This window comes from Protopterus annectens, chromosome 7.part0 (assembly GCF_019279795.1).
Source record: "Protopterus annectens isolate FY-2018-M chromosome 7.part0, PAN1.0, whole genome shotgun sequence".
Taxonomy (NCBI): Eukaryota; Metazoa; Chordata; order Ceratodontiformes; family Protopteridae; genus Protopterus; species Protopterus annectens.
Genome location: NC_056739.1, coordinates 1,822,881,494 through 1,822,953,582, shown reverse-complemented (window position 1 = coordinate 1,822,953,582; position 72,089 = coordinate 1,822,881,494).

Genomic DNA, 72,089 nt, shown 5'->3' with positions numbered 1-72,089 from the left:
AACTATTTTCCTCTAGATAAGTGAGGAAAGTGAGTACGTTTTTCACTAAGCAAGTGAGAAAAGTAAGTACAAAAACTGTTTTCCTCTAAGTAATGAGGAAGATTGAGTGCTATAGTAATTAGTCGCTTATTTAGTGCTTACATGTTCTGAACAAGTGCTGAGCATGAATAAGCAAATTTAAGTGCTAAAACTAAGAATCTGTATCTGCACTAGACGAGTTACAGGACAGAAACAAGTGCAAATGCAGGCTTTCAAATCAGAAAGTTGAGAGAGATGTTAGATTGCCCAAACGGCCAATAACTACAATTTCTGGGCCAGAACCAGTCCTTATATGGTAGACAGGTTACCTAGTGCCTACCACTCCCACTGATAAGCTAGAAGGCTTCCCTTCAACACAGAAAGGCTTGGGGGGCTCAGAAGCTTACATACAGTCCTGGATGCAGCAAATCTGTATCTGGAACACTAGTTACAGGAAAGGTAGGAAACAGGCTTACAATTTTTTTTTTATTTTATTTTTTTGCTTTTTACAGAAAAGCAGCAGAAACAGTAGTAAAAACAATTCACATGCAGTGCAAGCTAGCACACGAGTATGCAGCAATATTAGACCAAACACAGTTTAAAAAATGCAATTAAATTAAAAAAGACTAAAAGCAAGTGCAGAAAGTTTATTAGGTAGAATGTGATAAAGAGATGGGACTGGGGGAGCGTCCCAGATCAAATCTACAGTGGGGCAGGCAACTGCAAAAGCCACTAAATTCAAACCAAAAATAGGAAGGGTGGGTGGAACAAAACAGTTTCAACAGAGATCTAAGCAACAACTAACAGTACAAGCTTTAAAACCAAAAAAATATTCTCAGCTCTGTATATTTGCCGATCAGTCCCTCAGAACAGTGAGACAACAGTTTCAACAGAGATCGAAGCAACAATTAACAAACTCTATAACCAAAAAAAATATACTCAGCTCTGTATATTTGCAGATAATCTGTAGGGCAGTCTCTCAGAATACAGGTTCCAGCAATTAACTACAAAATGAACTGGCACCTCACCTAAGTGTCATGTTTAATCATAGCCTCACCTCAGGCGTCATGCTCACTGAGTGGTGCACAACTACATTTATCCCACTCCACAAGGGGGGATCCACCTTGGATCCTGGGAACTACTGCTCCATCAGTCTGATGAGCCTGACCTGCAAGGCCATGGAATGTATTATCATGGAACTTATAAACAAAGACATTGGCCACCTTCAAACACTGGACCCCACCCAGTTTGGGTTCGTGAAGGGCCAATCTTGTCTCCTGAACCTGAATGAATTCCTCAAATCAGTCTCCAGAGCTGTGGATAGGGGTAAGGTGGTCCATACAGCCTATCTGGACCTTGCCAAGGCCTTCAACACTATCCCCCACTCTGGAATCATAGATAAACATACTAAGCTGGGCATTAATCTCTATGTCACTCAGTGGGTTGCCAACTGGCTTACTGACAGAACCCACACTGTAAAAGTAGCCAACTCCAAATCCAGCTCCAGACAAGTGACAAGTGGAGTACCTCAGGGTTCAGTCCTGGGACCGTTCTTGTTTGGCATCTACTTCTCTGAAATACAGGCCAACACTAAGGGACTCTGGCTAACAAAGTTCGCAGATGACTGCAAAATGGGAGCCATTATTGAATCCCCAAATGATGTGGATATTCTACAAAAGGGCCTTACAGAAACAGATGCTTGGTGTCAGAGCCATGGGCTCAAGCTCAATGCCAAGAAATGTATAGTCATCCCCTTTGGGAAAAAAACATGTACCTGTGAATTACCACATAGGTGGCAGTACACTAAACACCAAAAGTGTTATAAGAGTCTTAGGGACACAGGTGGACAGTGTCACCTTTGATAACCACATCACCACAACAGTCAGGAAATCCTTCTATGTGCACACCTCATCACTAAGGGCTTTTCATCCAGAAAAAAGGAGGTTATTGTCCCACTGTACTCATCGCTCATTAGACCCATTATAGAATACAACGCCCCATGTGGTAGGTACCTCTCAAGACATCTGCAACAACTGGAAAGGCCTAAGAAATACCTCACTAAAAGAATCGCAGGCCTAAAGCAGATGCCCTATGCTGACCATCTGAAAAAACGCCAGCTATACTCTATCACATATCATCTACTCAGAGGCGATCTCTGCTAACATACAAGGCCATGTCAAAATCAGAGCTGTTGGACATGCTACACTCAAAGAAATCCCAATCCCTCAAAGCCACATGCTCCAGGGATCTAAACCTTGTCATCACAATGAACAAAACATGCTGAAGGGATAGGTTCCTGACCTAGAGACTCCCCAGACTCTGGACTAGACTGCACATACATGTCAAGCAGAGCATCTCTTTGGACATCTTCAAAAATAACCTTGACGATTGGATAGAAGATAGGGAATTCACCCCAGCTCACGTCAGTTGCCCTGCTAGACAGGGGTCCAGGGAATTAAATATTGTGGGAAGAAATATCCAGGGAATTGTTATGGCTAGGCTTGTATAGGCTCTAGGGCCAATAGCATAGTACCAAGCTATGAACCTATGAACTTATGGTTCAGTGGCAGGAAACTACATCAGGAAATATCATGAATAATTATATCTGACACAGCAATAATGGTGCTGGCAATCTGTTGCTCTCCTTTTTGATTTACCAATAATAATTGGAACTTGCACTAAAATCAGTGAACTCTGAAACTCGCTACTGCATACTAGAAGTCTTTTTTGAAGACAACTCTGATGTAGGGGCAGCAATCTCCATCCAACTACTTTTATATACTAAATCCAATATCATTGTATCTTAGTGAAGAAGGGCAATCCAAAATGTGGCAGTTTCCAACTTAATGCATACTTCCCCAATCATACTTAAATATTTGAATTTATGGGAACATGCTATCTTTTAATTAATCTCCATTAACTACTGACATTTTCATTCATCCATTCTTGGAAAAGAAAGAAGTGTCCCAGTAACTTTAAATCTGTCCAGAAACTAAAAGGCCACCCATTCACTCAATTACTTGAAACCTGAAACATATAGAGACATGTAAAGATGCCGATCAGTTTTTACATCTCCATAAGTTATCACTTAACATCTTTAACTGGATTTCAGTGGAATCAAAAGCTTGATCGAGAGTCTTTTAGAACTACTTCTGAGTTGAACATATGAATACATAACATGAGCAAGGCCGAAGTAGGGGTCACTTTATGCTGAACAAATATGTTTGTCAAGTTAAAATCTGTCTTTACCAGTGAAAGCTAGTTATATGGCAGCCTCCTAAAATAGTTTGTAGAAGATGAAAAAGTAGGCAGATGATTAATCAGTAACCTTTGACTTCAGCATAAACCAATGCTTCTCAGCTGTATCAGAGTGAAATTAAATTTAAATGTCTCTCCTCAAGCGGATCAATTTTATACAGAAGTAATGACTCAACACCTGTCCTGTCAGAACTCCTACTAGATTGGAATTTTGTGTACTATTTAATACTACTGGAAATCCTCAGAATGACTGAATCAGCAGTCACTATATAACATGCTTTAATTTAAAAGCTGCTGTTAATAAACATAGTTAATACAATGATGTCTTCCCATATATCTCTTCAATGCCTAAGCAGGTGTGAAGGATTCAATGTGACTGTCACTTTCTCTTACACAAACTACTGCAGAGAAAAAAATTTAATGTTTCCTGGGCATAATATTTCTTGCTGCTTTTACCATTCATAAGAGTTTGGATCTCAGGTTAAGTTACAAAATGAGGTGCTGTCTGTGTCAAATTTACGTTGCCTCTATGTCCATATAGGTCTATGCAGGTTACTCTTGTTTCCTCCCACATCCCAAAATATGGGGCAATTCAATTGGGAAATTTGTATACTTCCCCTAGGTGTATGTTTGTGAGTGTGTGTGTGTGTGTGTGTGTGTGTGTGTGTGTGTGTGTGTGTGTGTGTGTGTGTGTGTGTGTGTGTATGCATGTGTGTGTGTATTCATGTGTGTGTGTGTGTGTGTGTGTGTGTGTGTATGCATGTGTGTGTGTGCGTGTGTGTGTGTGCGTGTGTGTGTGTGTGTGTGTGTGTGTGCGTGTGTGCGTGTGTATGCATGTGTGCGTGTGTGTGGGCATGCGTGTGTGTGTGCGTGTGTGTGCGTGTGTGCGCGAGTATGTGTGTGTGCGTGTGTATGTATGCGTGTGTGTGCGTGCATGTGTGCGTGTATATGCGTGTGTGTGTATGTGTGTGTGTGTATGCATGTGTGTGTGTGTGTGTACATGAGTGTGTGTGTGTGTGTATGCATGTGTGTGCATGTGTGTGCATGTGTGTGTGTGTGTGTGTATGCGTGTGTGTGTGTGTGTGTGTGTGTGTGTGTGTGTGTGTGTCTGAGGACTCATCAGAGTGATCACGATTGATGGCATCTAATCTGTACCTAGCTTTCTGTCTTATTCTCATTACCTTTCAGGATAGGCTATATCACCCAATTACACAGAATTGTGTAAGTGTGTTATGAAAATGACTGAATTCCAAAAATTAAATTTTCATTTGTGGTGCAACTTTTGTTTGTTTTTCCCTGTGTCTGCTGACCATCAAGTCACTCCTCGATCATTCATACCACTATGAGGGTGCTTTCTGCTCTCAGCAACATCCCAGCAATAAGAGTATTTTTCATTTTATGGACAAGGCAGGAGCACCTATCCTTTCACAATAAATGAGCAGATGGGCATTCCCATCTTTCCTTCCTGTGCTATCGAGCATCTGTAGAAACAATAAAGAAAAAATTCTGAGAAGTTGTAATAGTTGTTTTATGGTTTTCTGATGCAACTATACAACAGTAATCCTAAAGTACTTCCATAACTTTGCTTCACAGATTATACAACTTTAAAAAAAGAAAATCAAACCAGCACAGAATTCACAGACACCATATTCCCCTTTTTAATGTAGTCATACTCATGTATTCTGGTGCTCTCCTTGACTAAAGTCCTTCCTGAAACATTTGGGAGATGCAATTAAAAAGATGCAGATTCCTCCATGATCCCAAATCATGAAGTTTGATGACCTATGAAACATCCATTTACTCTGCAAACAAGGACTCATCATACATTTCTGAACATTTTTAAGTAATCTGTCACAAGTCAGTCATTATCCATTGATTGCATCTTATTTGTTTTGGTGTACATTAGCCATACATCAGCTTAATCACTGTTAAATGCAACTGGCATTTCAATACTTTAGTTTGTATACAGCCATTATATTCGTAGCCACAGTTGACGTGAATCCACATACTACACCAAAGTCTTCATTTTTTTATTGAACAATTCTTTGCCTCAACATGCTAACAGCTGTACTGTGGTAATCAATAGGAACAGTGGGCCATGTCGAAGGTGCCTTGATATATGATAATTTGCTTAAGTTAAGAGCTTGGCAGACTTGCTGAGAATTATCTAACTTGATGTGTGACTTCAGGACTATACAATTGTTTGATTCGTTAATGTTCATTAATGTTCACTATATACCATTTGATGTTATTTAGATGTGCCCCGCACATTATTTCAGTGTCTTACTCTGCTGCTCCCAACCATCCTTCTAGATTTCAATTTAGAATTTCTGTAAAAAATTAATATTATAAACCTAACGCATCCATCTGTAGATTTTATTTCAGTCGCTTGACTGGTGTAACTCATTTTAAAATTGCAGTTTCAGGTTTCAAAATGCTGTAAGCTCTCATTTTCTACATGTATTACTACTTTTTTCAATACCAGTCTGTATATAGTTTCTACGAATCAGGTCTACTTAATGGCTGAGATGGAGAAATACTATTAAAACAGCTAAGAAAATCAATACATAATCAGATGTTCTTATCAAAACAATCAGAATAATAAAAGTTAATTTTCTAACCAAGAATATCCACAAGTAGTCAAAAATATGCCGTAGCACAAGTGTGCAAAAAGATTTACTCTTTCTGTAGTAAGTAGATTTATTAAAGGAAGAGTTTGAAGGAAGATGGAGACTGAAGGCATCAGCAGTCTGAAGTGCCTGATAAATCCTTATTTATTCATTGTCATCATTGTGATTCTTGGCTCTGATATTGAGGAGATGGACGGTGCATTCTCTTCATTCCTCTGCAGTTCTGCTTTCTTTTGGGACATTCTTAAGTGAGCACTTTCCTGTAAAGTCTTCTCTGAGTAGCAATTTCCTCTCAGGAAGGGTGGAATCATAAAGAGCATCACGCTTGTGTCAGATGTCACCATAACATTTAGCAGTGGATTCATCTGAAGGAAACTTTTAACGTTATTTTTTGTCACTGCTTGTTATGATTTTGATACATACCTTGCCCTTATTTATACTTAAAGAATGTGCCAAATTAATCACTTTCTGTGTTTCACTTAGCAGCTGTCAACTTACTCTGATTGCCTTTCCACCTCAAATGGCAATCAAATTTAGTCTGTAACAAGGAGAAGGCTGTAGCTTGTAATGCATGGAAATGCTTTTAACTGGCAATAAGCTTCAATGGATGGATATTTCTTTTGAATCTTCTAACTTATGGATCTAATCATGTCTCAGCTATATAGCCACTGTTAAAAATCTGGTTATGCTTGGTATGAAATGGATAATTTAATAGAGTTTACATTCTAAGCTTCTCCATTTGGCCATCTTGCTATCTTCCTTATTATTTAAAATATTATTCATTGTTACATGATCCTGTGAAAGCCTACAGACCTAACAGTTGAAATTGTTCCTCCATTCCTCACTATGTAAGTGGTGAAAAATGCCTCACAAGGCATGTGCAGAACTTTCAAAAATGGTGATTTTAAGATCAACGCAATACTGGGAGAAGATCTAAGAAAAGTCCAAATACAATGTAAAAAGAAAGACATCATCTACTAGGCCCATCTATGAAAGGAACAGATAGAATAATTGTAACACTGCAAAATGAAGTTCAATAGAATTCAAATAACTCTAACCTAAAATGTATAGCTAAACTGACAAATACCAAAAAATATAAAGGTATGGCACATGAAATGATGGTTCAGAGTTAAACTGTGATACACCCCCCATCTTACCATAATCAGGAATTTTGCACTAAGAACATGAAGTAATGAAAAATTGGGCATATGCAACCACAAAATTCTAAAAGTTAGTATTCATCAGATATTAATATTCTATAAATATATACTATCATTCAATGCAAGTCTACAATTCTAAACATTATGATTCATAGTAGCTTTAAATCAAAATCAGATCAAAAGTGTGTTTCAGGCATTGTCAGAATGCAAACTATGGGCCCTCCTTTGACATTTCCTAATGATTAGACATTAGAACTACAGACTACAAAAACATGTATTATCACTTTTCTGATCACAGTTTATTCATTTCAATGCTAATTACATACACAAATCATGAAATATTACAAGACAGATATTTTTTGTAAGCCAATCTACATGTTCTGCTCATAAGCATAAATAAAGACATAGGGAATTTGCAGACTTTGGATCCAACCCAGTTTGGCTTTGTCAAAGGCAGATCATGCCTTTTAAACTTGGTTGACTTTTTTGAAACAGTCACCAAGGCCATTGACGAGGGAAAGGCAGTCCATACAGCCTACCTAGACCTGGCAAAGGCTTTCGATACAATACCCCACTCGGGTATCATTGAAAAACTCATCAACTTAAATGTAAACCCATACATTACAAGATGGGTTGCAAACTGGCTGAGTGACAGAACCCACAGGGTCAGAGTTGCTGGCGCCATGTCAGACTCTAAGCCTGTCACAAGTGGTGTCCCACAGGGCTCAGTCCTGGGCCCACTCTTGTTTGGCATCTACTTTTCTGAAGTACAAGCAAACACAGGAGGGTTATGGCTGACAAAGTTCGCAGATGACTGCAAACTGGGCCGTGGTTGAGAACACATCCGACACAGATATCCTTCAGAAGGGTCTCACAGAAATGGATAACTGGTGCCAGAGCCATGGCCTCAAGTTAAATGCCAAGAAATGCATAGTCATACCATTCAGGAAAAATAAGGTTACCCCTAGCTACCATATAGGTGGCAATCCCCTGAACACAGAAGAAGTTATTAGGGACCTGGGAACCCAGGTTGACAGTAGCCTTTCATTCAACACTCATATTGCTAAAGTAGTTAGGAAGACTTTCTACATTGCCCACCTTATCATGAAGGGATTCACATCTAGATCAAGGGAAGTCATAGTCTCCCTATACTCATCACTCATCAGACCAATGATCGAGTACAATGCCCCATTCGGAATGTATCTGACCCGACACTTGCAGCAGCTGGAGAGGCCACAGAAGTTCCTCACCAAAAGGATAAAGGGTCTCAAAAATCTGTCTTATGCTGCACGACTGAAAGAACTCCAGTTATATTCAGTTGCATACCGCTTACTCAGAGGTGACCTATGCCTGACATACAAGGCCATGTCAAACCCAGATTTGATGAATATGCTTCATCTCAAAAAATCTAAATCCCTCAGAGCCACAAGGGCGGGTGACTTAAACCTCGACACGGTTATTAATAGGACGTGCTGGAGGGATAGATTCATCACCCAAAGACTCCCTATGCTGTGGAACAAAATCCCAGTTTATGTGAGGCAGAGCACCTCGCTGGCCTTGTTCAAGAGGAATCTTGACCAATGGATGGGAGATCGCAGATACACCCCAGGGGTTACCTCAGTGTCACTGCTCGACAGAGGCACAGCTAAATAATGGGCATAGTTTCTCCAAACTAAGGGGTGGCGTAAGCCACAAAACTATGGCTAGGCTTATAAATGCCCTCGGGCAGATAGCCTAGTATGAACCTATGAACCTATGAACCTATAAGCCCTTAAGCCATTGTGGATTTCTATTGAAATTCCAAGGACCATAACTCAGAATTACAAAACAAGTTTGTAGAATGTGGGAAATATATGTTCTACTTCCTCCAAGGCACAGCAATTGAAGTATCAGTATATTTAAGTGGTGGAGGAGAGAGTAAGTACAGAGAACAAAGCCACTTTAAAAAAAACACTTTTGAGACATTTCATCGAGGCTTAACATTCACTTAGAAATAAATGTGTTGCACCTTTAGTATGAAGCCAGTCATAGCAGTTTTTCAGCAAAATATCTACTTTTAAAATATAATAGAATATTTGCATTTCTATTTTGCTTTGAATATTGAATCCATGAAGGTACAGCCAGATGAAAACAATAGTTCAAGCCTTCATTGCAATGATGCATTTTTCTGGAGAGTAAGCCCCCTGTGCTTAGTATGCATGGGCATTTCCTTCCCCTCGTGTGCCTTTACTATATCAATATATGAAAACAAAGGTATATACTGCTGCCCAAAGGTCTGATCCCAGAAAGCGATAAACAATGGAACAAAAGAAACAAGGTAGGACCACCAAAGCTATAAAATCCAGTTTATTCCAAGAATAAAACCAAAAGGATAAGCGCTTTCACGTGGAGTAATCACTTCTTCATCAGATCTCAAAATACAAAGTCAAGCATTCAGTTTAAATAACAAAGCTAAATGCTAATTAAAATCAATTAACATCAAATTAGGATAAAAAGCATGAGCACATCAATTAAGTGGTTACAAAACCACTACAAGAACTCACTTAAAGCTCAGTGCCTCTAAGGCAGGCTTAATACTTACATATCTATTCAGACCTGGATAAATATGCACACGTAACCTAAAAATCCACTTTAATTCAACAGATTCAAGATAATTATTAACATTACCCCCTCTTGGATTATTAAATACCAGTTGCAGCACCTTAAAACTAAAACTATGTGTGCTAAATTCAGCAATGTGCTTGGCCAAAGCGTAATGTATATTAAAATTCTTAATATCATACAGATGGTTATAAATCCTGTCTTTCAACCTTCTGGATGTTTTGCCCACATAGAAACATTTACAATTACAATTGGCAAGATATACAAAGTTGCTACTATAGTTAGAGGCACGGCCCTTTAAATGAGTTCTTGTAGTGGTTTTGTAACCATTTAATTGATGTGCTCATGCTTTTAATACTAATTTGATGTTAATTGATTTTAATTAGCATTTAGCTTTGTTATTTAAACTGAGTGCTTGACTTTGTATTTTGAGATCTGATGAAGCTTGGTTACTCCACGTGAAAGCGCTTATCCTTTTGGTTTTATTCTTGGAATAAACTGGATTTTATAGCTTTGGTGGTCCTACCTTTTTTCTTTTGTTCCATTGTATATCAATATATGGTTTTACTTTGTGACATCGAAGTGCCACAATCTTGAAATTCAAAATATTGAGACAAAAATAACGAAAGTGCAGTTTGGTGAAATGTCAGAATGTTGAATGTTAGTTAGAATGTTGAATCGGCTGTGGAAACACTGTTATGATGTGTAAATTGGATGATATGACTTTAAGATATGTTATTTGTCAGTATAGTAAATAAGCAGGGAACATGGTTGGGGTTACCTGTGAAGCTCTGGTAAGTGTTGAAGTGTTTATAGTAATGTGAATATTGTCAGCAGTGGAGTAATGGTTCTTAGAGAAGGTTGAGAAGAGTTTGTTGCAATTTAAACAGGCAGCCGTGTAGTATGGAATGGTATGTATACCATTTTGTTATGTGTAGTGCGATCTCACAGTTGATATATTTAAGTAGCAGGGTACAGGGAGGCTTGCCTCCCTCTTATACTTGGAGAAGTTCAAAGTAGTTTGTTTTATATTTGTTTTTGTATGTTTTTGTGGTGAAGTATGGGACATGTAGGTTTGGTGTGTTTGTTTCGATGTTATGGGTATTGATGTTTTCAGATTTCTGTGTATTGCTGCTTCATTATTTTCATCTTGATATTTTGAATTTTGAGATTGTGGCACTTCGATGTTCTAAAGTAAAATGCAGCATATACATCAATGCTACCGCCATTTCTTTGCAGCCATGGAGAAAGAGAAACCCATTCAAACAATGAAATCACTGCAGGTGCACACATAGGTACCACACCAGCAGTGAATTCCTATGAAAAACAATGAGTGAGGAGTTCATCTCAGGGAGTTGCACTCAACTATTTGTGATATAATTGACTTTACACTCAACAGATACTAAAGAAGCTGTTTGCATTATAGACAAGTTATTGCCATAACAGTTTTCCACATCCGTCATTCAGCCTCAGACTTATTATGGCATTTATTTCCTTATTTATTTAAATTGTTATTTATCTGTGTATTTATTTATCTTTTTCTATCATATGATGCTGCTTTCATGCAATTTTCAAACTGTCTCCGTAATAAATTTGTGGGTGTTCTGAATTACATTCATACTATTTGATGTTTATAAACAATCATGACTGCTGCAGCAAAACCTTTTTCTTCTTCATTCATTATGAAAATTAGCCTAGTTTATATGTATACGGGTGTGTTCAAAATGGCAGGCAATCATGAGGGGGCAAAGGAAATGTTTGTCAATCCCAAAGACATTTGAGGAATTACAAAACTGTACAAATGCAAATACATTATACTGTGAATCTAATGAAGCACTGCATATGTATTTGGTAGCCAAATACTGTTTTGGAAGAATTAATTTCCTGGACAGATACTATTTATTTGAACAAAAGCATAATGATTATTTGTGACTATATGATTTTATCACCCTGTAACAATGCAATTATTGACCATTTTAGCTCCACCTTGTTTTCAGTTTAATTTTAAACGTTAAATATTTAACAATTGTTAAATAAAATAAATATACAAGTTTTTTCAGTGCACTTTACTATATTTTCAGGTGTTTATAAAATGCATTTCTTTTATAAAAATGTTATTCTAAAGGCTGAGTGAGTTTACTTTAACAAGATTTATGCCATCATTTTTGCATCCCTTCTTTCACATTCTACTATTTGCATATTGTGTTACTCACTCTATGGTGAGAATTCCATATTTACATTCCTACTTGTCACATCCTGTATTCCTGATCTCAGATTATTCAGCTGACACATTACATTCCCCATTTCTACTTTCTATACTCTGTATTACATATTATACATATGGCCACTTCTCATTGCTGTACTTTTACCTAGAGAAAAAAAGCTGTAATGCCCCCCACAAACACAGGAGAATTCTAGCATTATATACAGAAACCTCATACCTGACACATAATAAACATTTTCTTATGATGTACATCTTTCGTGTTTGACTGTGGTCAAATGAAATAAATAAATAAATACAGCCTACAGTATTGAATACTGTAGGCTGTATATATGTTTTATGTGCATACAGACATGCGCACACACACACATACACACACACACACACACACACACACACACACACACACACACACACACACACACACACACACACACACACACATGCACACTCATGCATACAAGATATAGGTTAGCAGATTTGCCAATGATACCAAAGTGGGTACTACTGTAACCTCATTAGAAGACCATGGCATAATGCAGATTTATATGGTTGTCCTTCAAAGATGGTCACAATTAAAACAATCGATTTCAATTTTAACAAAAAGGGAGCACATTGTTGGCCCCTATAACATTGCTTACCCTTATGCATAAAGCAGCACAATTCTGAATAGTGTAACTGCAGTTAGAAATCCAGGAGTAATGGCTGACAAAGGACTTGTGTTTGAAAACGACCTCAATTTCATCATTAGAAATTGCTATAAAGTGATAAAGGATATGTTATGCTTACTTGCCAGCAGGGCTGCTTCCATACTTCTTCCCCTATATTTAATAGTGATTAAACCCCTTATAAAATATTGTACAGCATTCTGCTCTCATAACACTGTGCACATCAGAGAGGTTGAAAGGATACCAAGGTTTTATACATGACAAATCACACACATTTAGAGACTGGGTTATAAGAACAGATCAGTCACATTGCCTTTATTTACAATTATAGATTACTAAGATGTGAACTGATTCCAAGTATAAAGCAGTCCACAATGAAGGAATGGAAGTGAAAACAGGTAATGTAATCAGTAATGTAATCAGATTCCATGAAGTACATAACAGGCATAATAATGGACTTGTGATAGTCCCATGCTATAAGAATAAAATAAGTACAGGGTCTTTTCATTGCTGTTTTAGGTTTCTATGGAATGCTGCTCCTGTAAGAATTAGGAAAGCAGGTTGTATACTGGTATTCAATTAGGATTCCTATCAATAACTTGACACAGAGGTGTTTGAGTCCACCTACATAATTCCTACATCCAGAACATCAGAATGTCAAAAATCGACATTACCAGCTGTCCAAACTAACCCCCTTCTGGACCCACAGCAGCACTTGTTCTTGAGTCCAGAGTGTTTGTTTTGGTATGCCGATATTCAGTATCCTGAATGGTTTCAGGCACTGGTAGATTCAACCACCTGTGTGTTCAGTTAAAGATAGGAAATGATTCAAGAAATTATTAGATGATTTGGTGAGTGAGAGTGCGTTTGACTTGATACACATAGGTGGCAAGCTCTTGGAAGGCAATCTATAGGCTAATGAGCTTGATATAATAAAATATTGAAACACCGAAACATTTAATGCCATAACAATCTAGATAATAGATTGCTTAACAGTGATATAGTGATGGAAAAAAAATCTTTTGGTTACACAAATTAATTGCCTATGCTCAAAATAGTGATATTATGACCTAGTGCACCTCTTTTGTGTGAGTATGATAAACTGAATTAATACCTGCAACAATGTATTTAATATTCACACACACACACACACACACACACACACACACACACACACACACACACACACACACACACACACACAATAACTACCTTCTGTTTTGGTACACCTCCGATGCTAAATGGTAATCAAGTGAAAGATCCTACAAGTAATAATGTATTTCATATTGTTAAATAAATAGACAGAAAGTATAGACACACACAGACACATACACGCATGCACATACAGACACACACAGAGAGTAAAACACACGCACATACAGAAACACAGAGAGACACAAAACAAACAAGCACACACACACATGCAGACACCTTCCTTTACAATTCAGACTTATGGTCATTTAGTTGTGATAAAGTGACAATAGTGATCAGCTGCTTTCATACACGGACTGCTTTCTCAGGGAATACACACTTTCATGCCATGTTCACTGTGATGTTTGAGTTTCATCAAGTGAAATTTTGACTATTTGAAAATATTGATACAGACAGACAGACATATAGACACACACAGACACATATGCATGCATACACACAAGCACACAAAGACAAACGCACACACACACGCACACACACGCGCACACACACACACACACACACACACACACACACACACACACACACACACACACACACACACCAAGAGACACACACATGCAAGCAAGCGCACACATACACACACAGACAAAAATATACATACACTCAAATACATATAAAATCATTTATTTGTGATCACGTTAGTCTGTTCTGCTTTGCTGTCTTTCAGTGGCAATACTTCAATTTTATCAAGTGAATGAAATTCTGTCCATAATATTGCATTTATATTGTTCCAGACAGAAATATTATCCTTTATGATCATGGGAAATTACCATAACTGATTTCACAGAAATATTAATCCCCACAAAGACATTTGTAAATTAATATTTAATCAGGCACACTTCATTCTGTTCAAAGCTTGCATTCACCATGTTACTGACTCAAGCATAACCCCTTATGATCCAGTTAAATTAGTCAGATTGCTTTCATAGAAATATTATGCCTACAACACACACATACACACATGCCAGTTAATATCATTTAACTGTGCACTTCTTTATGCGCTAGTACATGAAATTCTAGTTACATCAAAGTACCGAAAATACAATCAAAAACATATATAAAACTAAGAACCAATAAAATAAATAAATTATATATAAATCACTGTCCCAACAGCAAAAGAAAATGGCCATTATAGGTTTTGAAGTTATATGCATTAAACTTTTTTCAGACAGCACAAAATGCTCTGCTGGCGCATGAATAGTCACTGAAATTATACTCCTTAAAATTATTAGTTTCCAAAATCATAACATTACCTTGCTTATTTATCTGTGGCACCAGCCTTGTTATTGTTCTCTGCCTCTGTTTCTCTCTGCTCATCCATAAGGGACCCATTTGGATCCTGGTTGCTGCTATTGCCATTGTGTGTTGCTGTCCACATTGCATTGTGCCAACTGCTTCGCGTTTCAAACCATTGATTGTCTCCTTCTACATTGTTCCAGACAGAAATGGAAGAAATATTATCATTAGCCTTCTCCCCATTAAACAAACAATTGCCGAGATAATGTTGTCATAGTCAAAATAATGCCTAACAAGTTTCTTTTTTACTCTTCCTTACATTGATAATTGTTACACTTATGATCGATTTTAGAAAAATCTTGGTATAGGCAACTTTGTGATCTTCAAATAAGTAATAACTATAATCTGTTGCTTAATTTCACTTTTAATTAAATCACCATTCATTATCTTTGACCAAACATTTTTATAAAGGCATAGCTCTGCATATCAAAGAATGATGTCATCTCCTGCTGTAGTCTTTGGCCATAGCGCTGGGAAACCACCAGAGTCAAAGACCTTTAGGGACATGTTTTCTTGTAATACTTTCCCTAAAAAAAATAATTGTCCAGATGTAACATTTTATATTTCGGAAGTTTCTTCTTCTAACTATCCATTATCTTGGTTAACAATTGCAAATTATCCACACTATCAGGCATTTTAATTTTTACGGGCTGCTCAAGCCACTTTTGCCAACCAATTTTATAAACAGGCACTCCATCAACTTATTGTATCTGTTGATCTGGACTGCCTCTGTCATCTCGCATCAATTCCAGTGGATCAGACTACTTAGTGGTTCTTCCTTCTTGTGAAGTTGCTACTCTGTCTCACATTACTTGAGTCATCTGTTTCAACAAATGCATTAAACTACCCATTAAAGAAATAAACTGGGTAACATCAAGTTTATTGCCTCCACCAGTAAGAAATAAATCCTTAGCCCTATTATATAGTATTACCTACAGCAATGTATACAACTTTTCCATACATATGCCTAGCCTTCACATACTTTTTCAATGACAGTCAACAGATTAAAAAAAAAATAATATTAGTGGCACCCTGTGTGGCAGCGGCTGCTTCAGCACAACAGGATAATGTGCATTATTTGTCTTGTTTTATCTCAAAATCATTGAAAAGAACAGATTCTGGGGTAAATACAAAAGGAAAACATGACACAGATAGCTTACAGGAAATTTGACACCTAAGCTCAGAGCAGAGAAGAATTCATGGGCTGCTGTCTGCAGGATCTATGAGGCCTACAACACTGCAGAATACAGAAGGAAAACGAAGTTATGAAAGAAACAGCTTACTGGAAATTCGACACCTAAGCTCACAGTGCAGAAGGATTGATGAGCTGCTGTCTGCAGGGCCTGTGAGGCCTACATCACTCCACGAACTACAGGAACTAGGAATTATACTCAAACATGGTCCAAATTGTCTTGTTCAAGCAAAGCTGTCTGCTATCACATACATGAAGTGGAAAAGATGTGAAAGAACAAGGGAGCATGGATCTTGTGCTGGACTTTCTGCTAGGTTAAAAGCTAAACCATACAGGCCTGTATTCCCATCCTTGCTACTGGCCAATGTTCACTCCTTCAATAGCAAAATGGACTACATAACACTGGAGTTAACCACGCATGGCAAGTTGAGAAACAGCTTTGTACTTATGTTTACTGAGACATGGTTAAACAATTATAGTGCAGTCTACATAGAAGGGCTTACATTATTTAGAGCAGGCAGAAACAAGGCATTCTGCAGAAAATTAAGGGGAGAGGGTGTCTGTATCTATGTCAACAATAACTGGTGCACCAACTGTGAGTTGATTACTAAACACTGTTCTGAAAATAGAGAGTTTAAATCATCGAAATGCAGACCTTTCTATCTGCCAAAGGAGTTCAATGGTGTGAGCATCACAGTGGTGTATATCCCCCCAATGCCAATACCAATGAGGCACTGAATGCATTTTACCAGTCAATCAGTGAGCTACAAAACCAGAATCCAGAATTTATTCACATAACAGGAGCTGATTTTAATCAAGTAAATCTGAAAACAGTTTTACCTCATTAATTCCAACATGTGGTCTTTGCAATGAAGGGAAAAACAAATTCTGGATAAGGTCTACACCAATGTCAAGCTAGCATATAAGGCAGCACCTCATCCACATCTGGGTAACTCGGAGCATCTCTCCCTTATGCTACTACCAGCATATAGGCCATTGTTAATCAGAGGAAAATCATCCAGGAAACAAATAAGAGTATGGCCAAAGGGAGAAGTCTCAGCACTCGAGGACTGCTTCAAAAGCAGGGACTGGAATATACTCAAGGAGGAGGCTACCATGGACCAGAAAATTAACCTGGATGAGTACACAAAGTCCATGATGTCCTATATATCAAAGTGTGTGGATGATGTGACAGTCAACAAGAGCATCATCAAACGAGTGAATCAGAAACCCTGGTTCACATGTGGAGTGTAAGAGCTCTTGAAGGCATGCAATGCTGCCTTGAAGTCTGAAGACAAAGATGCCCTTAGTGAAGTCAGAGTGAAACTAAGTAGTGAAATAAGAGAGGCTAAGTGGACATATGGACAGAAAATTCAGGGTCACTTCTCACACCTGAAAGACTCCAGGCATCTTTGGCAAGGTATGGAATCTATATCAGACTACAGGCCCCTACCTTCTCAATGTGATGATAACATGGAGTTTCTCAATGAGCTCAAAAACTACTTCAGCATGTTTGAGAAGGAAAACAATACAATGGCAACAAAAATGCCCACCAACCAAGAAGATGAAGTGCTCCTTCTTCACCCGGTTGATGTTGAAAGGGTGTTATGATGAGAAAACCCAAGAAAGGGAGCTGGTTCTGATAATATTCTGGGGTCAGTGCTCAGGGACTGTGTTGACCAATTAACTACTGTTCTCAAAGACATATTCAATATCTCTCTACATCAAGCCACAGTACCCAAGTGCTTCAAGTTCACAACCATTATACCACTGCCCAGGAAGTCTCAACCCTCAAGCATGAATGACTTCCTCCCAGTTGCTGTCACCTCCACTGTAATGAAGCGCTTTGAGGTGGTGTAGCTATGTTTTATAAAGTGAAGCCAACTAGCTGGTACACTGAAGACTGGAACAAAAAGTCACTATATGAAGACACAAATCCACTGTCAAGAAAAACAGACTTTAATGCAGCAAAGCTTTCAGTTAAACAACTTTCCTCAATGCTAAAACAATACATATCACATTACAATACATTTAAATAGAAGCCAAAAGGTAACATGACCACAGCCAACAAATCACACTATACCATCAATTAAAACTTTTTCTAAAACATCTTTAAAGGTATACATTACAAATGTTACTGTTGTATTTTAACAAGCACAGATTTAATACTGACTATGTTGTTTAAACCAGGTTCTAAATCTGCATGGAACCTGACAATCCACTCATATTATTTATTCTCTAAAATATTATTAAAGTCACCACCTCTAGGTCCCTTTTGTACACTATCTCTCACTCTGAATTTAAAGATATGACCCACACCATTATGCATGATGTGCTTAAACAGTGCATTATTCTCATTATTTCTTCTTATTTCTGACTTATACTCTGTTTTACAGTCTTTTAATTTCCTTGTGGTCTTTCTTATGTAAAATGAATCACATTTTTCACAGGTAGCAAGATAGACCATATTAACTCTATTACAGGTAGTAACACAGTTAGATTTAAACTGGTTATTGGACACTGGGTGGACAAATTTGTCACTGTTGTGCTTAATAATATCTTCACAGCAGCTACAGCACATACACCCATATGTACCAGGTTTATTGCCCAGCCTTACTTTTGTTATATGTTTAAAGTCTTTATAGCATAACCTGCTCTTTAAACTCTTATGATTTCTGTATGAAAAAAGGGTCTAGCCTCTAGTATAGTATGTAATTCAGGTGCTGCCATGAGTATAGGCCAATTCTTATGTACAATTCTCTTTATTTGCCCTTTTTTTAAGCTATAGGTAGTTACATATCTAATTGTATCATTCTTTTAATTTGCAAGAGCTGTGGCTACTTCTCCTTCTTTAAAAATTGGTTTCATAGCATTGCTTCTACTTTGTTTCACATCATTCATCATTTGCTATCTTTAGTACCTCTATACGGTTATAGCCACTATGCACAAACTCAACTACCATCTCATCCATTTGCTCACTAAACCATCTGTCATCTGTATTCAACCTACTAACTCTGCACATTTGAGCTTTAACTATTCCTTGGAAAATATGGGGGGCAAGTAAACACTGCCTATGTACCTATCTATTCACGTGTACATTTTTCTTATGTATACTTGTCTCTATTTTATCCATTTTCTTTTCTAAATGCACATCTAGAAAAACTATTTCACTATAAGAGTGGTTCATTTTAAATTCAAGGAATTTGGTGGTGTTATTTAAATAAGCTCATCAATTCCAACCTCGGTGCAGGAACACTGCAGCTTGTAAATGACACAACCACAGTTTAACGAAATCAAGTGATGAAATAAAAACAATAGCTCCAACTCATAGGATAAACCCAGGAACGTTCTTTATTCACATCAGTTAGCGCTTTCTCCCTGAAAAGGGCTTCCTCAGACTGTACAGTTTATCCTGAGTTGGAGCTATTGTTTTTATTTCATCACTTGATTTCGTTGAACTGTGGTTGTGTCATTTACAAGCTGCAGCGTTCCTGCACCGAGGTTGGATTGCTGAATTTATCGTTATTTGCTAGCAGGAACGCTTTCTCGAGTGGGACGTTGATGTTTATCAATCTTATTTAAATAAGCAATGTAGTCCAGTAACTCTTCTACTGTGCCATTCCACACAAAAAAACAAGCATCTACAAATCTTAAATACAGTTCTACTTTCTGACATAATACATTATTGAAAACATACTTTTTCTCCCATTGATGAAGAACTATATTTGCGTAGGTGTCCCCATGGCCACACCAGACAACTGTAGAAATGGCTCATTATCAAGTATAAAAAGCATTTTTAGTTAAAACAATTTGTAATAAAGCACACATATTTTGCACTCTTGCTGTGGCCATTTTAACCTCACTAGTGAGAAACTCACATACAGCCTCAACCCCAAATTAATTTGGTATTACTGTAAATAATGATGTTATGTCCAACGTCACAAACATATAAACAGAGTTTAATTTTTTATCAGTTCTCCCAGTAAACCAACATCTCAACTTATTTAAACAATCATTAGTGTCCTTAATTACACTAGGACATAAGCACAGATATCGACTTAAATTTCTCTGCAGATAAACTGATGCTGGTTCTGTGATCTAACCCCCACCAGAGACTATTGGTCTCAGTGGGGGCTCTACCAGTGATTTATGGATCTTTGGTATCCCATATATCTGTGGTGTCCTTGGACAAGGGACAGTCAAAAAACTAAATATATCAAGTGAATATCACCATTAAATTGCATGTCATATATTAACCATATTAACATCTGCAACAATTTTTAACATCAGTAAAGGTTATCTTCTTAAAAGTGTTTATGTCTTCCAATAGTGATTTCAAAGAATTTAAATAGTGAGCATGATTCATAATAACTATGGCACCCCCTTTGTCTGACTGTTTTAGAATTATGTCATTATTACTTTCCAAGTCCTTCAGGGCTTTATATTAATTATACACTAAATTATAGTGCTTTCTTTTCAAGTTAAAATCATACATTTGCCTAATTTCACATTCACACATATTATGAAAAGTAGCAATTACAGAATTACTAATAGGTACAAAAGTACTACGTTTCTTACAACTCAAATACTTTACTTGAGAAGCATTCTTAAACAATAACTTTAGGTTTAAAGTCCTCATGAACAACTTTAAATCAGTTAAAGCACTTACTAGGTCTTCACAGGCACTGGGAATAAATTTCAGCCCTTTTCTCAATAGGGACATATGTGATTCAGTCAGTACATAATTCAAAATGTTTAAAATACCTTTATTCAATTCTACTGACACCGCACAGTCGTCTTTTGCTGTGCCGGGCTGTCATTTTTTCTATTCATGCCGTTTGGGGTCTGTCTTTGCTGTGAACGGCCCCTAGACCCACTTCTGCTCACAACCAGTCTACACTTTCTAAGAAGGTCGAGGAGAGGTAAACTACCACCTTCAGTTCTCAGAACCTTCTACAGGGGTACCATCATAAGCACCCTGACTAGTAATCTCTTGGTGTGGTATGGAAACTGCATGGTTTCAGATTGCAAATCTCTCCAGAAGGTTGTGAAAGTGACAGAGAGAATTAACAGGTCTACGCTGACATCTATCCAGGACTTGCACTCTGCTCAGTGTCTCAGCAGAGCCTGGCTATCTCAATTAGTAGAGCATGAGACTCTTAATTTCAGGGTCGTGGGTTTGAGCCCCACATTGGGTGTGTCTCCTTTTAGGGTTGGGGGGTGGCCTAATGGTTAAGGTGTTTGCCTTACAAATACAAGGTGCAGGGTTTGAGTCTCACAAGGGATATTTGGCTAGGCTTAAAGTGACCCACAAGAGCAGTTAGCTTAGTACTAACCTATGAACCTATGAAGATAGTCAAAGACTGCACTCACTCTGCCCATTGTCTGTTCTCGTGTCTGTCTTCAGGCAGGAGATACTGTAGCTTACGTTGCAAATCCACCAGATTTAACAGAAGCTTTTTTTTCCACAAGCCATCAAACTTTTGAACTCCAGTAATAACATACACCATGCTAGTCATGGAGGTCTGGAGTTATAATGCTGAACTAATTCACAAACATATGCAATAACTCAATAAAAGTGCAATTTTGTACCTTATGTGCAATATTAATGATGCCAAGTTAACTTTCTGTGCAATTTGAAATCTGTCTGATTCTGATCTGTGCAATATATTATCTGTGCAATATTTTGGGTACTGATGAAGGCATGCAAATGGAATAGTCTCGGTGCATGTCATTGTACTTGTTACTGCACTGCATAAGTATCTTACTGTTGTTATTGTTGGATTAGCATTAGTATATATGCTATTGTTGTATTAATATCAGTATGTGTTGTATGCACATTGAGTCTGAAGTAATGCGATTTCATTCAGTTGCACTATTGTGCAGCCTGAATGACGATAAAGTCCACTCTGACTTTGACTTTGAGATAGTAGGTTATTTACTTTCATGCACAATCTGATCTCCCTTCTTGAATGACCATGTTTTGCCTTGGTACACCACATCTGTTTGACTGTGATCAATGTAAAAATAATATAGCTAAAGTCATGTATCAGTATGCACAACACACACAAACATACACACACTCAAGTGTGCATGCATGTAATGCTCCTGTCAGTTAACTGTAATCAGAATTTCATGAGTTGTTGGGCATGTTACAAACACAAGTCCACTAATATGCTAAGGTTTATACAAGGTCTCCTATTCCAAATCAAAAGATAAAGAAAAACAAATACTTTCAGAAAAGCTTGTGTCATTTGAGATGATTTTGAAATACTTGGACTGTGGAGATGCCCTCATTCACAACTCCTCAGTTACCAGTGGTAAAGTATGCAGATCCAAGTGATAAGTTGGGTTCCAAAGTACACAATATGATATTATGTGTCAGACCCAGAAGCAAGGCATTTTTGAGTGGTTACAGTACATTTCTGCTTCCTTTTCTATTTTTGTCCATTTTAAATTAGAGGAAGATTTTTACTTCATAGTTCATTCTTTAATTAACCAATAAAGTAAAGGATTGCTGGGTGCTGCATTAACTCACCTGTGGGTCTTACTGTATTAAACAACTCATCCCATATAGTGTCATGGAATAAACCTGTGTGACACAAAATAGTTTTGCAGATTAGACATTTAAATAACATTTGGTTTCTTTATTGAAACTGCATAATACCAACTATGTTGTTCTAATGTCATTACACTTTCTGGTTTCATCAGCTGAGAGTGAAGATCACACCATCTTATTCATGGAAGGTCATCATGGTACCTAGAAGGGGAAATGAAGCATGTTAGAGCAGAGCCAAACACTAAAATATATCATTCTTATATTCTTTTTACTTTTAACCAGAAGAGCTCTTACATGGTCCTTAACACAACTGAATTAATTTTAACTTTATTTGAAATGGATTTTACGTGTTCCCTTATACTTTCTTTCTAGTTCATTTTAATGGCTTAATATATCGCTGTAAGTATGCCAAACCATGTGATTATGAGCAACAATAAACATCAAAGTTAATACTGCAGAGTAGACAATAACTGTAAATGGAAGAGCATGCCATTAATAAATAATTGGTCACTTCTTGTATAATCATATGCATGGAACAACTGAAACATTCAAAACTGCCTTTGCTGATTTGTCTAATTACTGCTTAAATATGCAAATGTTCATCAATTTAAATGAATAAAATGTTTTCTGTAAGGAATCCTGGAAGGTAGTTTTTTAATAGCAACAGGGAAAACCAAAAGGGCCTTAGCTCTGGAATGAAACAGTGCACATTGAAAATAGAGTTTGCCAACATTTGTTCCATTTCTTTAATATTGATATGGTCCACAGAAATTAAAAAGGTGATGAGTAGAACAATGATTTCTTATTAATTGAATCAAAGTAGGATCATTTATTAGATACTTTTAGCCTTTATGGATTAAATGTGAAGTTTTCAATAAAGTCTAAGCAAAAACTAGAAGGCTCAAGATGGCTTTATAAGCTGTGCTGTTAGAGTGTTCAGTCTTACTCTCTGACAGATCTTTTTCATTGCATTATCATAATAATATGTAAATATGTTTGCTTTTATGTCAATTTTATGGTGAAAGAAAGTCTTGTATGAGGAGAAACTATTTACAAGCATACTTCTAATTAATATAATCCTTCTTGGAAAAATTTTGTTTAGCACTCAGTACTATGGAATCCAACTGATTAACCTCAGGAAACATGAGTTACTGACATTTATTTCAAGGCTTGCTACAACTGCTTTAATATGCAATTTTGTATTGTGTAATATTTTTGCTAAATAAGAACATTCTTAATCCCCCTCCCCCAAAGAAATAATGATATAAAGAATTTGTCACACATCACACTTAAGTATTTAAATCATTCAAAAAAGTAAAAAGATTGAGACAACCAACCTGCCATTGCAAAAATAAATCATATATACAACAGGCATATTTTAAAAATACAGTACAAATCATTCATATTACTTACTGCAACATCCTTATCAATAGTTTTACATGTGATGTGGAAATGATTCTCCTCACAAAATTCCTTATATTTGCTAATGAACCTGTTCACCAAGCATTGAACATTTATTTTTCAAAGAAAAAACAACAGACTTAACATACAATGATGGAAAGCCAGGATTCCATACAATGTTATTAAAAGTTTATTAGCTCAATTATTATTTATTTATTTATTTAACATTTGTTGACCGGGAAAGTCCGACTAGGTTCCACAGATCCTGTTTTCAGCGGAGGCCTGGGGAGAAATGCTCCAGAAGCATGTCTTTAGAATGTGGGAAATTCATAAGTACATCTCTTATACAAATGCACAATCCACATATAATTAAATTTTATCACAAGTCCCCAAAGGAAGGTAACAGCATACGTTTTTATTCATACTACAATACTGTGAACATGAACATCAATTTTTTCTTTAAAGCTTCAAGTACAATTTAAATATATTAAACACCATGTGTATGTACAACTAACACAAAGCAATTAAAACTTCCAAAACTATTAAAAAAATAATTGGAAAAGAACTTGGATAAAGATACAGAATAAACAACTGATTAAATATTTAGAATTACAAAGAACAGGGGACTAAATATCTCCTACCAAATTAAAGTACAATGGTTATTCTCTTTACTTTATAACTAAGCAAAACTATCAATTGTGCCACTTTAAACTTCAACCAGACAACATCCCAAATGAAATATTTTATTTTATAGAGCTTGCTACCTCTGCCATAGCTATCTCCATCGGAATAATATCACCTATCACTTTAAAAAAACTAGAACAATGAAGCATGACTTTTTTTCAGAGTTATATCATGTTTTGCTTAGTAATAATACTTGCAAAACATTTATAATTTATCAGCCTTATCACCAATGGAGTATAAAAATATACCACAGTATAAAAGTAAGCACTTAAGCATAAAGGATCATGCCAAACGAACAGTATAAATTCTTAATTTCTAATGAAAGCAGAGCTAATTTGGAACACATATTAAATATATTTTCCAACTTACTGACTATTTCATCCTCAGATTTCCAGCAGTTATCATCTATAATTGTGAATGTGTGAATCTATATGGGTATAAAATGCTCCATTAGACAATCTATATAATTATGTACAATAAATGGTAACTATGTTACCCATGATGAGCAGAGCCACTCGGAAGGCTTACTATGTTTGTACATAGTAACTCTTTCCTTTAGTGTAAGAGTGCAGACTGTAGCAATACTAATTCCTTGATACAGTTGCTAATAGACACAAGCACATGCTATAACACACACATAGACAAAAACTGATACACAGACCCTCAGGTATACACTCAGTATGCGTAGATTGTCAGGTTTAACATAAGAATATTTGTTACTATAAAGACTTACTCAAAATCTAGAATATAGAAAGATGAGATAAAGAGTTAGAGCAACCCAAAGAAAGGAAGGAGGTGGGAGGAGACCCAGGAAAGATACACAGGATGAGATGATAGAGAAGCATTACTTGTGATAATAGTACATTAAGTTTTATGCAGGAGAGAGAGTTATGGCACAAATTCATATAGCTATATTAGTTCCAGTTTACGTAGGTGTGGTGCAGGTGCAGAGTCATACATTTATTAGGTGTTGGTTCAGTTGGCATTTAAAGTTTTTCAGGTTGGAAACTGTTCTTAAGTGGAGTGGGATGGTATTTTAGCTAAAACCAATGAAGTGTGAACACTGGAAGTATCCAGCATTGTTGTTAGGTTTTGTTATGGACAGTATTGATTTGTCAGTGGGGCAAAGATGTCTGTTAGTAGTGTAAGGTGGAATGATGGAGTAAAGAGATAAGAATTTTTCAGGGCTGTACAGAAGTTTGAAGGTTGTAATTAACTGTGAAAACAACAGAGCATTATTTAGTTTGAGCCAGTTTAGTTGTTCTAAAGAGAGACAATGATGTGATGTATATTGTTTGTTTGTTGTTAATTTAGATACTTTATTGTAGCACTGTTCTAAACTGACTGATAGAGAAGAGTTGAGATTGATTTGGATAAGATAGGACTATAATAAGGTGGGGAGCAGAAAAAAAAAACATGGATGTGTTTTGTCTAGCAGAGTCAGTAAGATAGACACAACTTATCTTTTGGTGTTTTCTTTATGGCATGCTGAAGGTGGATCAAATTTCAGGTAGTCATCTATAATCACAATCACACCTAGTAGTTTGCTGTGGGACACAAGGTTCTATACTGGTGTTAATGGAAGGCAGTATATTAAAAGTAGAGAGAGAGCTGGAGGTGGAAAGTAGTATTTTTTATTATTAATTCAGAAGGAGTTGTGAGTTGTCGAGCAAAGCTTTTATAGATGAGAAGGATTTCTAGGTGAATGTTTGGAGCTTGCGTAGTATCCTACCAACACATATTAGAGTGGAGCCATAGGCATATCATACTATAGAGGCCTGTTTGGCTACTGTGTTTAGGTCATTGATAAATAAGTTAAACAGTAGTGGCCCTAGGATGGAGCATTGTAGGAATTCAATGTATTTGGGAAGTAAAGATGAGAAACCTTCTTGCCATTTCACTGCTTGGGACCTATTAGTGAGTTAACTAAAAACCAGTAAAATGAGAACGGTAAGCCCATATGAAGAGAGTTTAGTTATAGAGTTATGTTGGTCCTGCCCATTCTTTAATTACCATCCTTAAATATTTCTTTAGGAGATTAAGTTAGGTAAGTTGTCTAGAAACTCTCTATTTTTCCTAATGTAGAACTCTTCCCTGTAACAAGCTTGTCTGCTTGGTATGTTATTCATAAGTGATACAAGCTTACCTCATCTGCCTGCCATGTCTTATTCATCTACCTTAGTAATTCAAAAAGATTCGGGGTTTTCATCTCAGAGTCTGCATTCTAGAAAAAGCATCCGAGTCGTAAAATGCCACAGACTCAGTTTCATGCTTGATATGAGAATAATTCTTTCTGAATAGTAATGAATCTAATATACCTCTTTCCTTTAATTTTCTTCGTGTATATAGGTGCGATAATCTTTCTAAAAATATACCAGTAAGGCTGCAGAATTTTTAATTTCCTAGACTATGGTTCTGTTTGGGACACTGACTCCAATATGTGCAATAAGATATTTAGGAAAGCACATTAAAGTACATGAAGGATGTATTTTCCTTTGTACAAACACACATTGTTTGAAAAAAAAAAACTGTTCCTCTCAGTCTGGGAGCTGTCAGTTTGCTTTTCCTTTGTATTTCCATCTGGAATGAACAAGACAGGGGCAATACCAAGAGGAAATTTGCCTTAAATGTCCTGCCCACAGACACAGACAGTTCCTGTCCAGAGGGATAGTTAAATAATTGCTGTTGCATGTGATCAAAAGAGAACACAGACAAGCACTTTAAGGGGATGAGGTTCTGCAGCTGTGATTCACTATTAAAATGAACATTGTTTGAGACTTTTTTAAACAATGACATTCTGCAGGTCTTCCTGTGTCTCTTGTATAAAGTTTTCTGTTGGACTAACTGATGTGTTTTGAATGATTTTTTCCAGTAAGAACATCTTCATCTTTTGTAAAAGAAAATTAGGAAACAGTATTTCTAAAGCATATAGGATACTGCCAAGTATTGTGAAAATGCCTCAAAAATGAATACTTACATGAAACATTCTTTATGACAGAAATTATTCAAATCTTTTAGTAGAAAAGCCTTCCAGCATAGATTAATGATATCCTGATACTGTTAGACTATTTTTATATCTAATTCATAGTCCAATAAAATCACTGATTCTAGGCAGACCAGTACATAAAAATCCAAGATACCCGATGTTGATGTAGTTGTAGTTTAATTAAGCAAAAAACAGTGCACTCACTTTTCGTTCTCCTTACAATACAAAGAACTTCTTCAGATAAAAGTATGAAACAGTCAATGAAGTTTAAATCCATTTTTTAAAAGACACGTGATTTACAAATCCAAGCCCATTGGATACTTAATTATTGAATTAAACTTTAATTGATTTACCACTTAACCCTCAAGGGTCTTATTACCAACAACTTGTCCAAGTTTGTACACTACCCTATGTCTGTATTTGTCCCCAAATGGAGTGCAATAATGTGACACAATACCTAAAAATATGGTATACACATACTAAAATATTTAAAAAGTTATTTCAACTATCAAATTTTAATAAAGCATATTTTAGTTATTTATTCATTTAAAATTATTTACCTGTAACCTATATACAAATCAGAGATGTTCCATAAACTCATAAATTATATATTATATCTAAGACGTGTACCAAGGAGGAAGAGAAAACATTAAAACAAAAATTAAAATTCCATTAAAAATTGCAGATATTTCACTCGATAATTTTCTTTAATCAGCGTGCTAAATTCCTGAGTTTTAAAATGCAGGCCAAAGAAGATATCTCATTAATACCTGGAAAATGGGCAGCGACAGCGTCTAACCTTAATTGCCACAATAATTCCAATCTTTCTAATTTCAGCGTACATGGTCCTCCTCTCAATTCATGAGGGATGTGATCTATGACTCTGAAAACAAATTTATGATCTACTTGTACATTTATGTGTCTGGTCAGGGCGTTTTCTAATTTATTTCTACTTATACTATATACATGTTCGTAGGTCCGTTCCCTCAGCCTTCAAAAGCCAAAATCAGTCACTAAACCTAAATCTTCACATCCCAACCTTAAAGTACCGATTACTGCTTAAACTTAAAATTCAATCCCTCTGAACCTAAATACCCTGATTCCTCCCTTACCCTAAAACTCCCATCCTCTCCATAAAACTAAATTCCCAGATCACATCTTATAACCCAGAGACTCCCCAGACTCTGGAATAGACTGCCCATACATGTCAAGCAGAGCACCTCTTTGGCCTTCTTCAAAAGGAACCTTGATGATTGGATGGAAGAAAGAAAATTCACCCCGGGGATCATGTCAGTCGCCCTGATAGACAGGGGTCCAGGGAAGTAAATAGTGTGGGAAGAAACAGCCAGGGAATTGTTCTGGCTAGGCTTGTATAGGCTCTAGGGCCGATAGCCTAATACCAACTTATGAACCTATGAACTAAAACTCCCTTCTGATTCCTTAATCCTAAAATTACAACCTCTCCTACCTAAACTTAAACCAGATTCCTCTTCCACTCCCTAATCTTATCCTACATCCTCAACGTCCCCACACAGCAGCTTGCCTGAACCCATATTTGAGTTAGAGTGCAAGTAGCACTCACTCCTCGTGGCCTTGAGCAGCAGCCTACCTGAACTATAACACACTCAAGTCCCGAGCTTTGAAACAGTGGTTTACAAGCACTTAGGGGTTGAGAATTTGTAGTAGAACCAATATAAACTACCCCAAAATCTGTATACTGCCTGAATGTTGTAATAGCACTGTCATTTAGTTAAGGTCATTCCCATTTTTCTAGAATGCTAGACCTGTTAAAACCTAAATGTGTTAATTATAAAATAATCACATTTCTCTTTAAATAATTTCATCACACAAGTTTATTATGTACAAAGAACAATACAGTAATTTGTTCAAACTGGAAGAATGACTACATTTTAATTTTTATTTCACTTGCTGACCATATTACTCTTATTCAGGGAAGGACTTCATTACAACGAGGACCCCGGTGGAAAGCTTGCAGAAAACTAGCATGAGGACTAGTTACTTTCATAGCCATGCACCCAAAGTATGATAAACATGGGTTGTGGGAAGAAATGGACAAATCTTAAATGCACCCAAACAAACAAACATGAAAAATGTGTTCAAATGGCATCCTGTGGCTAGGTTAGAACCCAATATCATGGGCCTTAAATACAGCGGCATTAACTGAAGTGTGTATAACAAATGAATAAGCAAGGGAGGAAGTCCAGTGTGATTTGAATGGAGTTTATACAATATAACCTTTACAAAGTGATGCTGATAAATATTGATCTGTATCTATCCATCTATCTATCTATCTATCTATCTATCTATCTATCTATCTATCTACTATCTATCTATCTATCTATCTATCTGTATGTATGTATATGTGTATATTTTAGTGTAGCAAGTAACTGTAGCATAGTCAAAATACAGGTTTGCTGCATCTGGGTCTGTTTGTAGTGGCTATTGTAGTTTGAGCACATTTTCCAAGCCATCTTTAATTGGAAGATGGCCTTCTACATCCTTGTGAGAGAAGTGTGCTGATTGAAACCTGCCTGGTGAAGAGTTATTGGTCTAGAGTTTGGAGTAAGCACTCTCATTGGTTCTTTTGACTTTTTGAAATTTTTTTTTTTTTAAGTTTTTTTTTTTAAGTTTTTAGCTTCTAGTAGTAAGCCCAACATTGGAGTGGGTTTCTACTTGTTTGTGTATCGTGTAGCACCGCACACTGCTGCGCAATTGTGAGCCATAGCCGGGCAGATCATTTTGACAATGTTTCCCTTTGATGCAGCTGTAGTATATTAGTGTAGTCCTTATCTTTAGTACATGTCTGGTCTAAGATGTATTGCTAGTGAGCTGTGACCTATTAAACATCCAGCCAAAACCCCTGTCAGAAATACCCCACTACAGAGTACCTCCTAGATTAGTCCAGGTTAGATAAGGAGAAAGTCACAGTCATCTGCCTGTCTGGTGCCAGGATTCATCAGATGATACATGCACTCAGGTCTCTCAGCAACAAGTGCCATTATGAATCTGTCATAGCTCATGTTGGAAGGAATGACCTGAGGTGTACCTCACTGGACTATATTTTATTTTTATTTATTTAATTGGAGATGTGTTTCCCGGGAAGATCTGACTGGACTAGTAGTGTATTTTCAGAGAATGCCTGGGGAGAAAAGCTCCACATACAAATTATTAAGTACAACAATAATTTCAAAGTAATGTAAAAGAACATGTGAAGAATATACAGTGAACAATTTGCATGTATGAAAAAACTCTAAACTACAAATAAACACACACAGCATATATCATACAATTCTACAGTACAAGCAGCCAGATCAAATACAAACGTTTGGACAATCATTTGACAATGTGATACAGTGAACAATGTGCATGTGTGAAAAAACTTTAATATAGAAATAAACTCACACATAGCAAACATCATACACATCTACAGTATGAATAGCAAGATCAAGTGCAAACATTTGGATGATCATTTGACAACGTGAGAGAAAGCAAACTTTTATTATATAAAATACTTTGAAATATGTGATATATGAGAATTATTTGTATTTATGTAGGCACATAGGTACAGGGTGCCTGAAAAAAAAAAAGCAGAAGAAAAGAGGTACAAAGAAAGGAGATAAAAAGATGAGGGAAGAGAGGGCTAAAGATGGGAGAACAGTTGGTTAGAGAGAGTGAAGAAGAAGTAAAGAAGTGGATATATGAAGAGAGACATGATTGAGCTCTCCGAGTATGTTTCCTAGGAAGGTATGTCTGTAGCGCTGAGCAGCATATTATCCTCACCTAGAATGATGCCACAGTATAAACAAAAAAATGAATGATTTCAATAATTGGCTTACTTTTTAGTGTCACTAAAAGTGGATCTGGTTTCTGTCAGCCAGGGATGACATGGTTGATAAACCTCACTGCTTTGCCAGAGACAGTTTCCTCCTGGTTTCAGCTACTGGCAGAGGTTCTTGCCTCCACATAGTGCCTTTTTTAGGCAAGGTCTCAAAAAAAATTACTGATATGAAAATTGCTACCGATGTGAAAATTGCCAACCATAAAAACATAAGGGTTAAGGCTTATGCTGCTAAACACTAGGAGCTTAAAGCAAAAACCACAAACCCTGGAAACACTTCTGTCACTGGAGGATGTATATGTCTGTGCAGTCACAAAAACCTGGTTCAAGGCTTCAGAGAGTACCCCAGCCTTGCAAGGTTACAATGCTTTCCACACCTTCAGACGACAAAACAAACATGTGAAATCCAAAGGATTTGGTGTTTATATATATATATATATATATATATATATATATATATATATATATATATATTAGAGATACATTTACCCTTAGAGGTTTTGTGAGAACCAGAGAAGGTGGTGATTCTGTCTATATTAGAGATACATTTCCTGACTAGTTAGACTGGACAACTCCATGGGGTTACTCCAAGTTCTGATTACTATGAGTAAGACCTCCATTCAAGTCATCCCTCTCCATGGATCATGATGCACACAAGGCTTACTTGACCAATCTGGAGTCAATGCAAATATTGCCAAACACTCTGGTCATGGGGGATTTCAATTATCCTAGCCTCAACTGGGAAACCTACTCTAGCCCTAAGTCAATAGTGCAAAGGTTCCTTGACTTTGCTAATTCAAATGCCCTGGAACAAATTTTTCAAACCGCAAGAAGAAGAACAGACATACTGATCTGTTCCTTACTAACATGACAAACACATGCATCACTGCAACTGTCAGACCCTCATTAGTTAAATATGACCACAAATGAATCAGCTTCAAACTAACACTATCACCAGAACTCACAAAGGGTGAAGTCGGACTAAAAAACTTCACCAAAGCAAACTATACCATCCTAGGGGAAGTTACAAATGCATGCTAAGCCCCACCCAGAGCTGTAAGTGGTAACCATACCAAAGCTTACACTAAAGCCTTGCACAATCACTTTTGTAAGTGTATAGACTCAGCTGTTCCAGACAGAATCAAAGCCAGAGTCCCAAGTTAGAAAAAACACCCTGGTCGACATCCAGCAAAAGGAAACTTTACAACAAATGGAAAAAGTTGGTTTCAAAGAAAACTAAGGTGAGGTCCATCAGTGGAAAAGCACCCTCCTCAGCCTCAACAGGCAAATAAAACAACATATCAAATCCTCTAAGGGTAATGTTGAGAAAAAATTAGCAATCACAGCTAAGGATAATCATAAGGCCTTTTACAGCTAAGTACATAGTCTAAATGGTAGTACCCAGTATCTGTAGAACATGCAACTAACAGTATCACAGATACTGATCCTGCAGAGATAGCAAACCTGCTAGTAGACAGATTTGGTGAAAATTTCACTCTCTTATCCCCTTCAAAGTTATCACAAACCTTGCCCCCAACACCCCCCCTCCACATCCTACATATCTGAAGAGCAGGTCATTAAAGCCTTGTTTAAGGCAAAAAACACAGCCTCTATGGGACCAGACAGCATCCCAGGCTGTCTTCTAAACAAACTAAAACATGAAATAGCATCACCATTAAATACCCTTTTCAATCATAGCCTAAGCACTGGCTTTCTTCCTGCAGAATGGTGAATAACAACAGTTATTTCCCCTCCACAAAGGTGGCTTAGCAACAGACACCGGGAATTATAGACTCATAAGTCTGACCAGCCTTATTTCTAAAAACATGGAAAGTATCATCATGGGCCTCATAAATAAAGACATAGGTGACCTCCAAACCCTGGATCTGTCCCAATTCAGCTTAGTCAAGGGCAGATCCTGCCTGTTAAACCGGGTAGTTTTCTTCAAAAATGTGACCAGAGTCATTGACGAGGGCAAATCAGTGGCCTTTGACAAAATCCCAACGTCAGGCATTACTGATAAATGTAGCAAACAGAATGTAACCCCCTTTGTTGTAAGATGGGTTGGCACTAGTGGGGTCCTACACGGATCAGTGCTGACCCTCTACTGTTTGGTGTAAACTTATCAGAAGTTCTGGACAAAACTACGGGGCTGTGGCAGACCGAGTCTGCATATGATTGCAAATTGGATGCAATTATTGAATCCCCAAATTATGTCAGTATACTTCAGGAGGGTCTTATGCTGACCAATGAATGGTATCTTAGTCATAGTCTCAAACTGAATGCAAAGAAATGCATCATCATTCCCTTTGGTAAAAACAATGTTCCTGCACACTATCAAATTAACAACAGCACCCTATGTACCTGTGAAGTGGTAAGAGATCTGGGATCACAAGGAGACTGTGACCTTAACGTTGACCACCATGTGTTGACTGTACTAAGGGAGACTTTCTATATAGCACACTTGATTGGCCTTGATTGGCAAAGGCATCAGCTCTAGAGCAAAGGAGGTTATAATCCCTCTATACTAATCAGGCCCATAATTGAGTATAATGCCCCTTTCAGCATGTACCATACAAAGCACCTGCAGCAATTAGAAAGACCTGAAGTTTCTAACTAAGAAGATCAAGGCAATCATGCATTTGCCTGATACAAACCAAATAAAGTCCCTGTCATTATACTCAGTATCATATAGACTTCTTAGTAGAGACTTGTGCCTGGCATACAGAGCAATCTCCAACCCAAACCTAATGAATCTGCTGCACATCCATAAATCAAATGGGACTAGAGATATCCTTTCTATGGACCTAAATATGGCTTGTGACTTGAATAGGACATGCTGGAGGGACATATTTGTCTACCAGTGACTGCCAAGTCTTTGGAATAGGCTGCCAATTCATGTGAAGCAGAGCACCTCTATCACACTATTCAAAAGGAACTTGCACAAGTGGATGGGGCACCATAAATTCTTACTGGGGATAGCACCAACAACACTCCTGGACATAGGCAGTCATTACTAATACAATCCTGGTTATTGATTAGGGTATCTGTGCTATTGCATATTTATATCCTGAACATGCCTTGTGACTTAGAATGGTAACACAAAGGTTATGTATCTGTATTTAGGCAAGTGCCATTGACTTATTTAGTGAGAAACTTTTGATGGATTTCTTAAAGTTTAATGCAAATGCACATCAAAATGAAAAGAGGTCTGCCAATGAGAAATAGTGGAGTGAGCAAAATAGAAGTTAAATACTGTTTTCTGATTGACTACAAGACCTAAGGCATCATAAAGATATTTTAACTTTAAGGTACTTAACACATGACTCCAATAGTCTAAATGCATTATTTTTAAAATTAATGCACATATAACCACCTTAGCTCCAGACAGGAATGGGAGCCAGTTTGGCCTCAGTCCGGTTATGGAACTGATGCTCTCTTCATGTAGCATCTGTGATATAATATCAATTTTTCTTTTTCATTCTTTGAGTTTTTTAATAGTAGCAAAGAATATGCTAAAGTGGTTTGAATGGCATCCTTAGCCAGATCTTCCTTAGTGTACTTTGTCTGATGTCCATGGGTTCAGTAGCATGTGATAGCAGTTCTAATGTTGGTCACATAGCTGCTCCCCAAACCTATCACTGGATGATGTGTTCCCTAGCAACCAACAATCTCCCACAATATATGGCTAGTGAATTCCCCTTCTACTCCCCATTTTAGAGTTACAGTCACCTGTTACTGTGCTCCCCCAATGTATTTATGTTATAATGACTGTGCTGTGCGCAACTCTTATCCCATGTGGGTTTGTTGATGTCTGATGCACTGTGTGGTCGACCATGCCCTGCATGGCCTAAGTTGTACAGCAGGGGTCATATTACTCTATGTTGTCTATGTCATGGTCCATAGCTGTAGACCAGATGCCAAAGCATTGCTAGTGCAGCAATCTATTGTGAATGTCACTTCCTTAGCTTATACATCCTCACTCTGCAGATACCAGCATCATTAGGAGTTAGTAATAATAATAATAACAGCAATAACAATAATAATAATTATGGCTTGTTGACCCTCATAGAAACACCTCACAAAATATGTTTTATTGGCTTATCAGCCAAATTACATAATCCTGGCTATTTACTTGGCTAAAAATGAACTCACTCATCTTCCCATGCTTATACATAATCAACTTAGCTCTTCAGATATGTGCTGAGATAGCTAAATCTGAAAATAAACTTATAGCTGGTTCAGTTTATCCTGCTGTTACAAGGAAGAACCTCACAATTCTTTGCAAATACAGCATCACAGCCCTATTTTTGTTAAAGCAGCTATATAGAAAATAGCAAAGAAAGACATTGATAAAAACAGGAAAGTGACCATTGCTTTAATCTACATATGTGCAAATATGGTTTATTAAAATTGAAGATTCCACAGTTCTTTACTAGATGTTTGATAGGCTATTATAATTATAGATAACAGTAAAAAGTTCCAGCTTCAACCAGATATCTCAGAAAAGAAATAAAATCCGTCAAAACAGCAAAAACACTGAGGTAAGGCTCCAGGCTTCAAAGGTTTATTGTTCATAAAAACAAGACACAAGCGCTTTCACCCTGTGGGCTTCTTCAGGTGTAATAAATCAAGGTACTAGCTCCTCTATTTATACTAATTAACACATACAGCTTAGAACATTCTTAAAGGTATATTCAAGATACAAGCTCTGTATTAAACAATACTAGTAAAATGCAAAAGTCCAAAATACATAAATACAATATAAATATAAAAACATAGATGTAAGTAAAATACATGTAAACCTATGATTTGTATAAATAGAGGAGCTAGTACCTTGATTTATTACACCTGAAGAAGCCCACAGGGTGAAAGTGCTTGTGTCTTGTTTTTATGAACAATAAACCTTTGAAGCCTGGAGCCTTACCTCAGTGTTTTTGCTATTATAATTATAGCACATGATTATAAATGCATTTTTAATAGAATGGGACCAGTGTCCATTAATACCTAGCCTCTGTGCTCTTATCATATTCCTTTTTACCTTGCTTAATGATAAAGATTTTAGACTTGCGAACCAATCTGAATCTTGGGCCTGAGAGCTTCACCAGTTTAGATGTCAGATGTGGTATAAATGGCACAAGGAATTAGTCCTTATGACAAGGGAACTTCTTTAAAACAATAGATAACCCTTAGTCCCCACATTTTCATCACCTTTTGCTCCTTCACTCATAAGTTGTTTTAGTTATAACCTTGTTATCAAGTCTCCTGAATTCACAGATAAGAGATATTAGTAGATGCATAAGCTTGCATTTGTGCATATTGATTCATAGATCATCCCAGGCATCACATGTGATGCTATCTATTGTTATTACTTTGGTAGTCCAATACATAATGGTCTCTCATTTCAGATCCTTCTTCATACAACCTACAACTCTAGCTTCAGCATCTTTTTGATTCTAAAACTGTAATGATGGAAATGTTGAAGCTACAGTATTACGAGTTATGCATAATGTAGGATTAAGAAGAAAATCAGTTGCTGGAATATAGTTTATGGTGGACTTTTACATTTAAGTGATGGAATATTCAAGAGATTCCATATTTCAGAAATTTTATTAGAATGTAATTTATCTCCAGCCAGCAACATTCAACTCATTTTGTAAGTTTTCTTATGTAAATCAAGGATGGACCTGCAACAAGAGACAAAAATGAGATGGTAGTGTCCCATTACAAATGTTGAAGTATCTGAGCCCTTTCATAAGATAAGTTTAATACATAATATAGCTCAGGTGGTCTCCCAAAATAAATTTTAAACTGCTACCTTGGTGAGCTATATAACTATTGTTTTACATTCTCATTACCATCAACACATCCCTAGATATCCCCTTATCCAAGATAATAAAACCTGGAAAAAATGGAAAAGACCTGATTTATCTGGCAATGTATACCAAATTCTTGATCACTATATTTTTGAAGGTTATACATGATGATCTAGGGTAATACATTGCAACTGCTGAATTACAAAACTGTCTCTACCTTCAAGGAGGCGACTGTTTCCATCATAACCAATTATGCAGGTGACTTTAATGTATTTAATTACTCTTCTTTAGCCATGAAACAAAAGCATGCAGACATTTTCTCTAAGGGATTTTCTTACGTTAAGGAGAAGAAGGCTGATATTGTTAGCCTCTTAATGGATTTAATGACATTTACTAGAAAACTGAACTTGGGTATTTTGCTTAATAGCAGGCAGTATACCAATTCAACATGAGTTAAAATTGTCTAGCACTTACAACCCCCCACCCCGTTGTGAATCTCTTTGAAAGGATGTGTGAGTTGGATTTTAGGTCTAACTTGGGGAGTAAAAAGAACGTTGGTTGTACAAATCTGGATAAAGATACGTTGAACTTAATACAACATATACGATCTTCAGGTACTCAGGTTATGAAGCCCAATAAAGGGGCTGGGGTTGTTCTCATGGACAACCAGCCATATGCCAATAAGATGTACAACATTTTATTTGATGAGGTCTATTGCCAGATATCCAAACTGAAATGAATGTCACTTATTCAAGAATTAATGCAATACTGTTTGATATGTTTTTGCAACAGCATATTAACATTAATGAATTTAATTTTTTTGCATATTAAAAAAAACAATGACACCTACAATCTTTGGGATACTGAAGATGCATAAAGATCTTAATCACCCTCCCATCTGCCAATTGTTGATGTCAGGTTTTCCCTTACCTGTCTGTTAGATAAATTCCTTGACCACCATTAGAAAAAAGTCATGCAAGGTGCTGCTTATCTTTGTAAGGATTGATGGGATTTTCTCAGGAAAAGAAATGTTTTTAACAATTGGTGATGATGCCACATAGTACAGGTATACAGTGATTTACAGAGTGCCTGTATGCTAAAGTGACGCTGCCCCAAACAAAAATGAATCTGTATACACAGTTGCTTGAGTTGGTTTTGTATAATAATTGCATTTTTTTCAACATCAATACTTTCTCCAGCAAAAAAGCCATTGCCATGGGATCTGCTTCCGGGTCTCTTTAGGCCAACTTAGTTATGGTGGAATGGGAAAATCAATTTGTTTTTAATAGTCCCTTTAAAGAGTCGTTGGACCTGTATGTACCTTGATGACATATTTATTGTGTGGAAGGAGGATAAAGACAAGATTCCAGCATTTCTGGAATATATTAATGGGACTACTGATTTTTTTAATTTTACAAGTGAAATTGGGGATAGTAGTATTTGTTATGTGAATGCTAACCTATCTAAGGACAGTGCTAATAGGATGTTTCCATGTAGAATATATTGTAAACTCACCTGTTCAAATTCCTTTCTACATTTTTCAAGTTCACATCTGACTAGTCATAAAAAAGCCGTAGTAAAATGCCAATTTATCCAGACAGCATGGATGACTAGTCTAGTTGATGAATTCTTGGATGAATGTAATAGTCTTAAAAACAAGTTTTTGAGGAGGGCTACCTTGAAACAATTGTGGATAGCTGTATGAATGAGGTTATTGCAAAAAGGAGACTGAATATTTTTTTGTTGATCTTGTTTAAGGAAGTGAGTCAACATATGTTATGAATGTCATCACTGTAACTGAGTCCCCCAAAGTAATAAAGCTAATTTTAAATAAAGTTTTATTGCAACGTATTCATCAGATTGTGACATTATTAGGTGGGTTTTGAATAAAAATTGGGCACTCCTACAGGAGGATTTTGATGTTGTACATGGGATTATGCAGAGACCATTGCTTTTGTATGAAATGGGTATTAGTTTATAAATCTTGTTTGGAACCAATTTGAAGACTGAGAACATAATGAAAATAACAGTATATTTAAATGTGGTAGTTGCCACTTTTCTTATTCTATTTTGTATTCAGATCAGTTGTTATTAGAGGTAAACAGTATAGGATTAATGGACATGTTGATTGTATGTTTAAGGGTGTGATTTATTGTGCTTTACATCAGGGTTGCCTGGCATTTTACCCGGGGAAAACTGAAAGCATGCTAAAAAGAAGGGTGTATGCGTACCTGTATGCCATTAAAAACAAAAAACAGAGTAATGGATTAGCTAAACACTTGATTGATCACCCAGCATACAATTTTAAATTTATTTATTTAAATTTTACATTTATTGTAGTAGAACAAGAAACTTTTAATCCTCGTGGAGGTCCACGAGAGCTGCTATTGGAGAGGGATGAACTTAAATGGCAACTCCAGCTGAAGGCTTGCAATCCCCAGGATTAAATGATATGTTATTTATAGCATGTTTGTTGAAATTAAAAGCTTATTACCATTAAATAAAAAGTATATTCTTATTTATATATATATATATATATATATATATATATATATATATATATATATATATATATATATATATATATTTTATTGTTTGGGTAGCTTTATATATATTTTCAGGTAAAATAATTAAGATAAATTTATTCATGCTTATTGCATTATTTATTTGTACATGGTAAAGGTTTTAGAATATTTGACTACCTTTTATTCCTATTCTACATTTCTAAATTATTTTATATTTTATAATCAATATTTAATTTTGGATATTTATGATTCATAGGACTGTTTGTACCATCAGGTGTCCTTTTTAATTATTATTGTGAGTGCATGGATATTTTTCTCATGTTAGACGGTTTTAGATATGAGGTAGGCATTGTTTGATATTTTGGTATTCTGTTTATTTAAAGAAAAAGGCACAATATTATCATGCGATTTATTGCCTGGATTTTAAATAATGGAGTGTTTGTTCTGTTAATTATCTGAAGAAGTCTTGGTATAATCCAGGACAAAAGTGTTTATCGTTTACATCTACTGAAAGAAATTAACGGCAGTTGGGTTATTGATCAATTATGTCCATGCAGATTTGGTTTTAGCAGTTCATTTTTGGAGGTGTACCATTTTATATAATGATTTCATTGAGTCCAGGGAACTTATCTGCATTTAGCTTAACATGCCATTCAGTTTCACAAATTTCTAACCTGTTTTTATAACAGCCTTTTCTGAGATCAAAAGAGACCTGTTCAACAATGAAAATCAAAAACATTTTATACTTCTTGCAGATAATATGCTTGTACAATGTGTTGTTGACATCTTTAACTTTTATGGAATATATGTGCTCTTTAATCCTTTTCTCCAGGCTACAGGTGGTCATCCCAATATATATTGCTTGACATCATGAGCACATCCCTATGTATACTACCCTTAAAGACTTACAACTATATCTTCTTGAAATGTGTATGGTACAATCTATATAGTCTAGGGATATGTAAGGGCTTTCATAAATAAATCTACAACTTTGCAGGCTCCACATTTAAAAATCCATTTTTTTCAGTGAAGGATGGTGCAACTTTAGTGTTATCTTTTTATAACATAGTCTTAAAACAGTTGCTTCTTTTATATACAAACATCCTCATTCCCTTCTAAAACCTTCCAATTAGCCAAAATAACATCCCTAATAACCTGATTATCTACAGACATATCCAGCATGAGAGTTGGGTTTTTATTCAAACCAGATCCTCTATAATTTCCCTGACATATTTTTTCATCCCCAATCAATATAGGTTTGAATAGAGTGGCCCTTTTATTGCTTACTTCAGCTGCCACCTTACACAAGAATTCCTGATTATATCTTATTTGAGTAAATATAGAAATAATAGTTGTTTCTTATTTTTTATATTTATAATCATCCCTGGTCATCCTGGAGGCCCTAATAAACTACCCCCTCAGAATGTTTTTCTTCATGAATTATGCTTGGTTGCTCTTAACATGCCAATACCTGTTAGTAAACATGTCCTTCCAATAAATACAACTGTCTATTTTTTATTATTTAGATCCCAATTTAAATTCACATACAAAAACGTAATATTTAATCCCACTTCACCTAAGGTGAATTCAAAATATCCAGAAATATCATTTAGTTGTTCAACAAATCTATCACATTCTTCCCGAATAAAGTCCATGATAAAAAAAAAAAACAGATCTTTAACAAACCTTTGATAAAATATTATTTTATCAAAGTACTTACTGGTGGTCAACACATTTGTTTCCTACCACCCTAGCACAATATTTACAAAAGCTGGGGTCACTGCTGACCCCATTGCGACACCTTTTACCTGTTTGTAATACCTTTTGTTGAACCGGAAAAAGTATTTTCTAGCAATAACTCTAGAAGCAGACATTACAGGGAAATGTTATCGTTAGACAATTTAGTGTTCTTCATTAAAAACATCCTTAGGCTCTCAACCCCCTTATCCTGTGGGATACTAGTCAATTGTGAACATATGTCAATCATAACCATATTGATATTAGAATGTTTATAATCATATGCTTTGTGAAATTGACAAAATTTGTCCAAAAAATTCCAAGAATCTCTTGTTTATGATCACAGTTTCTGGACTAAAAGATTTAAAATGGTATCAAGAAGCAAAGATATACCTTCTGCAATATTGTTTGGGACTGAGACAATGGGCCTAAAAGGCAGCTTCTCCTCTTTTTTGTAGATCTTAGGGATGCCAAATAAAACCCCAGTCTTTGGATTATCCACTTTTAAAAAACAAAAAATCATAAATTTCTAAATTCACATCATTGTTCACTACTAATACATATAATGCATAATACATTTCTCTATAACTTATGCGTATAATGTCTAAAGTGACTTCCCTGTATTCATCTGTATTGTTTAACATCTCATTCATAGCATCAATATAGCTGTTAGTATCCATTACTACCGACCCCCTTTATCAGCCTTCATAACCTAAGGGTATTCTGTTTCTTAAGTTAATTAAATCCTGCTTTTTCTTCAGGGGACAGGGTGAAATAGCCACTGACATTTTTCCTTCCCAACAAGTGTCTGATATCTCTTTCACAAATTTGTTCAAATACATTAATTGTATAATTTAAAGAAGGATTAAAAGTGGAAAGTTTTCTCAACAAATCAGGCAAAGTAAAATCTTTAAATAAGTACTTAAGGTTCAATGTTTTAGAATAACATTTCAGTTCTAAAATCACTTTGGTAACATTAGCCTTATGGCTAGATACAAAACCGCACCCTAAATTAAGAACACAAAAATTTACAGAATTCATAACAAAACTAGAAAGGTTGTTATTTTAAAGTCCAAACTCTCTTGTTCAGTGTTGTTTAAAAATCCTTTTGCACTCCACAACCCCTTGTTTTCTGGTTTGACAAGTGACTCCTTCCTTGTTCTTTTACAAAGTTTTTGAGCTATTATTGTTGGTAAAATATCCTGGTGAAAAAAAGGCAATTCCTGTACCTTGTCTCCTATTAGAAAAACTTTCTTCTTTGACAATGGCATAAGCTGTCTGATCATAATATGCAACTTTACCCCTTTAGAGTTTCGTAAATTTTCAGGTTACAAGGTTTTTTAAAAACGTTTCCACTATTAAAACCACCTCCTCATATTCTCCTGATTAAGTTTGGTATACTGCTTAATGTATGATTGATAGACCCATCGATTTTATACATCTTATCGTTGATGTTTTTCATAATATCAGTATTACTTTTAATGAGCATTCTAAGCAGTTCTAATCCAGTGTTGTTAAATAATTCAAGTTCACATAAACCACATCTTTATGTGAAACACCACTGGGACATTTAAACAGTCTGAGCTCCTTAGGGACAATCCCCAACTCTAAACAATATTCAACATCTTTATTCTCTACTACTAGTGCCCAATATTTTTAGGTACTTTTCTAATTCATTCAATTGTCCCCTAAATTCCTGTAATTGTACTATACCAGTTTGTCCATCATGAAAATTAGCAAAAGGATTATAATTGTAATTTAACAGTCATTGCATCTTTAAAACCTGTAGAAGCTAATACCTTAGGAGAACTGTGTTCCATTCCATTGGTATCGATATTGCTTCAACCATCATAAATCAGAGCTACAAGATTAATTTCTTTTCCTGTGGTGGTCATCTTTTTGAACCATTATAATCTCTAAAGATTTTTGCATTCCATTCAAGGTAGTATGTAATGTCCTTAAAACGTTGTCCTGACTTTCCTGAATTGGATGTATGCATCCCAATTATGTTTATAAAAATGTATTAAAAGGGCAGTTATTATAAGCTTCTAGATTACATACAAAAGATTTGTAGTTAGAACAAGGATTTAGATCTATGAGTAATGAATTTGAAAAAAGGGGTATAGGAAGAGAAGGAGATGGTGGATTCAGTTGATGAGGTGAGGTTAACCAGAAAAGATAAGAGGATACCCTATTTTGTCTGAATGCAGGCAAACTGAAAGAAGCCTGGATGGTTTTCGGAGGAGGAATAAAAATAATGTGAATGTAACTCTGACTTACTCTAATAATATCAGGTTGGTATGTGATATTATAAAGAAAAACTGGCACATTTTGTTAACTCATGATGGTTCGAGAAGGGTTGTAGGTAGTAATCCAGGGTTTTGTTTTAGGAATGGGATGTCATTAAAAAGGCAGTTTTGATATATAAAGGATAAAAAGAAATCTGAATTGATGTCAAACAGAATAAGTACATATCCATGTAGATCCTGTAAACCATGTGGTTCTATAACTACTAAAAATTCTTTTATTCGCCCTGTAACTAAAATAGAATACTGCCCCCATTTATATGCAGACTGTAAAAGTAAAGACATGGTTTATCTGGCTGTGTGTAAGAATTGCCCTTGTTATTATGTGGGAAAAAAGAATCATACTTTGAAAGAGTGAATTTTAGAGCACTAATGGATATGTAGCATATAGTGCTCTTAATAGACATGTAAAACCTAATAATGGGCAGAGCTTTGAGTTTATGGTCTTGCAGTTAATTTATTTGAATATTAGAGGGACAACTTAACTGAGAGAACAGAATGTGATGAATTAAAATGGATTTTATTGCTCCAGGCAGATAAAGGCAATGGCCTTAATGGGAATATAACTTTAAAACTTAAAGCTAGGAAGTTACGTCATTGATTTTAATTATTGCTCCAAGGTTACTAATTTAAACTAATTGTATGAGATTGCTGTTTTTATTTAAACTGTGTATTTGTGAATTTTTATATGGTCTGATGAAGTGCAAGAGCATGAAGGTGCTTACTTGAGAACAGAATACACAACTACAGCAGAGGTGGTTGTTTTCTGTTGTTTGATAAAGATCCACACTAGACTGCAAAATGCATTGAGATATATATTAACATTGCAACAGGACTTACAGCATAATCTTTAGCTTGATGCTTTGACTTGGGACCTGGAGAAGACAAATTGCTTCTCGGTTCTTAACACGATTTTATAAAGTGTTGTTTTTAATAATGAAATGATGTTTAAACTATTCAATCTACTACTGAAATGAGTACACAGAGTATAGGTCAGTGTAAAGCAAGGTTTCAAACTGGGTCTATATTACATAATTGAACTTTTAAAAGTTCGAACATCATATGGTCGACACCATATGATCGATCTTTTAAAAGTTCGAAAATGTAATAAAAAAAAAAACTAAAGAAAAATGCCTACCTGAATGGTTTAAGCAATTGGGGCAAGCCCCTCCTACACCCCCCCGTTCTTTAAATATACCAACTCTGAGATTGTACTACAGTGCAGAAATTGGAAATCTTCCCATTCTGCACTGTGTGGAGATCTCCGTTGAAAGGTTGAAACTTTTAAAAGTTCAATCATATGGTGTCGACCATATGATGTTTGAACTTTTAAGACTTTGACAACGTGATACAGACCCTTCAAACTACATCAAATTAAAAAAGAAGCATGCAGACAAAGAAAACAGATGTTTTAATAATGATTGGCATTTTGGATGAGATAGGCATGTGTTCCCTTAAAAATTGATAGTATATCATTAAAGTTGTATGTTGCAAGTAAGTAAGAAATGAATGATTAATGCCAAAGTAAATAAGTATGAAATGCATTTAAGTAAAAACGCAGCTGCTAGAAATGCATATGTTCTGAAGGTGAAAAAATGCCTGTTCGTAATAAAGTTTTGAATACTATTTTCAATATACTAATAAACTGCATTTCACAATTAATATGAGATACAAATGAGGTACAAAAAGAATATCTAAAATAATATGAAAAGCTTGTATTCTGAAAGGAAATAGAAGTTGAACAAGCAACTATTCAAGTACAAGTGACTACAAAGGCTGAATAGGAAATAAAGTTAGATCATATACCCTGGGACTCATTAACAATTGTGTAGGCTTCACACAAAGCCTACATTATTTAAGCATGTTAGTGCAATGAGCAGCAGCACCCATTGAATATGGATGTTGTTCATCACTCTTATATGATTCCAAGCACCATTCTGTGGTCAGCAGCAGTGCTGGTGGGAATAAAGTGGTACTGGGAACATGAGTACACAATGTTATCAAAAGTATTTGCCTGGTGGCAAACATCTTATGCAAGCACAGGTGGGCTTCATATATGAAGTAAAAGCAAGTGACTTTTAAGCATTTAGATGCTGGAGATGTGAAATTGGTCTAATTTAGACAAAAAACAATGTGAACAACACAGGGATAATTATGAGAGCAGAGTAAATAGAAAAAAAATACTTGGTTAGTACATTCAAGTGTGATGATATCACAAAGAAACATCTTTCAATGGAAAAACATCCATATTGATGGTAACAGTAAATAATCCTGTTTCCAAGTGTTTAGCCATGCACATATCTTAAAAACAGACATGGCAACAATGAATGTGAGAGGGACACAATGCAACATTGTAAAAACAGACAGAAAATATGATATTAATGTTAATAAAATGCTGAGTTGAGATAATAGCAAGGATCATAGATCCATTAACAGCCATTCACATACAGTGCAGGTATTGAATATGACATGCATATACAGGGAATGTATATGTGATAACTGACTATAATGTTCTATCCTACACTCCATCTTGTATAAACAAGGCATGAGACATATAGCAGCTTTGTCATGCACAGTCAAAAAGGGCATGTTTTAACATTTCTCACTGGATAACCATATGTTGGGGGTATATTACACTGATACATGTCTTAGACAAGCATGTGTTTTATATACATGCGCATCAGAAACAGTAATACAATAACAATCAAAATACACAAGTGGCAAATAACAACACAGATCTGATGACATAGCAGTATTTTAAGATCTTCATTTGTAAATGGAGCTTATATAATACAGGGATATACTGAGCATGCTAACAAGACATTACAGTGACACTGCCAATACAGCATGTAAACAATGCAAACACATATATTATTTGCATTAATAAAAATAGTGAATGATAGCTTTGTGTAGTGTTGCTTGTGTAATGTCAATTGATTGATAGAACATTACCTTAACTGGAGCTGAACATCAAGTAGTGTAACCCCAATGAATACAGACATGTGTATGAATCGTATGTACCACAGTGGAAGTGCTAACAAAGCAGTGAGTTTCCACCTATGTGAAGTCATTACATCATATGATTATGTTGCAATTTGTATGAGACAGAATGGATGGGGATGCCTCTCCCATTATAATTATACACTTGTGGATGTCATTTATACATAACAGCATTAGGACATGCAATGATTTTAATCAGTCAATAGCAATTTTGAACATCGGACTATGTGATGTCAGAACCTACACTATATTGGAAAGAATGAATGCACCACGGTGCCACTGGTCCTACAACTGAGATATTTTGGTCTTTGAAGCTATGACATAATTTTATTGCGGCAAGGGGAGATGCGAGTCCTTAATTTCTTTGAAATACTGTTGCTATGTATATGTTTCTTACACAACATTGCCTGCTGCTAGCTATACCCAGACACATGTAGTGTTTAATACAGTCATCACTTTTAACAGGAAAGTGACAATCAGGCACAATATGTGGATAATCATGAATTCAAACACAATGGCTTTGTAAGACAACAGCAGTGCAGAACAGGTACAACTAACACTAACTAACTAAGATGGTGATACAAATCATAGCTTGCTATAGAACCCCAAACATGTTCCTAGAATGTGACTCCAAGTTCCTAAGCACCCTGGAATTTATCAAGGTGCAAACCAATACTCTCATACTGGGTGACTTCAACTACCCTTCCATCAACTGGGAAAACTATTCAAGTACCAATGTGCAGGCCCAATGCTTTCTGGAATTTATCAGTTCCAATGCCCTGGACCAACTCATTCTGATCCCCACTAGAGGAAACAACATCCTCGACCTGGTTATCACCAACATGGGAGACCATTGCTCCACACCTATAGTCAATTCCTCCCTGGTTAAATCTGAGCAGAAACTGATCATCATGGAAATCTCCATCTCACCTACACCCCCCCCGCCACTAAGGTGACCACCCTGAAAAACTTCTCTAAAGCTGACTTTGGGCTCCTAAAAACAGAGGTGGCTAACTTCTTGGCACCCATGCCAATGGAAAATAGCTCCATGACTGCCAAATCATACACCAATGCACTGTACAAGCATGTACACAAATGCATGGACCTTGCCATACCGAATAGAACTAAAATGCTCTCCTCAAAAAAAAGGAAGCCAATCTGATGGTCCCCAGCCATCAGATGGAAGAAACTCTTGCAGAAAAAAATTAAGTCACATAACTCGAAAACCTTCCTTACCAAACTCAGCAAAAAGCTGAGATCCCTTATCAAGTCTTCTAAAGCTAGCTATGAAGGCAGAATTGTGTCTGACACCAAAAACAACCAGAAAGCCTTCTATAGCTATATCAAAAACCTCAAAGGCAATACCCAGATTTGCTCTGAGTTATTGCACAATGGCACCTCCTATACTGAGCCAGAAGATATAGCCAACATACTGGTCGACAGATTCAGTGCCAACTTTACCCCCCCCAAGGGCCCTAAAACAATACCAGAAGAAAGCCTGATACTCACCATTTCTGTGGCACAAGTAAAAGCTGCATTGTCCAAAGCCATGAGTACAGCATCCATGGGACCTGATAATATCCCTGGCGGTGTCCTACATGAGCTACAAAACGAACTTGCACCACATCTGTGTGCCCTGTTCAATCACAGCCTTACCTCAGGCTATGTCCCTAATGAATAGGGCACAGCTACAGTTATCCCGGTCCATAAAGGGGGAACAACTACAGACTCTGGGAACTATCGCCACATTAGACTGACAAGTCTGGTATGCAAAGCTATGGAGCCTATCATCATGGGCCTGCTTAACAAAGATATCAGCAATCTCCAAACTCTTGACCCCACACAGTTTGGCTTTGTCAAAGGGAGATCTTGCCTGCTGAATCCTAATTGACTTCTTAGAGGCAGTCAGCAAGGATGTGGATGAGGCTAAGCCGGTGCATACAGCCTACCTCGAGCTTTGATACCATTCCTCTCTCAGGTATCATTGATAAACTCACAAAACTAGGCATCAATCCTTACATCACTAAATGTGTTGCAAACTGGCTCACAGACAGGACCCACAGAGTGAAGGTTGTGGATTCCAAGTCAGAGTGTCGACCAGTCATGAATGGAGTCCCATAGGGCTTGGTCCTGGGCCCTCTCCTGTTTGTCATCTACTTCTCAGAATCCAGGCCAACACAGAAGGACTTTCTCTGACCAAGTTTGCTGATGACTACAAGCTAGGAGTCATTATCAACTCCCCAAGTGATGCAGACATCCTACAAAAGGGCCTCTCTGAGACCAATAGCTCATGTTGGAACCATGGCCTGAAACTTAACGCCAAAAAAATGTGTTATCGTTCCCTTTGGAAAAACCTCAGTTCCCATAAATTACCACATTGATGGGAGCCCTCTGAACACTGAAAGGGCCATAAGAGATCTGGGCACCCAGGTCGACAGCCACCTCACCTTCAGGTCAGGAAGTCCTTCTATGTGGCACAACTTATAACCAAAGATTTCACATCCAGGAAGAAAGAGGTGAGCATCCCTCTCTACTCATCCTAAATTAGACCAATCATGGAATATAATGCCCTATTTGGCATTTACCTGACAAGGCACCTACAACAGCTGGAGAGGCCACAAAAATACCTCACAAAAAGGATCCTAGGCCTTAAACACATGTCCTACATGGACAGACTCAGGAAACCTCAGCTGTTCTCAGTCTCTTATTGGTTACTTAGAGGTGATCTCTGCTTGACTTACAAAGCCATGTCCGACCCAGCCTTACTTGAAATGTTACACCTAAAGAAATCCCAATCCCCTCATGCCACATGCTCCAGAGATCACAACCTCATTACCACTATTAACAGAACATGCTGGAGGGACAGGTTCATCTCCCAATGACTGCCCGTACTCTGGAATAAGCTTCCCATTCATGTCAAGCAGAGCACCTTGCTGGTCATCTTCAAGAGAAATATTGAGGAGTAGATGGGTAATAGAAAGTTCATGCCAGGGATCATTCCAGTTGCCATACTGGATAGGGGCACTGTGAACTAAAACTGGGTGGAATGGTGCCTGGGCATTTTTTTTGGGCTAGGCTTCTAAAGCCTCCATTAGCCTAATACACACCTATGAACCTATGAACAGAATATTATGCTTCAAGCCACAAGAAAAGCCTTAGTAGTTCTAAAGAGAAAGTCAAATGTCATCCCAGCATATCATCATTATCAAACAAAGCTATTCTATGTGAAGAAAGAGTAAAATTCATAGTAATAATAATCCCTACTATATACATACACAGTAAATAGCTGACTGACAACATTGTTACCTACCCGTGCATTCACAGACATAGTGACACAAGTCACTATGACTTGCTTTGAACAGACTACCTATGATCACAAGGTACAAAACCCTGTCTATATTGCCCATGACACAAGATATTCTTTTACAGTTGTGACAGTTCACATTTTAATGGATGACATTACCATTCTTTCATACATTGGCGTTCTTCAAAAAAGGTATGAATGTGGTTGAAGTTCACAGTAGCACTATAGCATATTACATGTATTAGAAACCTTCTTTAGACAGCATGGCAAATACCCATAGAGAGTAATCAATCATTGCTGAATTCAAACTTCCTCCCTCTGTACTTTCCTGGTCCATAAAGCAAAGTACCAACAGCCAGTGTCACAGGTAGCTCATACAACCACTTTGGTGTGGTTCGAGCATTGTGTCTCCAAAGATGTTTATTGCCTGGGGAGCAATATAAATTCTAGGGTAATCAACTGCCAGGAAAATAATGTCTCCTAAGTGGAAGTTTACATAAGGGGTGTTGTCATACACATACTCACATTAGTGATGCAATGTTGGATTTGAACCCCCTACCAATTTATTTATACAATCTATGCAACACAGAATTAGCTGCAAGTACCAAATGAGAACTCTGAATTGTAAAGGCAGAATGTGCAATTATGACATGCTGACCTTATCAGTGAGATGGAGAGAGGATATCTGTGGTACAAATGGGATAAGAAGATTGTGGAACCTCTCCCATGTTACAATCTTTAACTGGAAGATGATGCAGCACAGCTGACATTGAGGCAACACCTACACAAGCTCCTCACTGTGAGATATGAACCTCGTACTGAGCTACTTATATAATCTAGAAAAGGCAGTACAGCTGCAAGTGCCACAGAACAAGTCTTATTCTGAAGGAAGGAGACTGTGCACTTTTGATATGAAGACATTATCAGTGTATTTTAGAGAACATGTTTGTGGTAAAACAGGGATAAGGGGATGTAGGAATACTTACCCATTTTAAATTTTACCTCTAGGTGGAAGATGATACAGCATGTCTGTTGACAAAACCTATATATGTACTGGCTGTTGCAGCCATACCCACAAATGCCCCACAGTGAGTATTGAACTTCTTATCTATCTAGTAAGGCAATTTACAGAGCACAGTATTAGTCACAAGTGTCACAGAATAAGTCTGACTCTTAAGAGGAGAGTGCAAACTTTTGACAGGATGACCTCATCACTGTTTTGCAGAGAAAATGTTGGCTGTAAAACTGGAATAAAAGGATGGTGGAATACTTACCAAGGTTACATTTTCTACTGACTGGAAGTTGATACCACATGTTTGTTCAGGAAGCTATATGTACCTGATATTGCAGCCACACACACACACACACACACACACACACACACGCACACACACACACACACACACACACACACACACACACACACACACACACACACACACACACACACACACGCGCACACACGCACACACACACACACACACACACACACACACACACACACACACACACACACACACACATGTGCATACACGCGCACACACACACACATACACACACACACACACACACACACACACACGCACACGCACACACACACACACACACACACACAAACACATATGCACATGCACATGCACACACACACATTCCCCCATCAGTGTGTTGCAGAGATAATACTTCTGTTAAAAGTGGGATAAAGGGTTGAGATCTGTCAACAAAGTTAAATGTTTTCTCTTCAGTAAAAGTGGACACAGCACATCTGACATTGAAGTTTTACTTATCTATAACAAGATCCCCTGAACACACACACACATATACACACACAAGTTCCCACATTGAGAATTGAACTTTCTACCTATCTAGTCATACAATCTCTAAAGTGCAGTGTCAGATGCAAGCACCACAGGAGAAGTCTAAATGTAATGATGTAAAAAAGCATATTTGCAATGAGTATAAATTCACTGTTTGGTACAGCTAGTACTGTGCACCACAGTTTTGGGACAAATGCATGTGTGTGGTAGGGCCAACAAAACAGCACTGTGCTTCTTCCATATAATGACATACTTTTCTGCTAAGATTTATATACTATTTTTCATGCATACTGTGTTTATCTGACGGATATATACCTGTTTCACAGTATGGGAAGCCAATGACAATCACAGTTGTAAATTGGTGAATTATCAATCAAGCATTCCTGCAACTTCGTTTCAGGATGATTGCATGGAAATAGTCAACATATATAGTGTCACTGTCATTGCAGAAATATAGTGATATATTATGTGTCAATAGGTTGCCTAACATTGTAAAGCAGTTTCAAGTGTCACCACTGGAATGCAGACATACATTAACAGACTGACTTACATGAGTCAACATCATACTTAAGTCCAGATAACTTGCTGTCAAAATTCAATCCAGACACCTAGATGTGCAACCTAAACAAATATTTATTTATTGCAATTTTTTTTATTCTCTGCCTGAAACACACTGCTGCTGTGCTCAGTTGCACTACTGATGGCAAAGTATTAGCCAACGCATAATCACATCTTGAGGTGTTGAACTTAGAATGGAAGTTGGCAGAAACCTATGGTGCTCTGTGCTGAATTCCTTGCAAATAAGTCGTATACACATACAACCATGTCTGAATCTAATGGGATACAGAACAGATGTGTTATGGTCATGTTTCATGTGTTATAATTTACATATTTGTCATGACATTTGCAGTTATTCAGTCATTATATATGCCATACCTGCATTATGAAACATATGAGAGACCAAGCATGTTATTTCTGGTGGAAACATGGCTTATGGAAACACCTTTGACTCAAAGAGGATTCTTGGATGACGCAGAAGGGGTGGGAAGAGGTGGACAGTTGGTAACAGGAGTACACATACAGAAATACTAAGAGATTAATTCATGTTTTATTTCTGCACATATTTGTGTTACATTACCCTTTGCTTTATCATCATAATTATTCTTTGAAAATCTGTTAGGGAGCAGGCACATTAACATAGCAGGGTAATGGTGTGTTTTAAGGAAAGGTGTAACCAACATTTACAACCACAGGAGTCTTACAGACCATTTAAAAACAATTCCACATACATCTGAATGTGAACTTTGAAAGTATTCCAAGAAAAAGGCAGACCTGAGTATTATTTAAACACACCACATAGGAACTCATAATTCACAAAGACCCCCATGTGACAACAGTTTGCAGAAAACAGAATGTATGTATTGCTGTTCATTATCTTCTTGACAATTGTATGCTGAACATTCAACTCTTCAGCTTGTTGAAAATTGGATTTTAATGGACTGTACATAGCTAAGCACAGCAGCATGAAGGGTACCAGAATAATGCTGCCAAAGGCAGAAATTCACAAGATTTTGCCATAAGCTGTATATTTTATTTGGTGCTCGGGACCAGACATTGTGCAAATGTAGATGAGAAAGACTAATAATACAGAAGGCAGATGATACATAGACAGGATGAAAGGGAAGCAGGGACCAAGTAGCATATGACAGAAGCAGGATAATGTTGGCTTGTAACAGTACGTAGGCAACAGCTTAATATAAAATAATGTACTAAAAATAGTCAGGAACACTTTGCTAATGCCTGGATTAGAACCATTAAAAGTATGCAAAAATCTGTCTGTTGATCTGATATTATCTCATCTCACCACAAAGGAAATCCTACTTCAAACACTTTACATCAAATGACAGTGACAACTTACTGAAGCAGAAGGGGTGAACAAAGAGAGAGATGGAGAGAAGAATAGTAACATTTTTATGCTGCATGTAGGACCATCAGTATGTTGTGTTACTTTTACTTATTATCTCATTATTAAGCTATCATGCTCTGTACAATAAAGTGTTTGTGACAGAGAGCAAGAAGGGGTAGGAGAGTGCAACCAACATTAAAACACAAGCAGGATAAGATTGGCTTACTAACTGTCTGTGTTGTCACTGAAATGTTTTTGCTAATGCTTTCTCGCTGCACTATTCAAATGGTATGTTAATAAAATGTTGTAAATGGAGAGAAATATACATGTTTGCAGCAAACCATATGATAGGAATATAAAGTGCCATGAAAGAAGAATTTGACCTACAGCTGTAACTGAACCCATGGCACTGTGCAAAAACATCAGTCTACAGACAGCAAAATTATCACAACATGACACATAAGAACTTCTAGTTCATTGCATCCAGCAGCTTAATAACCCTTTATTCTGCCTTTTCTCTGTATTCTCATAGGGCAACAGATTTAAGCACATTTTCTTGACAGTAACCAGACTACTGTAGCTGAAATTAAATCTTCAGCTTTTGACAGTGGAAGTGGAACAGTATTCACCACCACTCAGCACTGGTGTGTGATGACATCCTCCATGTAAATGCTATGGACAAAAAGTGAAGACTTTTTGATGAGCCATGTGTGTTGTGTGTGATTTTACTTTTGACCAGATTAAATGTATGAAAAAATGGTTGATAAGAAATAGATAAAAATGAGGGAGGCAAGCAGATTGTAGAAGGCAGTGGAAAGAATACACAAATTTGCAGGAAGGTGGTGGGAGACCACCACAGCTATCCACTTCTTCACAACAGAAAAGTAGAAATGTGCACACAATTTCATGACTTTGGAGAGTCACCATGTGATGTCTGGTTAGTACCCCACCAGACTGCCACCAATTAATGTTACATCCAGATAATATCTGGCCAAAAATTAATGTGATGTCCTTTACTATCCTCGGTCAGTAACGAAGGATCTTCAAACCTCACTACTGACTCCAATGTGAGACTGTCACTTAAACAAGAGTGATATTTCACAATTTTCCCCTGAGATAACAACAGGAACACTATCTATAGCCTGGGACTTGACTGTATACTTCTATCCACCCTGTATACTTCTACCCACCCCTAATGTAACTCCTTATTATATACGTCAAAGCAATGTGTCTCAGTTTAAGACCTCTGATACACTCACTCTTAAATAAATTAAATCTCACACATCCAAACACTTTTGGAAAAGCCTGACACAGATTTTCAGCTGTATCTCTTCCCCACAATAATACAGTAATGCTGCCACCAATGAGAGTGCCTTCATGCCCTTCTAAAGGGGGTGTCCAATTATGAAAATTAAATATTAAAACAAATAGTAGCAAATGACCTAAGCAGCCAGGATTTTGGAATGGCTCGGGAAGTTATCAAGGCTAGTATAAGCACTCAAAATCACCATAGAAAAACACTGATTGACCAGCCACAATGTAAGTTAATAAAAATATTTAATAGCTAATAAAATTATAAAAAATTTAAAATAGTAATTCCCAATAAACAAACAGAAGTCGATCACCAGGAAAATGAAATCAATACCATAGGATAGAGATCCAACATTCAGAAAAGATTAGTTATAATTTCCTAACTAACTAAAGAACACTGTCCCTGATCTAAGCTAAATTAATACAGCTGAGCAAAGGCAGACTTACAGTTATTGGCGAGTCCTTTTTGGGTATACACTGCGCAGTTCAACTGTCAACTGTAACTGCCAACTAACAACTGTCTTCAGCAGGCTTTTTTGTAGACTAGCCTAACAGTCAACAGTTCCAGTTCTAATTTTCAATTCACATTTTTTTAAGTTCCTTCCTGTCTTTCAGCTTTTGACATAACACATAGCAAATATCTACATTCTGATGACATCATCTGCTGATCAGCTGAATGTGAGACAGTTTGTCTTTAGAATCTTTCTTCACAAACATGCAGTTAGAACTGTAAAAGGACACTGTTCAAGTCATTAAAGCATTCTGTTCAAGCAGATCATAAATCAACATGTAAGAATTGATTTACAATATCATAGCTAGTCATGCTGGCATGCAATACACAGGAGTCTGAAATTGTATACAAAATTTCAGCCAGGCACACTAGCACAGATGACAGTGTCTAATTTCTTCACACACCACACCAGGGATGGGGGACAATAACAGAATTATGTTGTATAGTCAATTGGACCAAATCAAGTGTGTCAAGTGCATTTTTTCTTCTAGGACTGGTGCCATTTTGTGTTTATATATATATATATATATATATATATATATATATATATATATATATATATATATATATATATTTTATTTTGAAAGAGAGGAGTGCTGGGGAAGGTGTTTATGAATTAGAGGGTCTAGTAGGTAGGATATATTGGGTAGCAGGCATGGACAAACAGGACATACAGTACAGACAGGGATGGTGAGAGACACAAACGGTTCAGGCTCATAATGACTGAGGATAAGTAGGGGATATCATAAGCACATCCACATCCAGCTTGAGGATTATGAGAATTATGAGACTCTAATCCTCAACCTCAGAACTGTCATCACTGTCTCCTAGGTCAGCTGACTGGGTCAGTGTCAGATGTGGCATCATTTTTATAATGTGATGGAGGACCTTTTTATCCCTGCTGATTCAGTCACCAAGACCTCTCTCCATAATGCCCACCGCATGTCCTGTCAGCTCTTGTTGGGTGACAAAATTGCCACATCCACTACTACTGCTTGCAGAGCTACCTGATGCAGGTGGAGAAGGTAGGACAAGAGTTGTGGAGGCAACACTAACAGGTTGTGACCCAGATGTGCTGGCTGTTTGTGCTGCCTGTGATGGTAGTGCTAAAGCAGCCTCTTGTTGAGGTATGGTGGGGTGCATAACAGTGGTCAGTCTTTCTCCATGTGCTGATGGTCATTTTGCTTTCAGAAGTAGTGCATTACTAAAAATTAAAAAGAAGAGATAAATGGTGAGGAGAGACAAGAAAGACAGAATTAGATCAATGGCATGTCACATTACTTAAACATTTCAATACATAAATTAATATATATATATATATATATATATATATATATATATATATATATATATATATATATATATACATATACATATATATGTATATAAATATATATATATATATATATATATGTATGGGTCTACTTCATGAGATCGACAGGCCATTTGATCGACATTCATTTGGTCGACAGCTCATTTGATCAACAACCAGTATTCAAGGCAAAAACCTGGGATTTGCTCCCTCCCCAATGTTGTGCAACACTGGAGTTGGTATATATAGTTAGTGGGGGTGTAGGAGGCACATCCCCCCCACATTGAGGGGGGTGGGGGTGAAGCCCCCCCCCACCTATTTTCTTTAAAATGTGTAGTTTTGTTGTATTTTCATGTTTTAAATGGAAATAGGTGGAGGACATTGACCCCCACACCCCCCTAACTATACGTTTGGGAGGGTGGCCTAATGGTTAAGGTGTTTGCCTTATAAACACAAGGTGCAGGGTTTCAGTCTCACAAGGGATAATTGGCTGGGCTAAAAATGGCTCGCAAGGGCAGTTAGCCTAGTACTAATCTATGAACCTAATCTATCTATGAATCTATATACCAACTCCAGGGTTGTACACCATTGGGGAGGGGGAAAAAAATCCCTGTTAAGTGCCTTGAATACTGGTTGATGATCAAATGAGCTGTCGATCAAATGAATGTCGATGAAATGGTCTTTCGATCCTATGAAGTAGACCAATATATATAAATATATATATATATATATATATATATATATATATATATATATATATGTATATATATATACATATATATATATATATATATATATATATATAATATATATATATATATATATATATGAAAGAATAATGAATAACTCTATAACTCTGTTGGCTGGTTAATTAGTGGCATATCATAGACAGGCTATTAGTCAGTATACCTACGCAACTCAGGGATGTTTGCAGTCTTAAAATCATCCTCCCATCAGCCCAAGAGGCCCAATTTGAACATCTTCATGTCACTGTAGTGGTGACAACATTGCTCCCCAACACTGACAGAGAAAAAAATCTGAAAGGAAAACTTAATTCAAGCACAGAGTATACTAGCAATGACCAGAGCAAAAAGTGCATTATAGTGACACATTCATCCTTCTCACATCTCCTTGACACATCAGAACTTAAATTTCTGGAACATATTATCAGGACTGTAGGTACTGCCAAATAATTGTAAAGAGGACAGACAAGTTCATATGATGTAAACATTACTGAGAATGGTTGATTTTCAAACAGCACCCCACTGATATCACATAATTTGTGCAAATATGCATCCAGACCTCTGCCTTTAAAATTATCACTTCACTGGATTTAAAACCTGCATCACCTGTTTTCTTTCTGTGTGATCACTGCACTTACACCTTGTGCCAAAAAGAAAGTTACCTGACAGGTGTATTTTCTTCAGTGAGTATTATCTAGAGTGCTGACAGTCATGCTCTACTATCAAGCTTCTTTGCACTACAAAAAGCAGCCTATATTAAATTTTGCAGTTGTTCCCTTAGGCAGTGAACTGTATTTCAGTAACAGGGACTGCTGCCAGTCTGGAGAGCACAATATTAAATGGCACACAAGTGATAAAGAGAAAAGAAAAAAAAGGTTACTGAAATAGAGGAAACATTATGACACAAGTAGTTGACATGTATGGCTTTGATAATTCCTCATCTTTTTTGTGCTTCAGCAAGAACATATCCTTATTAAACATCAATATGTTCACACAAACAAAACCCCAGGTCACCAGGACATTCACCTATACTCAGTATGTGACAAAGTATCAGTTGACATTACAGATGCAGCAGAAAAGAAATCCTGACCTTTATCCTTTGTAATTTGCAGTTAGATGTGTGTGTGGCAACAGGGAAATATTCTTTCTTCATGCAATACAAAATAAAAAAATAATAACACTGCAACACTTTGCGTCTCTTTATTTGGTGAACATTATTCCCAGATCTGCTTCTCTACCAAGACTGCAGTGGGCTTTGCCTTGTAGTTGATATATGTTTAATAATTAATCTACTTCCTTAGAATTGCAGACACAATTGTGTTGAGAGGCAGAAGCATTAGTCATAAGCATTTCATTGTCAATGAAATGAATGCTGTTCCTGTCCTAAGTCAGTCAATGGTAGTCACAAAATTCCTTTAAATTCCCTTCTTCCTGATACACTCTGATTGATAATGCAGTCAGACTAATCATTTATACTTGCAAGCAAACACTTCTCAGTGGTTGCCCTTGCAGTGGTATGATGTATCTATGCAGTCTTGTGCATCCTTGCACCATGTTTACATTCCCTGTACTTTTTTTTAAATTTGTGAATGCGAATGAGCTAACACATCATTTGCATATTCACATCATTTGCATATTTACATATTCACAGTGCTCACAGGACTGAATCTGCACTATATCAAGGGAATCATTTAGGCAAGAAAATGTATATCGTGGTAGGGGTAGTCATTTAACCAGAGAGCTGCTAATTGCTTGCAAAACATGTTTCTAGTGTCAAAACTAACTTGCTTTAAAAATAAGTTGCATTTCCATCTTACTGATGGATTGCATTTCACAATACATCCATAGCCTAGTGTATGGATTGTTTTACCTTTGCTAGTGGCATAGGCATGTATATTAGTTATATGAAATATTACAGATGTTTGTGAAGAATGTAACATGACATTATGGAACATTTTATATGCTCATCTGACAAGTTATTGTAGAAAAAGTGTTGTATCACTTTTTAACAAGGTCTGATGCTTGTAGTCCAAAAATGTGTTAAGCCTGTGACATATTACTGACAGCCTTCCACACAAGTGGAAATCCAAAAACACTTTCAGCAATTTGAACTGGAAAAGTGTCCATTGCATGGATTAGTGCTGTACTATTCAGTTTTATTTTATTATTTTATTTATTTGACATTTGTTTACCAGGAAAGTCTGACTGGACACAAGTCCTTTTTCAGCAGAGGCCCGTGGAGAAACGCTCCAGCAAAAATTTTCAGTATTATAAATATAAAATTCAAAATACAAAAAAGTCTAAAATTACAAAAATTAAAAAAAGGTATATAAAAGTAAGGCAAAACAGAAATGATAAGTGCTGACAAGAGTATTAGATGTATTATATGCAGTGGAAGAAATTGAAGTTAGTGATTGTTGAGTGACTGACATGATCTACTACAGTTACACAGCTGTTATTCACCTTGCATTATCTGTACCCTAGCTTTTCATTTCCTTTACTTTTTTGGGGGGGGCTGTATTTACATCTGTATAGTAACATGGAGCTTTAATTTTTAAATAATTTTGTACATAATGGATGAATACATTCATATATACATATCTGTTTTGCTAATTATTTGTGTCTTCATTGTGTTTTAAATGTTTCTTTTATTTTTGAACTCATACAGGGTTATGGTGTCTAAGACATCTGCAAGCTGCAAAATGACGTACAGTGCTGCAGAGAATAAAGTTATCATTCAGGCAGTAAGTAAACATGGCTCCTTCCTCTAAGAAAAAAGAGGCAGGGTGACAAGTACTCATGTGACCTTATCTGGGGGCAGATATTCAAATGATGTTGGAATCATTGTTCATACATACCAATACACTTGACATAGGGTCAGTGTCATGTGAAATTGGCTGGGAACATATGTCTGCAGGGGAGAGTCTTGCTAATGACTGAAAATGAATAAATCCGCCCACCATCACAGATCACTGACACCACAGGAAAGGATTCACACAGAATGCTTGATATTGATTCTAACATAGAAAACAACACCAGTTTGTCTACTGCAGAACTTTCAACAAGGCAATAAAATTCAATAATTCACACTCACTTCTTTGGTATTAAGCTTGCCACCATTTATCTCCCCCACCACTACCCTGTGACAATGATGATGAATAACTGTACACTAACCACTGCATAGTTATAATGTAGTTACTGTCCCATATATGTGAGGGAAAGTAAAACTTGCTCGATACACATCATTGTGCAAATCCATAGCTGAATATGGCAGACATCACAATCATACAGTATTACTGACATTACTGTACACAGGACAGATTTGCCATCTTAGGAGCATATAACTACTTGCATATGGGACTAAAAAGCTAGCTATTATTTTTTCAAACAGATCCCAAACTTACCATGGGTCTCAGATGAAGTAGCAAGAGGTTGCATATTTACTGTTCTGTTTAGCTGTCCACCCAGTTTGGCTGCACAATTTTATGTGTCATGCAGTTCCTACCCTTATTCTCCTTGCCAAAGGCCTGCCAACAGCAGCAGCAGCATCTTTAATTAAAGCCCATTGCACATACAGCATTCTAATGGCAGTAGCAACTGCTAACATGTTTTGTTTTCTAAGTGTAATTGGATTTCAAGCCAAATGGATACACTGAGTGCACACGATTGCTTTATAACTTAATGAATAACTCCAGCTTTCTGGATTAGTTAATTAGCATATAATTTGGCTGTTTATGCTATCATTAGCACAGTCTGCCATTTACATTTGTTTTGCAGCTGTATACTAATTGTAGCACCATTTAATAAATACCTAATAGCACATTATCATGTATATAGTGTGCTGCAACTCATACATGAAAACTGTGCTTTCATAGGTTCAGCAGTTATTACTAGGCTAATGCCCTTACAAGGCTAGCCACACACCAAAAGCTGTTTGGGTCAAAAGTATCATATAGAGGGGACATGCCACTAGGCATGTAGCTAAGGATTTGTAGGGGAGTGTTAGTTAGGATAATACTTCTCTTATTGTTGGCCTCTGTCCATAAGGGACAGGACAAGGTAGACTAGGCATAAATTTATGATTTAAAATCCAATTTTCAAGGTTTTGTTTTATTAGGGCTGTGGATGAACACTACTTTACATGGATGAGGAGCCTATTCCGTAGTGCGGGGATCCTTTGGGCAACATATGTGTCTCAACAGCATACACTGATTAGGTCACTATCAAAGTTCAGATCCCTGGGTCTGGTGTTTCTAGTGCTGTTTGTTTTGCACATCTACAACAGATTCATCAGGGGAGGGTATGAGGAAACCCTGCAAGCCAGGCAACAATCCTCTCTCAGTAGCCTGTAGGAGACTGAATACAGAGACAGAGCCTTTAGGTGCTCAGTGTAAGACAAGGTATTCATGTCCTGAATTCTTCTGGTGAGAAATCTTTGTAGGTGTTCCAGCTGCTGCAAGTCTCTGGTTAGATATATGCCAGAGGGAGAATTCTATTTAATTATAAGTCTGATAAGGGTCAAGTAAAGTGGTACTATAACTTTTTTAGACCTGGATGCCATACCCTTACTTATAAGTTGGGTGACACAGAATGATTTTCATATCATCTTAGCTACATGTTGATGAAAGGATAGATTGCTGTCTAAATATGCATATTCCCAGTTCCATTTCTACTGGGTTGACACTTAGGGGTATGTTACTGATGGAGTAAATAATTGCATTGACAGGTTTGCAAAGGGCATTATAATACAGTTTTTGGCATTGGGTTTTATACCGTGGCTTTGGTGCCAGTCATTTCTCTATGTTAAACCCACTTTCAAGATGTTTGTATCTTGGGGAATCTATAATAGCGCACAGTGTACAGTCATTTTTGAACTTAGTAAGCCAGAGGCCTTTAACATTAGCCTTGACTTCCAAGAAGTAGATGCCAAAGAGGAGTGGGCCCAGCACATTGCCCTAGGATATTCCACTGGTGATGAGACTTTCGATGGAGGTGGTCTCACTGGTTCTGATTTCTTGGGTCCTGTCTATGAGTCAGTTGGCAATACCATGAATCATGTAAGGGTTTACACTTAGCTCAGAGAGCTTGCCAACAATGCCTGAGTGGGGTATTGTATCACATGGTTTAGCCAGGTCAAAATACGCAGTATTCACTGTTTTTACCCACATCCATTGCATTGGTGACCCTCTCAAAGAAGTCTACTAGGTTAAGTAGGCATGGACTTTCCTTAACAAGGAGAAATTGGGATAGGCCCATTGTCCGCAGGTTACCAATGTCCTTATTTATCATTTCCATTAAAATTTTTTCCATAGCTTTGCATAATAGGCTTATTAAACTGATGGGTCTGTAGTCACTTAGGTCGGTTGATGGTCTACCCTTGTTGAGGGGACTGACTTTTGTGAACCTCCATTCACTTAGAATATAGCCTGTTTCCAGTCTGTAGTTGAAGAGTGCCTCAACTGGTCCTCATAGGTCCCACTTTAGACTGTTCTGGATGCAACTGGGGGCATTGCTGGGACCCATGGAGGCTTTGCTCTTGGCTTTAGCAAGTGTTGCCAGAACCTGGTCCCTGCTGATAGCTGGTGGAAATATTTTGAAGGAGATTTCACCTGGTGGAGTGGGAGGAGGGGGTGAAGTTTGAGCTGAATTTATAAGCCAGTAAATTTGCTATGTCATTCTGATCAGTGTAGGTGGCACCATTCACAATCTGTTCAGCACACTGTTTTGTGTTACCTCTAAGGTTCCAGACGTACCTGAAGAACGCCTTCTGATTGTCTTTAGCATGAGAGGCTATTCTAACCTCATAGTTAGTCTTGTTGGACTTATTTAGGCCTCTTACTGTCTTGTTTAGTTGTATAAGAGAGCACTTGTCTTTAAGGGAGTTGCTTTTCCTGATTTTGACCATGTGTTTTCTTCTTTTATTACATACCATGGTTAGGTGAGGATTCCACTAGTGGGTTTGGTTTTTAATGTTTGTTCTGGGTTTATTTCTGGTAGGTACAGCAGCCTTTATTCAACCATTCACATGTTTGTATAGTGAATCTGTGAATAATTCTACATAAGTAGCTGTGGTCTTAGGGTGGGTGGGTGAATGCTTGAATTTTGACAAACTGTTACTTAATAGGATGTAGTTTGCCTTTTAGTAGTTTGTAACTATTACTGGTTTAGCTGGATTTTCTGGGTTGGTTTTTTACTACAAATGAGACAGCTTTGTGATTCAACCTCACTAATGAAGATGTGACATGGGGAAGGGGAGGAGAGTCCAATGTTGTCCCATGTTGTTGATTATCAGATCCAGTACATTAATCTTCTATTTGGAGCCTGCACTATCTGTTCCAGGGTGTTTGTGTTAATAAATTCAAGGAAGTGTTGTGCCTGTGAGTTTGAGGGAGTGTGTATTTTCCAGTCTATAGAGGAGTAGTTAGAATTACCCATGAATAGGGTGTTTGACTGGATGCTGAGTGCCTCTAATAGGTTTAGGTAAGAGTAACTTGTAGCTAGCCATGGTATGGTGAGAGGCCTTACCTGCAGTAACTTGCAGATGGATGAGCTCCATGGTATCATCCTGTTTAACTAACCTGGAGGTAAGATTATTGCTACCATAGATCAAAACACCTCAGCCTTTGGCCTCTGTCTGTGCTGCTGTTGGTCTAAGTGCATAGAAGGCACTATAGCCTTGCATGTCTGGAGTACTTTCTAAGGCTTTATCTTGGTCACAGCACAGATGTCTACATTCTCCAGAGTGAGGATGGCTTGAAGGGTGTCACGATTTTTGTTTAAGTTCTGAGCATTGAGCAGTAACACCTTAAGGGTGCTCGTAGACGTTTTCACTATGTTTGTAGTTTTGTCTTTTTGTCATTATCTAAAAAGGCTCTAAGTGGGTGGATAAAGTTTTAGCCAATATCAAAAGCTTGGGGGGGGGCAGGTTTAACCCACCCTTGGCAAAGCAATGTGGTCTTTTCACCATGTTCTCCCATTCTGACAGATATTAGACTGTACTAGAATGACACCAGAAACTAAGCCAGTTATTAAAATCAACCATGTTATGATCATACTGTGGCATCATCCTTGATGAAGATATAATTCTGCCTAATGCAAGCCTCATACCCATCTGTGATATATATATATATATATATATATATATATTCCATGAGATTTATTATGTCTCTTTTCATATAGTCCAGTGAGGTCTTAGTGAAACCATTAATGAATCTGGCTCATAAACTGAAATAACATACTGAATTTATAAGTACAACTGTATTTTTTAGCTCAAAATCCATATTTATGTTCAGTCTAGCACAATGGCTCTGAGAGATAAATTTAAAAAGGAGTAATTCTTTCCATGGTTTTCTATATGAGATTAGTGAGACTTATAGGTCTGTAGTTACTGGGGTCCATAGATGGCCCACCCTTGTGCAAAAGAATTACTGTTGCAGTTTCACATGGCACAAAGCCTGTCTGGAAGCTATGGTTAAATAGTCACTTTAGTCACCATGTTTCATGCTATTCAGTAGGCACCCTGGGGTATTATCTGGGCCCATTGATGCAATGTTCTCTTGGCCTTGGAGAGTGCATTGAGGAACTGCTCATTAGTGATACTTGTGGGAGTTATGTTCAATGCTATTTCCTCAGGGGTAGCTTAGGGCAAGGGAGAGAGGGGTATAATTGGAGCTAAATTTGTTGGGTAGTAGATTTTTCTGTGTCTTCTGTCTTGTCTCTTTAATCTCTCCACGTTTCTTGTTTTTTTTTTTTTTATTGTTGTTTTTTTTATAGCATGACATGACTGGACCTCATTCTTAAGTCAGGGCATGATTAAAGTTTATGAAATTGGTATTGTTTCAGTCTTTCATACTGGCCAAATGTTCTCTATGCGGCACCCACAATATGCCCAGAACTGACTCCTTCTGCAGTTGATATGGAGTTATGCATATTGATAACTCATCTAAATATGACTGTAGATTCTGTTTTATGAGACCTATTGTTCCTACTACCATTGGAACTGTCTGGTTATCTCTCTTCCCCATTGTTCTCATTTCTGCTTGCAAATCCTGATATTTTATGACTTGGTGTCCCTCTGTACATAATACACTGTAATCAATGCAGGTGGCTCCATTTAGAATTAGTTTTGCACATTGCTGTGTATTGCCTTTTAGGTTCTGGATAGAGAAAGTCTTGTGGTTGTCTTTTGCCTATGAGGCTATTTTGAACTCAAATTTGTCTTTGGTAGAATTGATTTGCCCTGTGAGTTGCATGTTTAGATTGATACAAGAGTTTTTTTGCTGCTAGATATTGCACTTTCTAATTTTTGCCATGATTCTCTGCCTTCTGTTACACAGCACATTGATGCTGGGATTAAACCAGGATGGCTTGTTTCTGCTTTTGTTCACTGCTTATTCCTGGTAGGCACAGTTGTCTCTGTGCAGCTATTCACGTGGTTGTACAGTGTTGGGGCTTGAAATTTAGACAGGTTATCACCTAATATAAGGAAGATTACCTTAGAATAGATTTTAAAATTACCAGAGCTAGCTGGGTTCCCAAGTTTTATTTTAATTTCAAAGGAGACAGTTTTATGTTCCAACCTTACTAGAAAGGAAGGGAATGTAGCATTCTCCCATGTTAGCAAGGAACAAGGCCAGTATGTTTGCTACCCTTGTGGGCATGTGGACTATCTATTCTAGGGTGTTTGTGATTACAAAGTCCAGGAATCTCTGAACCTGAAATTTGGGGTTATTTTGCGTATAACTGTGACTTTGACAATTATGACAATATGAAACAACAGACAAACACAAAAGGTTACAAAAATTGTACATTGAGGGAACGCATTTATTTGTTGGGGAAAAATTGAATATTGTTAGTAGTATTAAGATGGACAATACATATTTACATAAGTGTTTGACACTAAACATAGTACCACAGGGACTTTGTTTTTTTAAACAACCAATAGGATTAGAAACTACTAGCACTAGTAGGAATGAATTTAATCAGTTGTTCAATGAATTTGGGTATAAGTACATGAATTTGTTGATTAAATACAACGATGAAAAATTATCAAAGTTAATGAAAGAGGTAGAGGAGTTAAATGATAAAATAGTGATTTGTTATTCAAACAATGGGAAAATCTATATAACAAACAATTTCAGGTGGCAGATAGAAAAACACTGACAGGATATGAGAAAAAGTGTAAAAAAGTAACTAGAGACATAGCTCAATACAAGGAAAACAGAGCATATATATGGAAAGAAAAGGACGCAGGAAAAGGAAACAATACTAGCAATCAAAAAGCAAAAGATGAAGCAAACAGAGGAAATTGTAGGAAAAACATGAGAGAACTGATAGATATGCTGATAACAGGAATTATACACAAAATTTTCAGAGAGGATGGAATCCGCAATATTGGAAACAGAAACAAATGATGGACACAGGGAATTACCACCCAATGTATTATCAGAAAGGCACATACAGGCACAAGGGGATGAAAGTTTACCAACACTAATAAACAGTATGTCTAAAGCAGTTAATACTGACAAAATTATTGCAGATGGAGTGGTTTACAGTTACAACAACTTCAAAATTTACAACTACTCCAATTTTACAGTCAACAAGGCTCACTTTGAGCTACTATCTAAGGGTATGAAGTACATACCAACTCCCCGATTCAGACTTGTAGACTATTTAAGTGAAGTTAAATTATTCACAAGGAAAATTAATTTATCCATTATGTTCCAGGACAAGAATAATGAGAGACTGTATGACAAAGTTATTAAGGAAAATAAACTAAAGAAAAAAAGTGCATTTGTTCCACTAATGAACCCCAGGGTTGAAATGTATGAAAAACAAGTATCAAAGGACATATAAAAACTCAAAAACAACAACAAAATGAAGAAAATAAAGGACAACTTAAAGTTAGAAGAAAGGGAAGTATTAAGAAATATGAGGAGATCATAATATCCATGTTATGAAACCAGATAAAGGGGGAGGTGTGGTTATTTATGATAAGATGGAATATTCCAACAAAATGTTTGCATTATTAACACAATCGGGAAATTATCATACTGTATCTTTGAACGAGATCAATATAGCATATCAACGTACAGATTCTTACATCGAAGAATTTTGGATTGACAACCGAATTAATTTTGAGGTATATGATTTCTTTAAGGTACAATATCCTGTCTTAGCAACATTGGTTGGGATTTCTAAGATACACAAGAATATAATGGACCCCCCATTCAGACCTATTGTTTCAGGGAGTCAGGCTAAAACATTCCCTCTTGGTGTAGCTATAGATACATGGCTGAAGGATATTTACAATCACATCCCACATTTAATCAAGGACTCCTGGGACTTTTTAGGCAATTTCTCCATTCATGAGAACTACAAAAAAACTCATATATGTAACGATCGATGTTATTGATTTATTTTCATGTATTCCTAAACATTTAGGATTAGATTCATTTTGCAATAGTATAAGGAAACATACAAATATAGACTGGGATACGACAAGTTTGATTATGGATTGTATGTCTATGGTACGTGAATACAATTATATATTTTACGAGGGTGAACATTACAGACAAAAGAGGGGTGTAGCAATGGGCTCTGCCTGTGCATGAATTTTTGCAAATTTAGTTATGTTGGACTGGGAGGAATCAGTGGTTTTCCCGAATGCTATGTTTAAACATGTGATACATTATACAAGAATTCTTGATGACATCTATATTTTGTGTAATGGTAATATGGAAGAATTGGGTACATTTATTTCCTTTTTGAATTCAAGTAGTGAATTTTTAAAATTCACACATTCAGTGAGTACTAATGGAATAGCCTACTTAGACACGTATATTTCACACGATAGTGAAGGATTCAAATCATGTATATACAGGAAAAACACTTTTTCCAATGATTATTTACAATATACAAGTAACCACCCTAAAAAACGTTTATACAACATTTACAAAGGGCAGTGTATAAGGGTCGCCCGCATGACATCGAGATATCAAGAGATGATACAGGAAATGGGGAACATAACAGGGCTATTTGAAGAACGAGGATATGACAAGAGAATGATGAGAGATGTGAAACAGTTTGTCATTCAGCAATGGGGTAAAAAATATGTTCCATTACTAGGGAGTTACAAAGGAACAAGTGGTTGCTGTAGTATTGAACAAACAGAGAACATAGCAAAATACCAACGGGCATGCATTTTGGAATACAGTCCCTATCTTCATCAGATTAACCAAATTATGGAAACTCATTGGAGGATATTTATGGTGGATGACAACTTGGTTGGACATGTAGGGGAAAGACCACATTTTGTGTATAAAATGGGAAACAATTTAAAGAGGTTATTAGAGAATGGGGAGGTAAAAGAACACAGTAATAATAGAGTAATCTCTAAAAAGGCAACTAAAAAATGCGGCAGTTGTAACCAGTGTGGGTTTATAATGGAAGAAAGAGAGATTATACTTGATAATATAAACAAGACCAAAATTAAGTTTAAATCAGGTAATTGTAACACCAATTTTGTCATTTACATGGCAAAATGTAAAACTTGCCCTGGATATTATATAGGCAAGACCGAAAGAGCCTTCAAAAAGAGGATATATGACCATCAATATAGTATAAAGAGAAAGGATGGTAACAATGCACTGTATAGGCATATAGAAAGGCTAGGGGGTGAACACAATTTCCAATTTACCATACTAGAGCATATCAAATATAACCCTAAGGAAAGTAATAAGAAAGAGTTTTTGAGTTATAGGGAAGTATGGTGGCAACTTCTCACAGATGCCCCGAATACACCAGGATTGAACGACAATATATCGATAAAACCCATATTGGTGAACAGAATATCAAGAACATGAGAAACGTAATTTGTGTCATTCAGCATTAAAACACACTATACATTAGTAACATTAGAAAGAAGGGTACACGCTATACTTTTAGATCAACAAGATTTGGAAGGTTGTATATTGAAATTGCCGATGTATAATAGATCGAATTATTGTCAACATAAGGTAGGGAACATTAACATCTGAGGATGTATTATAACAGAACACATATTTTTGTTTATTTAGAACAGTTAACAAATGTTTTTAATTATTGTTTTTAATCCTTAGTTATTATAAAGAATTGACATAGTGTAAAACACATATTAATGGGATTGTATAAGTAATAACAGAAGGATGCTCAGTGTTAAATACACCATAATGGAGTGATATGACTTTAAGGGCTGCAATTAGTGTTTGGCGCCAAAAAGGTCATTTAAACACTGGAACACAAGAGCACTTTTGTTCTGAAGAAGCCTACATAGTGTAGGTGAAAGCGCTTAACATGTTTTTAAAACCTGAAAGTTTTTAATTCAAGAAGTAATTATTTTGTTACATTTTGTTACACATTCTGAACAATTTACTGTTAGAATAACAGCGAGTTGTATCGTAATAAAATCTTTTTATCTGGAGCCTGCACTGTGTTTCCTCTGTGCATTTCATTGTTTTACAGAGACGATTTGGGGTTATGTATGATTTCCAGTTTAATTTGGGGTAATTAAAGTTACCCATGAAAATGGTATTAGGTTGAATGGTAAGTGTCTCCAGTAAGTTTAAGTGTGTGTTATGGTGTTACTGTATTATAAAGGGAGACCTATAACTTGGAAGGATGTGGTATGGGACTTTTCCTATGTTAATTTGGATGGGATGAACTCGTGTGTCATACATTTTGATCAGCCTTGATGTATGGTTGTTTCTGACGTAAATTTTGACATCTCTTGCAGTTATTAGTAAATTTAATTAGCCAAGTATGTGAGCTTCTGGTTTGGTGATCAGAAAAATGGATGTTGGACAGAATGGGTGCCAATACTGCGGCCGAAGCAATGGCCACTAGTAGCTCTTTTGCTTTTTGATGTGGCACATGCTCTTTTAAATATTTATGTTGCATCTGTCAGACAGTTTGACATTTGTCTTACAATAAAAGGGTTCACATTTAAAACTTTAAGCTTATTTACAATTCCAACATGGGAAATAGCATAAAAAGGCTTAGACCGATATATGTATATCATATGAATTACATGGCCACTATCTACAGCTTTAGTGACTTTCTCATAGAAATTTACTGTGGTCTCCTTTTGACAAAACCATATTCTTGTGGATCTAAAGTAACAAGAATTTTTACATCTGAGTTTATGAAATCACATATAATACATGTCATGGATTTGCAGATTAGGCTTTTTAGGCTGATGGGTTTTATTTAACTGGATTTGAGGTGAGGCACACTTTATGGAGTCCATCCATTTTAAATACCTCAGGAATATACCCTGACACTATGCTTATGTTGAGCAGTTTTAGAAAGGGGAAAAAGAGGTTGTGTCTGTCACAACTGATGACAGAATACCAGGTGTATTGTCAGGGCATTTAGAGATGTTTTTTCTTTTGTTCAGAGAGTACTGAAAGGACATATTCCTTAATGATCATAGGGGTGTGGGAGCTGGAAATGTATGGAGCTTCAATCAGTTTTTCTAATGTTAAGTCAGCTCCACATTTATAAGCAATTACATTAGCAAAATCTTTATACAGTGAGTAATACCATTATGAATTAATTCAAATTATTCCTGTGTGTTTTAATTTGCTAACTTATGAGTATCCCTGTCTTTGGATACTAATTTCAATTTGCATTCTACTCTGATCTTCATTAAAAAGAAACAGGATGCTACCAAAGTAATAGAATAAGGACACAGACAAGGGAAAATATACAAGATGAGACAACAGTTACTGCCATGTGAAGGAGATAAACTACTGCCACACATAGGAGGAAAATTGGTAATAGGAGGGATTTGACAAAAGGAAGATGTTCACCCGTAAAGGAGCATTTAGGCAAATGAGAAATGTAAAAAGACACATCGAAGGGGAAATGTAGCTCAGGTAATGAAAAGTATAAAAGGAATGTCAAAACGTGAAAAAAGGAGAGACAGTGAATAGCTTACAACTGAGATAAAAAGTCAAAAGGTCAAAAGTAAGAGAAATGTGGATGATGGAATGGGAAAGAAAGAAAGTTGTGTAGT